This window comes from Coffea arabica, chromosome 10c, assembly GCF_036785885.1.
Source record: "Coffea arabica cultivar ET-39 chromosome 10c, Coffea Arabica ET-39 HiFi, whole genome shotgun sequence".
Lineage (NCBI taxonomy): Eukaryota > Viridiplantae > Streptophyta > Magnoliopsida > Gentianales > Rubiaceae > Coffea > Coffea arabica.
The window spans coordinates 7057806-7119213 of NC_092329.1; the positions used below are offsets into that span (position 1 = coordinate 7057806).

General features: G+C 35.2%; 4 protein-coding genes across 16 annotated transcripts; 2 read left to right on the forward strand and 2 right to left on the reverse strand.

Moving 5' to 3' along the window:
* Positions 1-309: 309 nt before the first annotated feature.
* LOC113714592 (isoamylase 3, chloroplastic) lies at positions 310-14994 on the reverse strand. Of its 5 annotated transcripts, none has more exons than XM_072068527.1 (24): positions 14670-14994; positions 14425-14482; positions 14242-14319; positions 13878-14035; positions 13187-13283; positions 12386-12622; positions 11947-12051; positions 11464-11568; positions 10790-10924; positions 10579-10665; positions 10064-10121; positions 9059-9122; positions 8744-8843; positions 8279-8379; positions 7655-7706; positions 6296-6358; positions 6056-6145; positions 5901-5973; positions 5187-5266; positions 3428-3532; positions 3250-3345; positions 2265-2326; positions 1545-1653; positions 310-866 (listed from the first exon to the last, which is right to left on the reverse strand). In XM_072068527.1, the coding sequence occupies exons 4-24, from the start codon at positions 14018-14020 to the stop codon at positions 750-752; spliced, it is 2079 nt and encodes a 692-aa protein (XP_071924628.1). In that variant the 5' UTR covers positions 14021-14035; positions 14242-14319; positions 14425-14482; positions 14670-14994; the 3' UTR covers positions 310-749. The 5 variants fall into 5 exon arrangements, with proteins under 5 accessions (XP_071924628.1, XP_071924629.1, XP_027094314.2 ...); XM_072068528.1 differs by having other exon boundaries at positions 14242-14324; XM_027238513.2 differs by having other exon boundaries at positions 14615-14994.
* Positions 14995-16306: 1312 nt separating this feature from the next.
* On the reverse strand, positions 16307-32804 carry LOC113714591 (uncharacterized). Of its 4 annotated transcripts, none has more exons than XM_027238510.2 (12): positions 32595-32804; positions 32277-32462; positions 31073-31190; positions 30330-30426; positions 29217-29323; positions 22571-22693; positions 22239-22392; positions 21120-21180; positions 20641-21014; positions 18948-20550; positions 17907-18308; positions 16307-16675 (listed from the first exon to the last, which is right to left on the reverse strand). In XM_027238510.2, the coding sequence occupies exons 2-11, from the start codon at positions 32402-32404 to the stop codon at positions 18062-18064; spliced, it is 3012 nt and encodes a 1003-aa protein (XP_027094311.1). In that variant the 5' UTR covers positions 32405-32462; positions 32595-32804; the 3' UTR covers positions 16307-16675; positions 17907-18061. The 4 variants fall into 4 exon arrangements, with proteins under 4 accessions (XP_027094311.1, XP_027094312.1, XP_071924624.1 ...); XM_027238511.2 differs by lacking the exon at positions 16307-16675 and adding an exon at positions 16701-16963; XM_072068523.1 differs by lacking the exons at positions 16307-16675; positions 29217-29323; positions 30330-30426; ... (1 more) ...; positions 32277-32462; positions 32595-32804 and adding exons at positions 16701-16963; positions 23092-23217.
* Positions 32805-35263: 2459 nt separating this feature from the next.
* LOC113713576 (uncharacterized) lies at positions 35264-43054 on the forward strand. 6 transcript variants are annotated; one of them, XM_027237330.2, is made up of 16 exons: positions 35268-35570; positions 35655-35710; positions 36472-36565; positions 36998-37176; positions 37505-37555; positions 37983-38039; positions 38596-38716; positions 39168-39234; positions 39347-39388; positions 39789-39894; positions 39994-40104; positions 41116-41187; positions 41262-41363; positions 41451-41497; positions 41693-41720; positions 42387-43054. In XM_027237330.2, exons 2-16 carry the CDS (start codon positions 35693-35695, stop codon positions 42501-42503), a joined length of 1212 nt encoding a protein of 403 aa, XP_027093131.1. In that variant the 5' UTR covers positions 35268-35570; positions 35655-35692; the 3' UTR covers positions 42504-43054. The 6 variants fall into 6 exon arrangements, with proteins under 6 accessions (XP_071924383.1, XP_071924384.1, XP_027093132.1 ...); XM_027237329.2 differs by having other exon boundaries at positions 35268-35553; XM_072068282.1 differs by lacking the exon at positions 39168-39234 and having other exon boundaries at positions 35264-35553; positions 39347-39392.
* A 4966-nt stretch (positions 43055-48020) lies between these two features.
* LOC113713249 (homeobox-leucine zipper protein ATHB-16-like) lies at positions 48021-49805 on the forward strand. The gene is made up of 3 exons (XM_027236928.2): positions 48021-48250; positions 48559-48929; positions 49109-49805. The coding sequence occupies exons 1-3, from the start codon at positions 48220-48222 to the stop codon at positions 49622-49624; spliced, it is 918 nt and encodes a 305-aa protein (XP_027092729.1). The 5' UTR covers positions 48021-48219; the 3' UTR covers positions 49625-49805.
* Positions 49806-61408: the final 11603 nt, after the last annotated feature.

Consider the following 61408-nt stretch of genomic DNA (forward strand, 5'->3'; position numbering starts at 1 on the left):
ACCACCAAATATATAGTAACTAGCATTTTAGGGAGGCCACCTTTTCCCTTGATTTTCAACTTTACTTTCTTTCCTGAAAAGGGACGATTGACTGGTGTTGTTGGGCTGGGGGAATCCCTCGCATTTCTCAGTTGCTTTACTTCTGGGACAGCCAGCAGTGCAGAAGCCCACTTCATGTTTCTTTGAACTAAAGTCAAGGGAAGGATTGTGAAATGGAAAGCAAGACTCAAGGGAACATTACTGTAACCCATTCACTTGCTGTTAATTTAAAAAAATTTCATTCACTACCTGAAGAGAAGCTTACCAAAATAAGAGAAAAAGAAAAACACATCACAACACTAGTAATATTGACCCAGGAAAAAAGATTATCCCAGGACATTAACTTTGTCAATGTGGTGCATCTGACAATTTTATTACTGCAAGAACATATTGATTTGAAAACCAAAAAATTGCGACTCCTGTATTGCACCATGGACAAGAATTTATTAGACGCGTCCTCCTTTATTTCATGGCCTGGCTGTATTATAAAAATTTGTAGTTTACCACTATGGGGAATGCTTTCCCTGAGTTTGATCAGATGACTGACGACCCATGTATAATCCTGTCCAAGTTTTACCTGTTTTTATTCTCCATCTGGTTAAGATACTGCAGTCTCTTATTCTTATTTTTCTGGATCTCTGGCAGCTATCAACCACCCCCAAGCAACTTCAGTGTGGGACAACCACATTCTTGAGCAACACCTCTGCCATTCACTTCTTTTTTGCTTTAAGAAGCACCGAAGAGTAAGGTGCAACATTGTATCTAGTCCCAATTCCCGGAACACCTTCGAGCACGACATCATCTGGCGATTCCAGATTTGTGTCTACCTGCGACATAATTGCTTGTAGTATGAGATCTTGGGAGTATTGGGGTTTCGGGCTTCCACTAACTTTTAGCAACTAAATGCAGTGGATGTGCCAGTAAATACACATCCCTGCAATCATGTTCAACGCGCAAACTACTCTTGTCATAGTGGACTAGACACAATTAATTTCCAGCAATCCAAATAGGCAGCCTACTAATACTGAGTTATCCAGTGTACAAAAAAATAGTAATAATAAATGTTTAAGGGAGCTCTGACAAACTTAAGATCCAACTACGGGGTCTTGGGAACTTCAAGTTATTGATGTAGAAAGGGTTACTTATAAATGTGCCTCAGTATATATTCACCTACTATTTCCCTTCGAAAACAAGTCGTCGTACTGCTATGTAGGGCTAAGTTTATTTGACTTTCATTCTTATGGGACATTGCAGTACTTTGATCTGAAGAGACATCAAGTGACACTAAAACAGTTTAAGCATTTAGCAGCTAAATTATAACTATAGTCAATTGCAAATGTCAGCAGTGCCGAACCTCGATCACAGAAGGCTTCAAAATTACCAACAAAAATGCTCATATGAATGTTGATAAATATGATGAAAAATTGGACAAAACATTTTCAAGAGAACCTATACTCAGGCAAAAGTGTAAAAAATGCGAACTCAATGAAGGAAAGAAAACTAACCACTCTGAACCACTGTCTTTTTTGTGGTGGAGATGGTATTCCAACTTTAACAAAATAATCATGTGCATTGAATACAAGGTAAACATCGTCTCCATTCTCATCATGAAGCCTACAAAAAATGTGCTTCAATTTTGGTCATCCAATCATAACAAGAAACCGTTCATGAATATATTAAATTCTTAATGATATGGAAAAAGTAAAATATTAAAGAAGAAAACCAAAAATATTAAAAATGCAAGAGTTGCATCTTGCTATTCCAACATATTCCAAGTCTGAGAGATGCATGCTCACAAGTTCAAGAACCTGCTAGTAAACGAAAAATAACAAAAACAGAGCGATAAATTATCACTCGTCTCTGTCATATGCAGCAAGAGAATGACAGAACAGAAAGGAACAGTTAGATACAAAAAGATGGAAATAGAAAGGTGCAAGAAGAGAAATACACAGATCTTACAGCAGTATATTATGTTTCAGAAAATAAACAAAATGCTGAAGTTCTGGTATAAAAAATACAAAAAATCTCGCAAAAGTATATTATGTTTTCAAAAGTGAAAAGGTTATAATAAGATTTCTTACATAGATAAAACATTCCAACACCAATGACACTCAAGTCTTAAAATGGTATTTATGAAGCACGCAATCTGATCCAAGGAATAATAGCACAAAGAATTCATGGTAATATAAACCGCTTCATCAAAGGATGAAATCAGTATTTCTTACGTAAATGCCAAAAATTTACTTTCTGCATTGTCCCAGTTGTCTTCATGCCATGTCACCTGACTCTGCACAGAAGAGTGATTAATGTGTTTGGAGTAAGACATCAGGTAAAAATTCCAAGAAACCACTCCCCAAATTCCAATAAGGTTTTTGGGGGGGGGGGGGGAAGGAAAGGAGAATGTAAAGAAATTATATCCAAACTGTATGGCCTTTCTCCTGCTGTTACTGTAGTTAAACAACAAACAGGATCTTTTGCAGTAATTTCAAAACATAATTCAGATAAACTTGTGCTATTTATACAGGTCCACTATATATAATAACAACTTGATATGCTTTAAAGAAAAGATAAATAGTAAATGTCATATCAACTAAATATGATGCCTCGTGTACATAATTGACAGTAATCTATCTGAATAAGTGAAGCAACATCCATGTGAGAAAACTCATCAAATATTAAAATACCTTGATTGTTGAATTTATAGATGAACTAGTTCTGTAATTCTCAAAAAACAGGTCAGGAAAGGATAGGAGATTCTTGAGTGCCAAAAAGTTCGGACCCACTCCCTCAAATAAACTTATTGACAATTCAGATCAATATTGAAAAATACTCAGCTCCCACTCCATTCTCCTTTGGGCAAAAAGAAGTATAAGATTGATAATTGTGTACTTAATTATATTCCTATAAAAGGGGAAGGAACTGAATATCCTATAGATTACAGATGAAACTAATAGCATTATTCCTAACCTACCCCAAGCACCCCAACCTCTCCCCCACACATCCAACATGCAAAATAACTAAGAGACAAAGAAAAGATTCCTGTCAAACATGAAAGAGCATTTCTATTTTGAAAATCCATAGAATTCTATAAAAATTAACTTCAGAAGTTAGATACTGCAAGAGAAGAGGTTCAGAATTAGTAATATGGAAAGAAGAAAAAAGTTATGAGCAGATGAGAAAAGCGAGTAACACCAGACTGGAAAGAATTACCTTCCCAATAAAATTTTCTCTTCTAAAAACATGATGCCGGTTGCGAAATTTTATTAACTCCGAGAAAAACCTGAAGTGATCATTCTTGGCCTCCAACTGTTTTGTCAAGAGTTTAGAAGCTTAGTAATATTTCCTCAGATTAATTAACAATACCCACGATGTCTTTTGCACAACATACATGTCCCCACTGGAAATGGTTGATAGCAGTATCATGGCCATAGCTGTTGTTATTACCGTAACGAGTATGTCCATATTCATCCCCCATGAGCATCATTGGTACCCCCTGGTTATATGCAACCAAAGAAGTGCATCAACACCCACAAACTCAACCAAAAAGTTGCATTCGATGTGTTATGGAACAATGCTTGCCTTGGGCACATACATGATATACAGGAATATCATTTAGTGCAAAGTAAGCAGATGAAAAACAGAAAGTTCAAGTAGGGTCCAGGAACATGATTAACAACGTGTATTTACTCTGTCATCTAAATTTTCTTAAAGAACGACAAAAAGTCAGCAACCGAATGTGGACCTCATGACTCTGGTCAAAGTATTGCAAAACATACTTGGAGATAAAAAAATTTCAAGACCATGTAAATCTGTAACTAATAAGATTTGAGTTCTGTAAGAAGCATAATCTTGGGGCCAAGTAATTTGAGGACAAATTTCTACCTTTTTACAGTTCAATCTTACAGCATCTAGCTTTAATAGTCAATACGAACACTAAATTTCCAGAGAAGCATTGAACATGAATTAATTGAACACATCTTGCTTTTTAATTGGCAGTAAAATGAATTAAACCTGACCCAAGGGCATAATACCCATAATCATTGGTAAACCTAGAGCTATAATGTAAATTTAAATCCCAATCCTCAGCCTTGGTAAACCTCAAGTTGGAATCAGATATTAAAACTAAGGTTTAATCACAATTAATCCCCTTAAGGTATACCCCATTTCTCACTTTACCCCCTAACCTTTAATTTTGCTCACTTAACCCTGTATAGGACAAAATTACCCTTCCATTATTTTGACTTTTCATTTATCCTTTTTCCTCTCTTTTATTTCTTTTTCTCTTTCTTCTTTCTTCTCTCTCTTTCATCCTTCCCGATAGAAAACTCCATCTCAACGGAAATTTTTATCTTGAATTTGTAATTGCATTTTTGGGTGAAGGTTTAAAAGGTATCAAAAACCAATTTTGATTTTTTGTATGATGCCACGTGTCACAATTTTCAATTGATGATTATTAATCAGGTCACAATTTCATCTTATGATATTTTCTTGAGAATAAAATGAGAAGCTAGAAAGAAAAGAGGAAAAACCAAAATTAAAAGAATTGAAAGGCTAAAAAAATTGTATTTTAGGAAAGTGATTTGAATATTTTGTAATCATTTAAGGAGAAAATAGATCTTTGCAATTCCTCTTTTTTAATTTCAATCATTAAGATGAAGATTTTTTGTGGGAAAGAGGAAGAATTAAAGAAAGAAGAAAGAGGCAAAGAAAATCAAGGAGCACAAAAGGGGAAAGGAAAAAAAATAAAAGAGAAAAATAAGAGTTTAGAATAATAGAGGGATAATTTTGTCCAATGGGGGATAAAGTGAGACAAAAAAATTGTTAGGGGCTTAAGTGAGAAATGAGGTATGCTTTAATGGGATTAATTGTGATTAACCCTAAAACTATTCACTCGAGAAATTATCTTCCAAGAGAAATAAAACAGGTGCTTGACAAAATCATATTCTTAAAGCTCACTGAGAATGCACGACTTAAAAACTTGTAAGTTGAATGAATTCTGATCAAAGGTAACTCTGTTCTGGACCGTCCATTTTATATCAAACTAAACCTTTGTGAAAAGCCTGATCCAGAAAGCTTACAACTCCAGTGTAGTGGTTAAGCCAGCACTAATATTTAAAAACTGCTATTGCAAAAAAGAAAAGGTGTACCTGTGATGCCATTAGTGCTAAATGGAAATTTTTCATTTGACGGGAACGTAGTGCCTGAATTTTTGGGTCTGCAGTTTCTCCTGCTCAGAAAGTAGGAATTCACTAATTTTACCTTCACAATGGCAACCAAAGAATTATTGAAATCATCAAAACATAATCTTTAGACAACAAATCAGAGATGTAGGTGTTTCTGTTAATGTGCTCTAAACATGGAGATATTTTCTCTCATTAATCACTAACATAAGTTTATGCAACATCTAGGCTGGTCTTCCTACCAGATCAAGCATTTTTGAAGTCAGTATTCGTAAAAACATTTTATTTTCTCTTTACTAGCTTGCTTATCAAGAGATTTCCAAGTAAACCTAAAGTAGATTCCAGCGCAGGAAAATAGATGACAAAGATGGAGGTCAATTAACTATGTACACAAATGTTTTTATGCAACAACATTCCATAGAAATGCAGACCATACATAAAACAGTACATACTTGTGTGTGCATGTGCGTTCTATTCAAGTAGCCGCATTTGCAGCAAAACTTTTTTGGTTTAAAATGAAAATGGCCAGCGTCAAATGACCTCCTGATATTAATCGTGCTGCATCTCACAAAGCAAACCTCAATTGTAGATATTGGTAATGCGGGCATAAGCATAAACAGCAATTGTATGCTGGCCAATATAAGCATAAACAGGAGTACAAAAAACAAATATGAACTTTACCTTCAGCTCCGCAATTCCAGCTGAAGTTGTCATTGCTTCCATCATTGCCACCTTCTCCATTTGCATCATTATGCTGCAATTTCAGAAGGAATTAGCTTCGAATTTTAAGTTCAGAACAAGTAAGAGAGATAGTCCTCAACTTTCTCCACCAATACCTTAGTGTTATATGAAACAAGATCATATAGCGTAAACCCATCATGTGCAATAACAAAATTGATACTGTGACAAGGCTTGCGCTTGTTGACCTAGCAGGAAGCAGAAGCAAGTAAGACATTTACTATATTCTGCACAAAGCAGAAGCAAGACATTTACTATATTCTGCACAGGTGCTCATAGACATCAGATAAATGTGTGTTGCTATACTGGACTTATGTTTGCAAAGTTAAAGCACTCACTCTGTAAAGATCAGCAGAACCTGCCATTCTACTTGCAAAACTCCCTTTCATTCCAGCATCACCCTAGATTATGATTGTTTAAGAATAAAAATAACAGAATATCAAAATATTTCAAGTATCAATTATTCTTTTGCCATATGTATTTGGTGGCTCCAATTGGAGAATGCAAGATTAGAAGCAAAGATACAGATGCCGTACTAAAAGAAAATATGCAGAACAATTAATCATAAACATGGAGAAATCTAGACCTTGAAAATAAAAAGCCTCAGCAAAAGAGCAAGAGCATACGATTACAAATACACACACCAAGCAGAATCTTGTATCAAATTCAACAAAGAAGCAATGTATCAAGTCCATAGAGATTCTTTTCTTCCACACATGGACCATTGTTCTGGCCAAACATAAACAATTAAGGAATAAAACTTTAAGCAAACCAATAAACTCTTAGTTGCATATGTAAACTTTGGACCTTGATACACCTATTTGGTTGTAATCCCAGAAGATTTCAAACATAAACTTTGTAATATAGCAGATAGTGTTCAAGCTAGTTCAACGGCCAAAATAAAAAAGGGCAAAACATTACAAGAAACCACCATCTAGCCTGGAAAAAGATAGGAGCATCCTGCCTCACCTCTACTTAATTCCATGACAAATAATGACTGTCATAACAAATGAAGCAAAAGTACCATTATTTCAAATCAAGAATATACCAGGGAAACACCCACAAGCATGTCATGGAAATTCTTGAAACTAATGGAGAACTAACGTGCAAAAGGACTTTCACCCTCCAAGTCATTTTCAGTCCTCATCTGTTATTGTTACTCCACTAAAAAGCATGCACGTGCATATACATTTTATACAAGGAAAAGCATGAAAAGTAGATGGATGTCCTCTCCTGGTAAAGTGAAGATGATAAAGTTAGGAAACAGGACACAAGAATATTAGGTTTTTGGAACATTGGATCAGCATATCGTACACTGCTTGCATCTGGGAGCTTAATTATGTCTATGATGTTACTTATAAGCATAATTTCGAACTTAAAAAGATAATATGGAAGTTGGTGTATTTGGCCTTCATAATCTGAAGAATACAAACATAAAATTGTTTATAGACTATGAACACTTATATGGGCATGTCTATGAGAAGAATTATGCTAATTACAAAACAAAAGGTTTCTCATATTATACCTAATCAAAATATGTTGAATACATGCAGTTTTTCAATAATCTTACCAGAAGTTCATCCCCTTTCAATTATTTCCTGTACTTTATTATGGAAACATGTTCCACCAATATTGAGTAAATTGCTTGACATCAAAAAGTTTACTGACAAATATTTAAGATTTTAGCACTAAATTACCTTTATAAACTTTCTAACATCGTCACGGTATACACCATTCCACTCGGCCCACCTATGAAGACAAATTAGTAAGATAAATTTATCACAGATCCAGTTCAAACAAAGACAGATAAGCAAGGATCTATGAGAATCAGAAATTTATAAAGGATACAATACAAGAAAATAGACTAGCTTTGCCAGTACAGTCAAGCCAGCGAGAAGCATATGGTTGCAAATGAAGTCTCCATGTGAACAGATACAGGCACAAGATTAAGAAAATTCAAGCTATGTTAAATATGAAATGAATGTTTTATAGATGATATTCTGCAGTCAGGTTCTTACAACTGAAGTCCAGTTCATCAATGTTCAGGCTATTGATGATTAATTCCTATAGAATGCATAATAGATTTCACTAAAATTTCAACATTTCAGTCCAATAAAAAGAATAGTGTTCTCTATATGGAGCAATTACCCTTATAATTTCGAAATTTTCATACAACAATCATCATTTGAATCTTCTGAGACTATTTTGTACAGTTAATACCAGGAGTGGTTAAAAGCTGTCTCATATAGTGATTATGACAGGGTCACAAGTTCAGCAATTGCAGCAATCCACTAAATGTTGATGAGGTTATGTACAATTACCTATCCCAATTTGGAAAACTTCCAACAAGATAAAGACCTCCACAATCCCAAGGTTCTGCAATAATCTTACACCGTGATAGGATACTATCTTTAGCAATTGCCTGCACAGAAGGATTATAATGAAGTGTGTGGATAGGTACAGAATCCCCTCTTTTTATTTTTTTTTTCACATTACCTTCAGAAGCACAAGAAATGGATGTGTCATGAAAAAGACACAAACTATTACCACACAGCAGAGATTCATTCAGGAACTATATTGATTTTATCTTGAAGTATTTCTTATACGAGCATGTATACACATTGAGAAAGAAGTGCCATCTTGTAGTTAGCTACTCAGCTCATACAACAATTCTCAAAGCACATTTGCCATTTCAAACTTTTGGGACCAAAGATTTCCTCCCAAAAAATCAGAGATACCAGGATGGGCTAACATTAAGTAAAATCAGATATGTACCACTGACTTACTCTAACAAGTGGGGGAGCATTAAGTGGAGAACCATCAGCTCCTCGACAAAGAACGCTGGCTAGATCAAAGCGAAATCCATCGATATGATACTCTGTGACCCTTGAATAGTTATAATTATTATAACAAAGAACAGAATTTCAGAATACATTTTGCTGAGTCATGCAACTACATTTCAATCTGAAAGTTTCTGGCCACAACAATATTGGTGTTGCATTAGGCGGATAGCCTGATGTCTAATGGGAGGCATTGGAAATAGGGATTAAACAAAATATTAAAAAAAAAATTCCAGGAGGAAGAAAAGAATGAGAAAGTACCAGTGCCTCAAGCTATCAAGTATAAACTCCATGACCACAGGATGATTGCAGTTGAATGTGTTCCCTGTATTCCACAGATAAATAGCATATGATGTATCTGTTATATTTCTACACACAATAAGACGTTCATAAAGAAAAACATTATAATATAAACAGGAACCAAGTACAAACAGAAAAAGAGAGAATACCCAATGATTTCTAATTCCTTGAGCTTGTACAAAGCTTAAAAACAAAGAGTTACAGGTTTTAGATAGAATAAGGTTCTATAGCAAATTGATAGCCAGAATAATATAGTAGAAAGTAAATTCTTCTTATCACCTTACCAGTTGTCCAATCAAACAAGCATCAGAAAATGATTCTAAGGCTCCTTATACCATGACTCAATTACAGTGGTCATACTTTAGGAGAATCCTTTACCATCAAGTCCCCAGCCTCCAAGCCCACCACCCCTTTTAAAAAAAGAAAAAGGATCTGCCAATTGTCAATTAGTTAATAATGTCATCACTGAAAAGAATATCAGAGTGATTTTGCAAAGCGTTCAGGAATCTTCTGTGTCATGATGCCCCATTATATGCTTGTCATTGTTAATCATCTTGCTATTTCATGTGTAGGTAGCAGTATGATGATTAATCTCATGTATTTCACACTCACATGGGATTCAAACGAATTGAAAAACAAGAAGGATTAAACTACAGGGGAGATTGTGTGAAAGTAAGTTATTCTTGATTTCAGCTGCAGATAATAAGCAAATTTGTTACTTACATCAGTATTACAATAATATTAATTACTCAGAATTCCAACTTCTGAAACTTAAGTCATGCATAACTTCCCTATGGGTCATATGGAATGACACCTATGTCTCCGCATCAAAAAATATCATGCAAAAGTTGGATAGGAAAAACTAAACTCGCCATCATAAATTACTGAACAAACAGAAAGAGATGCTAAATTATAGATGCCCTACATCCACCTTTCACAAAATCATTACAAAGACACAGGAATTACCACAGCCTGAAAAGTTCAACAGCTGACCACCATTGTTCAAATCCACCATGTAATAAATCTGCAAGCAATTTATCAGGCAAAAAAAGGTAAGAATAGAAGAAAAATATGGGCAACCATGTAAAGGGACAAAAGCCTAAATAGCGAATCCTCATGAGAAAAACTGTATAAACTTAATAATTAACTACAACTAGAAGTTCGCTGCAAAGGCTACATGATTCCATGTAGCTGTGCATCTGCTATATTAAGTATTTGTTGTTGAATGGATGTCCTGTCAACCAGCATAGTGTTTCTGTAGATAAACAACTGGGTCTTGTCATTTTCCAAATCTCAACCATGATTCAACAATCCTAGTACAGTATTTATATCTCTGGTGTCAAGTTTCCACTGTAAATATTTTGAAGAATTAGCCATTCCTCATGCAGTTAGAAAATGTAGTTGGCATCAGGCATGCCATGAAATTGGCATGTCATAATTGCAATAACCTCTCAAACTTTATGATGCCACCATGCAATCACCTTGTTATCTATCCCACGGAAAGAGGTAGTATATGGGTTCTCATCATCAGCCTCATTTGTATGGTTATAAACAACATCCAAAATGACCTGTACAAAGTAAAAGGATGAGTATATGGCGAACCAAGGACTTCAGTACAAAAGCAATCAAGACAGAGAAACCTAAGAAATTTAGCGTCACATTGCTAGATTTAAAGATATTACGAGACCATACCTCTATTCCTGCACCATGTAGTGCCTTAACCATTTCTTTGAACTCTCTAGAAGCACTGACAGGTCCCCCACCGGCACTTGCATAGCGACTCATAGGTGCAAAGAAATTTATAGTTGAATAACCCCACGTGTTGATCTTGAAAGAAATATAAGTCAATAAGTACCATTGAAACTTGGCATTCGTGTCCATTAACAGAAATAACATATGCTTAATACTATACACATAAACTAGTACTACAGTCATTCCCAGATATCATAAGACATCAGTCTTCTGTTACTAAGAGCAACCAAACAGACATAAAATCACAATAATTAAGTTAACCAAAAACAAAAACAGAAGTAGCATTCAACTTATTACAAAGCTCAAATGTTCTAGCAGTTCCATTACATGGGAACATGGGAGGCTGAGGGTGTTAAAAGACTTGTTAATAGTCAAATTTTCAGAATGCATGAAGCATAAATCGAAGTAGGTGATGTAAGGATATAGGACACCAAACTGGGTGCTCAACCAATATTTGAAGGCTTGACTTTACATGAGAGATAATAGCAAGGAGAATATTATACATTAGCCAAATTCATTCTCTGACAAGTAAAAAGATAAAGCAGATATACAATTGTGCACCTGATGACAATTTTTCTCAGCAAAACCACAAGGGGAGGGTGATAGTAGCTCACCATGTGATCTCTAGGATTACGGCGCCTTTGGAACTCCAATTCATCAAACTCAAAGGCAGGCAGCAATTCTACAGCATTTATGCCAAGCTCTAAGAGATGAGGTATCTTCACAGGAAAAGGCTTGTTAGAATACACAACATAACATGAAAATAATTTAAGACTACAAACCCTGAGACAAAATGAAAGTCAACAACAAAAAGAGCCACTAGTTCCGACAGAGACTACCATCACCACGCCAATTTGATTAACACAACCAGATGTGAACCAAATTAAGGGACAATTTGAGTTATAACATTAGCAGAATATGTTCCGACAGAAGTACTAGTTGGTGATCAGATTACATGATCAACATTAAACAGTGATGGAGAACTGAAAGAAAGCCCAGAGCTAGCACATGGGAAGAAGGGGAACAAGAATCAGGTCAGAAGAAAGGACAACAAAATTCCTGGCTGTTACACAAAATTCTTAGCATAACAACATTACCTTTTCAATCACACCAAGGTAGCTGCCACGTATGCTTGGATCCAATCCACTAGATTCATCGGCTGTAAAACCCCGGACATTCATTTCATATATAACAAGATCTTTCTGCAAATCCAATGGCATATACGTAAGGTCCAATGGTCCATGTTAGAAGGTAGCTCAACAAAATTTCTCTGTCAATGGCTACACAAAGTTCTAACAAAGATTAATCCTTCAGTGAATTAACATGTGTTAACAACAGTAAACATTGCTCCATAGTTTAAATACCCACAAAAAACTCGGTTAATGTACAAGCTCATAATGAATGAATGTTCAACAGTGGCTAACATGGATAAATTCACAGTTATACATGATAAACATGCAGCTATTCACTTGTCGCTCTAACTCGTGTTTCAAATCTCATTAGCTTAATCTATTTATGCAGCAACTTACAATTTACCTCGGGTATATTGGGAAGCTTGTAACCGTCACCCCAGTCAAATGGCAAGGTATCAAAGTCAAAAGTTCCTAAAAACTGTGACCCTCTATTGTTAAGATCTCCAAAAACTCGCCGGCCTTCAACAAGCTTAGCATAGGGATCAATCAGCAGAATGCTTCTATCAAATCGATGACCTTGACTCCAATCTTTAGGACCATCCATGTAGTAGCCATACAGGACATTGCTGCGAGGCAAATCCTACATATGCAAATTGATACATGAAGTTGCACCCACCAGACATAAGATGTTATACCAAAAAAAAATAAAAAGGGTACAAGGAACTGGAGAAGGAGAAGAGTGAATAAAACAGAGATTTTGATATGACAGACTTCATGAGAATGCACATAGAGAAGCCCTCTAAATGGTCCATCAACTTTGAAGTCAACTGTCATTTTCTGTTAGATCGGGCAAGGAGGATATTTACACATATGACCTAATTGGAAAATGGTGCAAACCCACTCTCCCTACCCATATTTTCTTCTTCTCCACTGTAACTGCCTGGGATCTTCTTTCTGCTTTAGTAAACTCTATCCCATAAACCATACTGCGCACAGAGTTACACACTACTTTAAAAGTAAAAGGAGGGGGATAGAGGAAAACTTAGACAGTTAGCCTACGACACAAGATCACCTTAGCTCAAATACTACTAAGAAGAGTCAAACCTAATGCTAATACCATGCTTAAGAAAGCATAATGAACTATTACATTCACTTGCAACTAATGATAAGAAAGAGAAGCAGCAGGAACAGAAGCATAGCCTACCTCAACACAAATGTGCCATATATCTCCAGTTCGATTCACTTGAGGATCCAGCGTCAATTCAATCATCTCTCCATGCAAGGTGTCAAGCTTTTCCCGACTAATCACATGAAAGATTATGAAAATAAAAAAGGAAGTAGATAAAAGAACTTTTGACCTTTTAAACAGTATGCCAATCAAGTAAGAATCAGCACTAAATGAAAGGATCATACCATCAATAATCCAGCATGAAAATATATAAGTCAACCTTCATTATCTATCTTATTTCACTTTTGATCAATAATATCAGTCATCTTGTTAAATGATGGAAACCGTTCTTAAATCAGATCAAATGCAGAAGAAAGGAACCTAATCATTTGCACTCAAGATATCAGCATCGCGATTTAGGGCTCAGCATACAAGTAATTGAGAACAGAGATTACATAGACTTAAATTATCATCATACTGAAAAAGGTCAGCATTGCTTTAGGATCAAATATATAAAAAAATTTAATAATCTTAGAATCCTTTTCTCCAGCAACTGACTACAACTATCAGTCTACCTCTAAGCATCAAGATACAAAATTGACGAGAATCTTTAGATATAAATAGACAAATCTGAAGCCAGACAAGCGAATAGGTCCTGTTTACAAAAGCCAAAATAAAAGAATGAAACATAGGAGCCTTGGAATTCAATAACAATATTGGACCCAACCTCTGAGGAAGTTGCAAGCAAAGCGTGACTGAAGTTGCATGCTGAGAAAAAATGGCAAAATTAACACCATTCTCAAGCTCTGATGCTCCAAGTGGATGTGCCTGACCTGGGGAAACTCTTAGCGAAGGAATGACCTCTGTCATTGGTGGAGCTTCTTCCTACAGTTACAAAGTCAAGTTAATAACAGTTCTTAATCTCCTTTTATTGTTATTTTTTATTTTTTTTGGTTTGAGTAAATTCAGGGGAAGGGTAAGAAAATGCAGAAATTATGAATAGCATCTTTTAATATCAACATTTAGCTTACTCTCGATGAATACACTGAAAGAAAATATCAGAAACATAAAATTAAAAACTTTATGAGTACCTCAATCAATTGCTGCTGTTGTTGTTGGGCTCGAGGAGCATATACATCAGGAAATCTGATTTTGCCATAATCTTCTATCTAACCTAAGCCAAGAGGTGTAGAGTCATGCACCATCACATAACATAAACTCAATGTTATATTCCCAATAATCGACCAAACCAAGATAAGCAAAGCCGTTTTCACCTTGCTAGAAAATCTGTGGGAAGAATTTTCCCCCGATGCTCTTTTACAACACTTCAAACTGAGAAAACCCAAAACACAAAAATTTACTCTTTTTTGTCTAAAGGAATTTTTAAAAACAAAAATCCCATTTCCAGCCTAATTACACATGAAGATAGACAATTTGGAAAAGGAGTAGTAAAGCGTTACCAACCCCATGACGGAGGAGGAGTGGTGAAATGGCAACAGGAAAGAAGGGTAGAAATTACTAGAAATGAATGTAGCAGAACTGGAAAGCACCATCATATTCTTCATCATCTTTATTTTCCCAACAAGAATCTGAAAAAGTTTTACAGCATCTATGAACAGAGGGAAGAAGTAACTAACTGGCTTTTAGAACTAGCTTTTTAGCGTACTTTTTCTTAGAATGAGCAGATAGTTCGAGGGATGTAATGGGAATTGGACGTTTCCTTTTTGTTTCTTCTTCTTCTTCCTCTTCTTCTTTTTTATTATTACCATTTTTTTTTTTGGGGGGTGTAAGTTTCGAGAGCGGCACGGAAGGAAGTTTTTGGTGTCTGCCACGTGAACGGAGACGCGAGTCTGGGGGGGCATAAAGATTTCACAGTTGACACGTGGGCTTGATTAGACCTTTTATGGGGAAATATCGTCCACCTGTGGGACCCTGAAAGTGGAGACTTCCGGGAGGTTTTCTCCACCGGCGGTCAAACTCCGACGGCCGGAAAATGAAGAAAAAGCTGATTAACTACCTCATCACGGGCTCGAGGTGCCACTTCCAAGGTTAGCTCTGTGGGACTTGGCGCCAAGCTACACTGACTTACATAGCTACAGTATCAGGTACAATTTCGCTTAGTCCTTGCAGCCTTGTACATAGTCGCACATGTATTATACACTTAAATCAAATATAAAAGTTATTTGATGGATAACTTATTAATGTGCTATCGTCTCGGATGTGAACCAAATCATTCAACTGACAATCTGCTGCTAAAGCAGTACATAAAAAAGTCTGGAGGAACACTCCAAAAACCGCTACCAACTATCTTTGCTGTTTTTGTAAGAAAGTGTGCCACTTTATTCCATTTCCTTCTAATCCAACCTAATTCATCATCCCAAAGTGATTGGATCTACTAAACCATTAGTCACGGTACCAAGAAATGAAATCTCTATTCTCTAGCGAAGTGGTCGAAAGAATTTTAAGAACTAGAGCATGGTTTAATATCGAAAGACTCTGAAAGTTGAAATCTAAAATGTGAATTTACTATATTATTATTAGATTATTAAGTATTAAAATTTTAAAATTTGAACATATTTTACATTAAATGATAAATGAATCGTTATCACTTTATTTTTTGAAATAAACTATAGAATTCAGTATCACTTAACTAATTTGCATCTTTTATTTTTTGTTATCAAATACACTAAATATGTTAAAACTTGAATTCATTAAATTTAAGTGTTAAATTATATTATTAAATTGACCTTAGTGCGGACGCATTTGATTATGTATCTAAGGACTGGGAGCAACGTCAGAAGTTGCTCAATATTCATTTGGCCGGAATTCAACAGATCCTCAGATCGGTTGCATCTCCAAGGAATGAGTTAAGAGAAGGCACATGATAGTGTTAATGCCCTATAATTTGTATAGAACAAAAAAGACAAAAAAAAAAAAAAAAAGTAAAGGGTTTGGTTACAATAGAAACAAGCCTTTCATAATCTACTCAAGAGTTACAAAAAAGGGTTAGTATGTCCAGGTATTTTGTTGATATTTATTATTTCGCAAGTGGTTTTCTACACTTGGGAAAGCACCTTACATCTAGTTTCCAGTTTTTAAATCGAGATCCATGCAAAATGCAAAAGCTAAAAAGTAGTAGATGAATACACCTCAGACTATCTTTCAACTCCAGAAGAATAGAATTGCCGAATAGAATGCATTACTTTGACCTCTCAGCTCCCGACCCAAGGCAAACAGTCAAATACCACATTGTCGTTAAAAGATTGATAGAGGCAACTGCTAAACCTCATAAATGCATGGAAGCTGATTTTGAAGACATGCTTCAACCTATATCTTTTGCGCTATGAGGCAAATGTAATATGACCTAGCATTACCTTAATTTCAGAGATCAATTGCTACATGGGACAGCCAGCAAAGAGCTGGAAAGACATCCGCCTGGAAACATGATAACTTGGCAAAATAGTCTAGTGAAAAATTAACTACATCATACTTTCTCTTTTTCCTTTCTGGGAGAGTGATTACCATCTGAGAAAAGTGAAAGAGTATAATGTCAGTTCAAAGATCAAGGCAAAGCACTTCTTCTTATCTATGTAAAACAACTGAAAGGTTTTTTACAAATGAATGGCATTCTATCCCATTGGATTATATGTGCAAAAAAAAAAAGTAAAAACATCTCCGGTTGGCTCAGCAAAATGTCTGTTATATTATAAACGTGTATGTATTTAGGGCACCCCCCCTAAAATAAGATGTGCACGGATACTGATCTGTTCTTCATTATCACCCTATACTAATGCAGCCAGAAAACATAACCACCTGCAAAGTTACAAGGAAAATAAGCATATGAGAAGATCAACAAAGAACATATTCCAGGTTCAATCAAGAAGATATGCTAGGAGACACACACAGGTTTAGTGCAGCAGTAGCCAGCACACACTCCAAGAGCCAAAAGTTCATTTCTAACTACAAAGCTACCACATTTGCAACTCAAAAAATTGCTAGGCAAAAGAATGACTAGTAGTCCTTGCTACTGCTATGTTATCAACTACAGCTGGCAAGAAATCAAATGGTTCTTCTGCCTACTCAGACTAATCTTTTTAAGATCATTTCTGCATTAGATTCACTCTTGCTGCTTGCAAGAATATACCTTCATCACATTAGAACAAGTGTTTAGCAAACAATAGCTCCATTCAACTTATTTTAGAAGATTTTGGATATTATTTGTTCAATTTTCTTGTTATTTCTTTATTCTTTCTAGTTTATATAGGGGTATGTCCCTATTTTCCTGTAATACTTTGTGATCAGCAATAGCAGTAATCTTTTTATCAAAAAGAAAAGGCGGATGTAAATTTTAATGATTAAGCTTTTTTTTTCTTCTATATAATCTACTTGATGGAAGTGGAACAATGCTGTGCACTATTAAAGTTGAAATAGACTCTTCTGTTCGTCCTTGTTTGCACCAAGAAGTAGATAAAGGTAGAATAAGCTCCTTGTTTGGTGTCAAATTCTTTACATAAAATCCTGGTTATAGAAAATGACATAAAGCTATGAGATTGCACAAGCGCAGTTTTAACTACTTTGTTATGATCTATTGCACGTGTGCGGTTGCATGCATTTGCACTGACAATGAGCCACTTACACATTATTGTCTAACATTTCAAAAAAAGACGCATTACTGAACTTAAGTCTATATACTCTTCTAAAAGAAGTATCGCCCAAAAAAATTGACATCATGTCCAAAGACAACATCTGTCCTCACCTTGACATCCATGCTACCTTCTGCGTCATCACCATCCAAAGCACACTGAGCAGATCGATACAGTGATGAGCACATGATGTATTTAACACTCCCACCTACTCATTGTTGGGAGAAATTCAAATTTAGAGAACCATGAAAGAACACATTCCACAGTTTTACTTGACCATAGAACTAGCAGATGCTGCTGAGGCCTCAAATACCAAAGAGACAGGTACGCGAGCCTGCAGACAAGCAGCTATATCAAAAGGGCGCAATCCAGATCCATCGAAGACAAGATTTACACCAGGCAGAACAACTTCTTTACTGTCAGCTTCATCTGATTCAACTTTAGAGGTGCTTAAAATAAGTGATTCTTCATCAGGCCTGATAGCAGCCTCATAAATAGAAGTCAGAGCATAAGATCTGCAAAGCCATTTGGAAATGTTCAAATTCAACAAGTTTATTGTACTTCCATTTTTATTTTGGTTCTTGTCAGAGGGACGAAAATAAATCAGCTCTAGGATGCCATACAAAATTTATTCTTTTTAGGGATAAACAATGAGGGAAAAACTGCTTCCAAACTCAAGATTTTATCCTATTATCCATCAAGATTCAAATATTGGATGGGAAATTTAAGATTCCTTAGGGTCAGCCATCACTGGATGTTTTGACACTCTATGTTCTCTTATTCTCACTTTTCAATTAAAAAATAAAAGCATTAAGTTGCAAATGTATACGTTATGCATTCCTAGCTGTTCACATTGTTCCCACCAAACTATGCAGGGCATATACTAGGCTTTACTGCAGATTGTTATGTGCATTCTCAAACTCCTGTTATTCTGCAGCATTTTATCGACAGCTGTTCAGAGGATTTTTGCTAACCAGCAAAGTTGAATGACCATACACTACATGCCCTAGAGAAGCATTTTGCTTTAAAATTTTCAGCACATTTATAAAATGTCAGTGCCAGAAACAAAGTAGCAAAAATATGTATGAAGTAGAGTTTATAAAAGTTACTTTATATTCAGACAGGACAGAGACAGTAAAATGATAAATACACACCTCAAGATGTTACCATCAAAACTCAGAACTTCTGTTTTGCTGCGCTGTCGGTTAGCAAGTTTTAGTCTTTGGTGCTCACTCGAGGCTCCAGAAATGGGAGAAGAAGGATCCACAAGCGGATTCCATCTTCCGCTTGCATAGTTCATTAGTTGCCGAGATGACTCTTTAGGTTGTTCTTTCTGATAAAGAAGTCTGGCAGCTGGACCAGTTGCTTGATATTCGCCACATATATCCCGCAACCTCTTTCTCGTGTCTTGCATAGCATCATGATGCTCAGTAAGTAACTCTGTTTGAAGTAACTGTGAAGAAACCACTCGTTTACAAATGTTGTTACACAATTTTGGACTAAAGAGTGGTATTCCAAATTCTACACTTAACGGAACCCACTCATATTTCTCATCATCAGAAATAGAGCTTTCAGGTTCCTGTTCTTTGTATAGTCTTAGCAGGCGAATATAACCAATGGTCAGGAGATCTATCTTTTTTGCAAGGTCATTTAACATTACATTTAATTTTGAGCACTCTTCTGGGCATAACCCCAGCTCTTCACCTATGCAAGCTGGTGAACCATCTGAATTTTTCAAGGGCAATGGGATATCCAAAGTAATGGTTTTTCCATCCTTATCAAGGTCATCCCTGCTAAGAGGCTGCACCAGCACAGCTGAATGTTTAAGTAGCGAATTTAAACAATGTAAAAGAATACTACCTTTAACTAAATTTCCTTCGAACTTTCCTCCTAAACCCCCTACAGTTGATCCATCCCAAGACCATATCAGAGCCTTCTCACAACCAGCTAATGGTGCCGGAAGCAATCTTAAGCATTGACCTTTCATCAAAATAACTGATATAGGTCCACTAGCCACAGCAGAATATATGACCAATTTCATCCAAGGAGTCATTGAAGAGTAACAAGGTGGACCAAAATGAATTGGACCTTTTGGTCCCGGCAAAACTGAGGAAGGAGGCAGTGGAACCATTGACACCACAATGTCATAGTCACGCAAAAACAAACGATCTAAAGTTGCTGGCGAAAGAGCAGCCAGGCTTTCGCACCGAAGAATATCCACTCGATACCTCCTCTGTTTCTTTGACAATTCTTTTCCACCATCAGAACTTTCACTCCATGCTGGTTTCTCATTTTTCTGGGAGCTATGATCTGAAACAGAATCCCCAACTACGGAATCATTCCCTTCTGATATAACAGCAGAGGAGATGTCATTACCAGTACTTTCAGATACATGTTCAGAAGGACCAGATTCCTCTATCGATATGCTTAAATTAGTTGAATCATCTGTACTTTTTGCAAATTCTTTTGTATCAGAACCTCCTAACTCATCAGTAGTCAATGCCTCAATAACTGAAGAAGCATCCTCTTCTGCACTTAAAGATGACATGTCAATTTTGTCTCTTTCATCAGAAATAACCCCACCAGAGGTCAGACATTCCAGGACACAACGTAGGCTGAATGCATGATTGGCAAATTCCTGAAGTTCTCCTTCAAACTTTGCACCCTCTAATGTACTCAAATCTTTGCAAAGATCCACAATGCTAGCATGACCAAGTTTTCCTGCTTCATATAATGTCACGGCATGAGATTTTAGACCTGCACATAGCATGAGGAGTAAAAGATTTCAGGTCAGGGTTTAGTGAGAATCTAGCAAAAAAGAGACCAAAACCATAAGAATAATCAAACCTGGTGATACAGATCCCATCATCAAGTAAGATGTGATATTAGCATCAACCACAAAAGCAACACGAGTATAACCGGAAGCTTGGCTAGTATTATCAGTCCATAAAACTTCTCCGGGTGGAGGAGCACTGCCATCAATTGACATATTTGCTGAGCCCATGATAGCATCCTCTTCATCACTAAGCAGACTTTTAGGAGAGCCAGGTACATTTGAATCTTGAAGAATAGATGCTGGATCTATTAACTTTTCAGCCCATCCCAATCGGCAAACAAAAGATGCAGCTGCCTGCAGCTGAGAAAGATCAGCCTGTAGTGTTGCAGCCAATTCAGCAACAGTAGAATTCTCATTCGCGACCACAAAAACAGCATAAAGCAACCTGTGTGATGGGATTGATAAAGATCATATGATCTTGAGGTCAATACTGAGTCAATCAAATCAAAATGGTAGACAATATCTCCTTTTAGAAAAATGAGTTCCATACTCTTCAATAGGATCTTCATAAGATTGTTCTCTATTTGAAACAAAACCTTCAAGCCTGGAAACTGCAACGACATATATCAACACTCAAAATCTCAAACAGATGAGCATAAAAAAATGATAGAAGAGAATTAAAAGTCATCTGATTTTCGTTACAGACAGCCCCATTAGATTGAGGAATGTAATCTTTAGGAGGGCTTGTAAAGCATATCCTAAAATGTTGACATAAATGTAAAAGAAATTCTAAATTAATTCAACGATGATACAAGTTAATTAAGCTGATTACTGTAATACTTTCTTGTTCAAGTATGTCCAGGGAAAAAGAGCTGTTACATCTTAGAATAGTTTCTTCTCAAAAAGTATGCACCAAGGTTTACTGCCCTGATCATTCTCTCATTGACTCTAGTAGACCATTCTGGGCCAACAATACCTCTAGACATCAGATAAAATGGAAAAGGAGTTGGCTCTATTTGAGTGCATAAGGATACAACTCCATCTACATTTGATATATGTTCATGCAACAACCATGACAAGGAAAGATTTGAAATTCCCTCCTTTCCAGTATGCAATTTGGTCATTACCAAACAAGCAGCGGTATATGAAAATTCCCCATTACTTTTCAGTATGTGTGCAAACATGATAGTATCCATACAAATAAAAAAGTAAGGACTAAAGTGCCTCATCCACCTTTTGTCTTAAACAGTTATGCCAAGAAGAAAACCCATCTCCAAACCTACTCATCAAGGAATTGTCATTGAAGAAGACTTGCAAATCCAAAAACTTAAGAACTCTACATTGAGAGAAATCACATTCAGAACATACTAAAACAAGTCAAGAGCATAAGCTCCCCAAGCCTCGTGTCTTTATAACATTCAATAAATTCAAATTTGAAAGCACATCTTACAGTTCTACAGCTAGCAAAAGTATAGATGCAAACGTCCTTCACATGAAGTGGGCAGCATTTATACTTTTATCAAATATAAGGTCAAAGATTCAGTGTCCATTTAATGGTGGCCTAAATTACATGTTGTCCAATCAATGGAAAATAGGTGATCCAAATATGCAAAGACACGAGTTTGATGACTCACTTAAGAGAAAGAAGTTGAGTTAGATAAAAAATTACCTTTGAAGTGATCATCAGGAAAAACGGGAACATCAAAGTAAACAAGTCCTCGTCGATAAAGTCCTTTTACAATATCAGGATCAAAAAGGATGAATGAATTTGCTTCTTCCTTACAGATTTTATCAATCGTTGCCATCTCATCTTCTGAAAGTTTCTACATCACGAATTAGAGAGTATATCATATAGTATTTAGTTTCATTCGAGAATTTCAGATGCAATTAAAATTGATTAAAAACAGAATTAATTCAGTCCTCAGACATTCATACAAAGAAATGACTTATAAATAAAAAAAATTAACTCCTTTTTATAGCTGAAGTTGAACATAGATCCACCTTAAATTCATCCAAAGTAAAGTTGACGAGACAAACTCCCCACCATGGCTCAATGGTGAAGTCCACCGGCTGACTAGGCAATAATTCCTTCGCTATTGACTTGTTAAGCTTCCACATGATCTTCTGCAATACTCCAAATTTACCCAAATCAAGTTAGGGGATTTAATCCACGTAAAGAAGAGTTGGTAGGAATTAGCTGTAATTAGTCTAAGAATATAGCTATGTAATTAGTCTAAGATAGCTGCTGTAATTAGTCTAAGAATACAGCTGTATATAGTCAGTAATTACAGACTATATACAGCTGTACATGGCTGACCATTTAACCTAGTTACTTGTATAAATAGATCAATGAAATATATGAAATATAGACTTTTTAGCATAATTTATAACTTGGTATCAGAGCATTGGGGTTTTTTCCTTGCTCTCCTCTTCTCTGAAAATTCCAGCCATTCTTTCAATAGCCCACACTGCTGAAATTTCTTCTCTAAAACACTAATCACATCACAATATGTCAACCAAACCTGATGTTGAATCTCCTAACAGCAAGAATCTCTCCACTCTAACCATACAAGATGCTTCTTCTTCCATCCACATTAAATTGGATGGCACTAATTATCGAGTTTGGTCCAAGATTTTGGAGATGCATATTGCTGGAAGAAAAAAAATGGGCTATATTAATGGAAAAAAAAATGCACCAGCAGTAGATGATTCAAGTTATGATGAATGGGAAGCTGAAGATTCTCTTGTCAAATCTTGGCTCATTAATTCAATGAGTGATAATCTGATATCTCACTTTGTACAATGCGGCACATCAAAGGAAGTTTGGGATGCTGTAAAAAGAAGTTACCTTGATGTATCAGATTCCTCTGAAGTTTATGAGCTAATGAAGAAGACTTTTCATTTACAACAAGATGGTCGGCCTCTAGCAGAATATTACAACGAATTAAACTCAACCTTTATGGAGCTCGATTATCGACGGCCCAATGACATGACATGTGCTGCTGATATGGAAAAATATAGAAATCGTATTGCCGAAGATCGAGTTTATATTTTTCTTGCTGGGCTTGATAATAAGTTAGATCAAGTTCGCAGCCGTGTTCTAGGTACTTCTCCTTTACCAAGATTAGAAGAAGTCTACTCCATGGTTCGTCGAGAACTACAAAGACAACTTGCCATGGGAGCAGAATCACACTTTGAGGCTTCAGCTCTAACTATTCAAAAGAGCACTCCTATTACCATTAATGGAAATTCTATAGCCTCTCAGTCTCGATTTTGCACCTACTGCAATAAGAATACACATACAATTGATGTTTGTTGGAAGAAGCATGGCTATCCAGAATGGTATAACCTTAAGCAAGTTGAGAGGAAAAATAAAAAATTTGCTCATAATACTGTTGCTCAAAATGTTGCTGCCATAGACACTACTCCATCTTCTGCTTCCCATGTGTCTCGGGCATCTTCTCAAGAAGGTATTTTTGGTTTGTCCGTTATTTCTGCTCATCCTAGCACTTGGATTATTGATTCAGGGGCTACTGATCATATGACTAGTAACTCTTCTATCATTGACTCTCTTACATCTCCACCTGTGAAGTCTGTACAGGTTGCTAATGGAAATTTTACACCAATCATAGCCGCTGGAAATGTGTCTCTTTCACCAAAATTTTCTATGTCCTCTGTTTTACTTGCACCTAAACTCTCAAATAATCTCCTCTCCATTAGTAAAATAACAAAGCATCTTAACTGTTCTGTCATTTTTCACTCTACTCATTGTGTTTTCCAGGACAATCTTACGAAGATGACGATTGGCATTGGTAAGGAGAGGGATGGTTTATATCACTGGGAAGACAATCAAGGCATAACAATATCTGCTCGAGGTCTTCAAACAAAAAGTGGGACATTAGAAATAGAAAGAATAATCCTGTGGCATCGTCGACTAGGACATCCATCTTTTTCTTATTTAGAGCATATGTTTCCTAAGTTATTTTCCAATATTTCAACTTCTAGCTTAAGATGTGAACAATGTGTTTATACAAAAAACCATCGTGTTCCTTTCAAAGTTAGTTTTAATAAAAGTGTCACTCCTTTTTCATGTGTTTATACTGATGTGTGGGGTCCTTTCTCAACTACTTCTACTTCAGGACATAAATATTTTGTATCTTTTATTGATGACTGTACTAGAGTCAGTTGGGTATATTTGATGAAATCTAAGAGTGATGTTTGTCATATTATTCCTCAGTTTTATAACATGATTCTTACTCAATTCAACACTAAAATTAAGGTTTTTCATTCTGATAATGGTCGTGAATTTGTGAATCGATCTCTTGCTGATTTTATGATACAACATGGCATTCTTCATCAAACTACTTGTGTTTACACACCCCAGCAGAATGGCACAGCAGAACGGAAAAATCGTCACTTTCTTGAAGTCGCACGAGCCTTATGTTTTACTATGCATGTTCCAAAACATTTTTGGGCTGAAGCTATTATGGCTGCTGTTTTCCTCATTAATCGAATGCCTGCTAAGGTTATTGATTTCCAAACCCCTTTGAGAATGTTATCTAAATTTCATTCTATTCCTTCTGCTCTTAATATTTGTCCAAAGGTTTTTGGTTGTGTATGCTATGTTCATGTTCATTCTCATCATAGAGATAAACTTGATCCTCGTGCTATCAAATGTGTTTTCCTTGGCTATTCTAATTCACAAAAGGGATATAAATGTTTTCATCCTCCTACAAGAACCTACTATGTGTCTATGGATGTTCAATTTTGTGAAAATGAGTCTTATTTTTCTGGGCATATGTCTGCGGTTCCTCTTCAGGGGGAGATTAAAAGTAGAGAAGAGGAAGAACAATGGCTAGGAGAAAAAAGGATTTGGATCTCAGGTATAGAGAATGCAAAGGAAAACGGGGAATCCTTAGTTTTAGATGATGGTCAGGAAAATAAAATTGAAACTAATAGTGAGAGACCCGCTCACCTCTTTGAGAAAGGATATTCTAGGAGAACAAAAGATACCACTGTTATGCCTCCTGATTCTTGTACCTCCCTTAATGATAGTACCTCCCTTGTTGATACTACCATGCTATCGAATGAATCTTCCAAGATTGACACTAAGGTATGTACTTCTTCTGAAAGTCTCGACTCATATCCTAATATTGATCAGAATAGAAGATATCCTCTTCGTGAACGAAAAGAACCTGATAGACTTGGTTTTTCAAAAGCTTCCAATGTTTCTTATCCAATTTCTGATTTTATATCCTATCACCGTTTGTCTAAGGCTAACTTGACATTTGCTCTTCAGTTGTCTTCTGTATATGTTCCTAGTCATTTTCAGGAAGCCCTTGATGATCCTAAGTGAAAAAATGCAATGGTAGAAGAAATGATGGCTCTCCAAAAGAATTCTACTTGGGAAATGGTTGAGTTACCAATGGGAAAGAAGACCGTAGGGTGTAAATGGGTATTCAATGTCAAACACAAGTCTGATGGGGCAGTTGAAAGATACAAAGCTAGACTGGTTGCAAAAGGCTACACTCAAACCTATGGTATTGACTATCAAGAGACATTTGCACCGGTTGCCAAAATGAACACTGTTCGAGTCATATTGTCACTTGCAGTTAATTTAGACTGGCCTCTACGACAATTTGATGTGAAGAATGCCTTTCTTCATGGTGAGTTGACTGAGGAAGTTTTCATGGATCCTCCTCAAGGGTTTACACTAGAAGAAGGAAAGGTATGCAGACTGAAAAAGGCATTGTATGGATTAAAACAATCACCAAGGGCATGGTTTGGAAGATTGAGTCATGCCATGGAGGAGTATGGATTCAAGCAAGCTTCAGCAGATCACACGCTGTTCTATAAACGTAACTACAATGATATTACCGTACTTCTTGTCTATGTTGATATGATTGTAACAGGTAATAACAAAGAAGAAATAGAGAATCTTCGAAGCTACTTGGCCAAAGAATTTGAGATTAAAGATTTGGGGACTCTTAAATATTTTCTTGGCATTGAAGTATCACGGTCTAAGCAAGGACTCTTCCTTTCCCAAAGGAAGTATACATTGGAACTCCTAGCTGAAACTGGTATGTCTGCGTGTGAGCCGATAGATACTCCGATTGAAGTGAATCATGGCCTAGCCTTCTTTTCTGATCGGATTCCAACAAACAAGGAAAGATATCAAAGGATCGTGGGTAGACTAATCTATTTAACTCATACCAGGCCAGATTTAGCATATGCAGTCAGTGTTATTAGCCAGTTTATGCACAATCCAAGTGATCAACACATGAATGCTGTTAATCGAATCTTGGCTTACTTGAAATTAGCTCCAGGAAAAGGTGTCTTATTCTCCAAACACGAACATTTTGATGTTGTTGGATATACAGACTCTGATTTTGCTGGTAGCAAGTTAGATAGAAAATCAACTTCTGGATATTTGGCTTTTGTTGGAGGCAACTTGGTGTCTTGGAAAAGTAAAAAACAGAACGTGGTTTCATTATCTAGTGCAGAGGCTGAATATCGAGCTATGCATCATGCTATCACAGAACTCTCTTGGCTGAAAATTCTCTTAAAGGAGATTGGGTTTGGTCCAAAAGGTCCTATGGTATTATTTTGTGATAATATGGCAGCCATTAAGATTGCAAATAATCCTGTTCAACATGATCGGACAAAGCATGTTGAAATTGATAGGAACTACATCAAAGATAATCTTGATTCCGGGACAATTGAAATTCCCTATACTAGAAGTTCAGATCAGTTGGCTGATATTATGACTCATGCTGTTACTAGTAACTTATTCAATGCATCTCTATCCAAGTTGGGCATTTGTGATATCTATGCCCCAACTTGAGGGGGAGAGTTGGTAGGAATTAGCTGTAATTAGTCTAAGAATATAGCTATGTAATTAGTCTAAGATAGCTGCTGTAATTAGTCTAAGAATACAGCTGTATATAGTCAGTAATTACAGACTATATACAGCTGTACATGGCTGACCATTTAACCTAGTTACTTGTATAAATAGATCAATGAAATATATGAAATATAGACTTTTTAGCATAATTTATAACTAGAAGCACATGCCTTTTAAAAAGAAGATTGTAAATAACTCTCAAGTACCAATTCCGGCTGTAGTGATTCTATACAAGAGGCCATACCACTAATTTCACCTCCGGCTCTACATATGAGCTGGAAAATTTTATCCCTATGTTATTGTTTTCACAACATTCTTCGCTACTTGCTTGTGCAACAAATCACTCCATAACACATATGGTCATGCAGAAGCATCAAAGATTGCATTTGAAGGCCAAAAAAACTGATTAAGAGGCCCAATCAAAGTATGTAAGCTGTAACAATCAAGACTAGAAGTACTTCACTGCTGTTATTTAATATTTTATGCCGGGGAAAGTGAATTTAAAAAATTTTCAAAAGTACTAACAGATGTTACATAAGAAAATAAAGATGAATAATTCAAGCTTACAAGAGATATGCAATACCATAAGCAGCAGCAGAAAAGTTTTACAAGTACCCAAGAATCTGTGTTCAATCAAGAACTAACTTTTTCAGTCTCTTGTATTCATTTTAATCTTACAAGAGATGTGCAATACCATAAGCAGCAGCAGAAAAGTTTTACAAGTACCCAAGAATCAACTAACTAACTTTTTCACAGTGTCTCTTATTCATTTTAATCTTTCACCAATTGTGTGTCCAAAAAAATCATTCTTACTATAAACTTATTCTACATGATTCACCATCATGGTGATGTTTCTTCACAACCTTTGACAGAAAAGGTATAATGTACCATTTGGTGCTTCATCTGATTCTAAACATCACTTTCAGGGTCAGAACACAACAGATGACTGAATCTAGCTCTGCAGAAAGGAATTAAAAACAAGCATCCTATTGGTTAACGTTGCTTACAAACTTAAGTGTGATAGTGATTCATAACATATAGCAAACTCGTCAAAAGACTCACCCAACATATCTTTAACTTTCAAAGTTTCATGTAGATGGAAACACACGCAAAGAGGAGTCAGTTAATGCACAAACTTGATCATCTTTTTCCTTTTTAACTCTCTAGATCATGATAATTGCTTATTTTAAAGTTACAGAAAGCATCTAGTTTGAGGAGATAAAAAGGGTAACTTGGGACGAAGAGCCTTAATTCAGTTATAGAACAAGGGTTCTTAATTCTCATGCTTGTATAAACTACAGTTAGAAGAATAATCAAATAAGAAAGTTCTTCCTTTCACCCTTTTCTTGTATCCCATCTTTAGAATCCCCAACACAGTATTAAGCAAGCTAAAAATCCTCATTAGCTGCACAGAACTAAATTGTACTCTGACATACATCAATATCTTGAATAAAAAAGTTTCTCAGCTTGACAACACCATGTTTCACCTAGGACAAGCTGCTTGAAAACTATCTGTGCCAAGACGAATATACAAAATGGAATCAACATAGTGAAATTAGATAAGAGACAGAAAATTGAGACTCCAAACAATTCATAGTAGCAATTTATTTCATGCATCCACACCAATGCTTTCTGCACCAAGGCGGGAAAATTGAACATTCGGTTTTCTCCACGGTGAGCAAACATGTACAGAAGATCATACTACAAAGTACAATATTGTGAGCAACTTATTCCAGAAATTACCTTAGATCTGCACTTATTCATAATGTCGATAAACTCATTTCTTCCTATGCCAGTAAGTCGTAAGGCATCTGCAGCACTAAAATTTGGGATGCTGTCATATGGTTGTTCTGCAGATAGAAGAAAGAAAGAGACTGAGCAAACCTATAATGAAAGTATCAAGATAAAGCAATGCCACAGAAGGGAAAAGGAAAAAGAGGAAAAATTAGATATCAAGCATGATAATTGTGCAGCTTATTTGGAAAATAATTAAGCATAAGTATGAAAAATGCCAAGAAATCTCATGCTAAGCATTCCTTATTGCGTTGCTTGAGAGTGTTAAGCAGTCTCTTAGCAAAGTATGTATAAAATTATTCCCAGTACATTACCAGTCTCTCATTATTGCGTTGCTTGAGAGTGTTAAGCAGTCTCTCAGCAAAGTATGTATAAAATTATTCCCAGTACATTAACAGGTAACACAAAAGATCATAGTCAGGCATCAAAACAATATCAAGAGGTACAATATGATGGTTAACTCTCAAATATCACCAACCTGATAGTTTGGTAACTACATCTGAAAGCAGGTGATTTGGTTATATGTGGCCACCAAAGATATCCTATTGGTTCACTAGGCATATAAGCAAGTACAGGTAGCAGTAACAGTTCATGTTTTGACTACTTCGAACGCTAATGATAAGTATTGTAGTCCACAATGAATAACAATACCAACACTAAAAGTTCAACATAAATATCTAATTTAACAAATGCTCAAAACCATGCTACTAAAAGCCAGTAATAAGCTGAAATTAAAAGAGACACCCAAAAAAAAAATCTAGATTGGACGCGCAGATTGATACCGAGCACTCTTAAAAACTAACATTCATGTAAAACAGATTTTAATTCGAGTTAGAGAACATCAAGCTGACTACCTCCAAGGAAGAGAACTGGCAATCAAGGAGACTAAACCTTGCATTACAGTTTCAATGTTCAGTTCCCACCAGATGCACTTTCAGTTCAGCGCTAAGTTTATATCCAACTCATAACTTGTTAAAACAACTACATTGAACAACTACCATGGGCTCAATATCTAATAGCAATGATATAAGGTTATTGAAACAGGATTCTAGTGGGTAGTACCGTTTCTCATGACTTCAAATATAATCTCACAGTAGTATCTGAAAGGTGACAGCCTCATTACACGGCAAATGTACTCTGCAAGGTGATAGGGAAACAACTGCAAATACAACATGAACAGCTTAATTTTAAGACTTACAGGAAAAAAAAAAAGCAGCAAATTGTGAACTCAAAATTTGTAGTATACAGAAAATTTTCCTTTATTCTACTACTAAGAATATTTTTCAACGCTGATAAATAGCGATGTACTCCTTCACATCACAAGGTTAGTTGTAAAGTTTCTAATGCAGTATCCACAGTCCCAGCTAAATATTACTTAGTGTACTAATAACTTACACAAAAGTTCAATTACATAAGACCTATTATCTAAATGAAATATTCCAAGGTAATTGACATCTCTTGAGAATCAATCCTAAATTCAAAAATTCTCGCATAGCACTACAACTGGGGATTGTGATCATCTTTTAGATCAACAGTGCAATATGAACCACACATCCCAAAATTGACATGACAGCCTTTAACAAATATGACTCTAAACTTTAAAAAAGTACACTTGCATAATTTTCTGCAAGCTATTCTCACGACTAAATTATGTGCTCTTACTAATGCTTGTTTATTTACTTAGACAAGCTATTTTATCACCCAAGATTACTTTGTGATAGGCAATTAAATGTACAATAAATAGCTAAACATTAATGGCTTTATCTTATTGCAAAGAACTGAAGAATATCCTTCATCATACACACCGCTAGATTCCTTCTCAGATAGCGCATCATTTCTTCATAGTATTCACCTTCTTTACATACTTTCCGAGCAAAACAAGTATTCCATGGGAGCCTTTTCTTTATGCAGTGATCAATTACCCTGCAGAAAGCAAAACGATAACATAAAAAAAAAAAGGAAAAAATAATTCATTTAAGCATGTGATGGGAAGGGAAAAAACAAAACATGGGTCAAAATATTTGAATCCTGCAACTTTTTATTATCCAACGGATGCCAAACATCAACGAAGTTATTAAACATGTGTTAGAAAGTCATGCCCCCAGCTGGGACAAAAATTTTCAGAAATTTTTTTCCGAGAATAAATGTTAGTGCCATAAATTTTAGGTCATGTTCTCAGCATCTCCTCTTTTGAAATTAAAAAGATAACTTTGAAAATATATTGAACAATTTTAAAAAACTTGTTTTGTTTTTGCTCTTTGTGTTTGAAAGCTAAAAGCTGTTACTAAAAGCAACTCTAAGGCCAGCTCCAGTATTTTTCCCTTTCAAAAAATCTGCTGTTAGCATATCACAAGCTGTCAAGAACAATATCTAAGTTGGCTAAGTATCCTTGAGCATGTTCTCTACTTATTACCAACAAGAATCTTCTTAAGTTGAAGAAGTCCATGTAAAACACACAACGTAAAAAGCTAGAGGGGATCAATCAACCACCAGGACTCAGAAAATCCAGCAAACTCTTGTCCTTCAATTTGCTCTTGAACCACATGGAATATTACCAATTCTCAGTTGCCCATACTCAGTCCACTCCCTAGAGTTCTAAAGCGTACAGACACAGTTGTTGATTAAACTATCACAAGATTCAAAATTTAGTCCATTCGTTGAAAAAAAAAAAAATCACGCAACTCATTTGCCAAAAATATCGGCCAACATCTAATGCAATAAGCAGCTCCTTGATTGCATTGCGGAACTTGCACTTCTGATCATTGCATTCCACTACTACCATGTCTCGATAAACACACATTCATGCAGTACGTAACTAGTTTCCCTCAAGCTAGTCGAAGAAGTGAACCTCAAACTAGTCGAAGAAGTGAACAATTTCACAAAAATAAGTACTTCACCTGGTAATGAGAAAGCAATATGGAACCTTTTCTCTGATCATTTACCTCGGTAACTATTAAAACTTCAAAAAAAAAAAAGGATCAAAACCACGAGTTATTGAGCAAAATAAACCTTCTGTGCCACTCGTCTCTAGAATTGAAAGTGGCTTGAAGCCTCTTGGGGAGGTTATCCCACAAGCACTCTTCTTTAATTGCTTTAACTATCAACTGTTCCTCAATTGTCGCCGGCAGACGCTGCATTTTCACTTCTCTGATTAAGTAATTGATCAAACACTGATAACTGAGCTCCTTTTCAAACCTGGAAATAACGAAACAAAAATCACAATCATACGCAATCCAATATCTCGAACATTGTAAACTTGCACAAGACAATGGCAAAGAATAGATCACGACAGAATCGATCAGAATGCGAAATGGGAAGAAATTTCACCTGAGCTCCAAATTTTGGTGGATCGGAGCTAGGGTTTGGAGGTAAAAGGTTCAAGCATTTCGTGATTTAAGATCTGGAAGTTAAATGAGTAGGAAATGAAGAGATTGAATTGAATTAATTTGGCTGGAATTTTGAGAATAGTAGTTTATTATGAGTAGTACTACTGAATACTTTTCCTGTTTAGTTGTTTGTTTATTTATTAAACAGCAGGGGTGGGTTTGAATTGAATAAGTGAGCTGTGGAGCCACCATGCTTTTTACTACTGTCAGAATCCCTTACGCTTACGGCCTTACTCTTACCCTAGTGGTGTGATTTGATTTTCGTGTCCTTTCTGAATTTAGTAATTGCCAACTTTGGCCAAGAAATCAGAAATGGTACTAGTACTTTTTTTTTGTATCGACATTTTTATACCATTTCCTAAAATTACCAAAAACTAGTTAGGAGCATCACGTTTAACAAGTAGTAAGGTGGCGTTTGGTTTGCACATCGGTATTGGATTCGGATTCAGAATCGGATATCTTGGGTTTGGAATGAGGTCATTCATTCCAATACATTTGTTTGGTTCAAGTACCTGGAATGTGTATCATTACTATAGTTGATGTTTGGTTCGTCGACTCTTTCGGAATGGAATATAATAAATATATTATAAACCCCATCGTAAATGATAGTTATTGGCTCTTTGTAAATGGGATATAAGAAATCTTCACTAATTAAATATATTAGTATAAATGTATTAGTAAATTTAGTCTAACTAATTAATAATTTCTATTAGTAAACATGTATAATTATTAGTATAATGGATAATATTAATTATATTACATAAATTAATATACATTAAATAATACATATAAATAATATTATTATTATTATAAGTTTGTAACTAATTAAATTAAATATTATATATATAATTAAATATAAATATACAAATGTTATAATATAAATATATAATTATATAATATATACAAATATTAATTATAATAATATTTTATATAAATATAATATATATTACATATTAAATATAGTTATTATTATATATTATTATATTTAAAATAATTATTATTATAATTATATAACTTATTAATATTACATACATGTATATATTATAATTATATGCACATATAATATACATTTATAAATATACATATATATTATAAATATAATATTATATAATATTAATAAATTTATAATATATATTATATAAGTATAATTATATTTAACTAAATAATTATAATATATAATTATATAATACAATAACATCATTATTATAAGTTTGTAACTAATTAAATTAAATATTATATATATAATTAATTATAATTATACAAACGCTATAAAATAAATACATAATTATAATTATATAATATATAAATATTAATTGTACTCATATTTTATATAAGTATAATGCATATTAATATTAGATATAGTAATTATTATATATTATTGTATTTAAAATAATAAATATAATTATAATTATAATTATATAATTTATTAATATTATATACATGTGTATATTATAATCATATGCACATATAATATGCATTTATAAATATACATATATATTATAAATATATTATTATATAATATTAATAAATTTATAATATATATTATATGAATATAATTATATTTAACTAAATAATTATAATATATATAATATATATAAATACTAATTATATCATTGTATAATTAAAATATGTAATTGGATTTGTTTCTTGGAATCAAACTTGGGAATCGGACAAAACCCACCAAAATACTTGGGAATGGAGAAACACCAAATTTTTAGAAATCATTCCAAGATTTCAATTCCCATTCCAGTGAACCAAACACCATTTATGGGGTTCATTCCATTCCCCGAATCCGATACCCTCTTACCAAACGCCCCCTAAGTATATATATCTTTTGGAATGCCTAAATATACTCTGGTGTTGACTTCGCTTGCTCCACTTTACGTGCATTTTTAGGCTAAAGATAGAGTGAAAAATGTCTATTTGGATCGGTCATTTTTTTAAAAATAAATTATTTAAATACAATATTACAGTAATATACAATAATTCAAATAACATTTCATTCATATAATATATCAAATATTTCAAAAAAAATTTCATATATATTATTATAGTAAAATTTTTCAAAAATATCCCCAGAAACAGCTTATCCGAACGGAGGCGATTCTTTTGGAATAAGATTTTTATAAAAAAAATTATGATTCTAATAGGAAAGGAACGAGATTTTAAAAGTGAGGAAAAGAAAGAAAATTTGAACTTAAAACCTCTTAAATTCCAGAATTTCAAACTTTAGTTATCCTTAATTATGCGTAATAAAAAATCAGTTAAGAAATAAAAAGCACAAAACAATATGTAAATTTGTATTAATCAAATATTGAAATGTGCGAATGTAATGGTTCTAATACTTTATATAAGGTATACATATATTAAAAAAGAATCAAAAGGGTTCGTTTTAAAAATTCAAAATACTTATGATACTTGCATCTCAACAATTTTATTTGTGTCCTAAAATCTACTTTACCTAATATAGAACATTAGTCACGTATGTAATCAATTTATGAGAATTCTGAATTCTCTCATTTCTCCTCCTTCCCGCTCTCTTGTAAGGTTTGAAGTTTTTCTTGAACCAAAAGAACTTACCATTTTTGTGGCCATAGATGCAAATAAATTGGAAGAAGAATTGCCCATTTTGCCGGGAGTTCCTAAAAACGAAATACCCATATCTTGTGGGGCAAGAGTGCAGAAAGCAATATGTATATAAACCACGTAAATCAAGTTGCCGCCGGCGCGCTTTGGTCTACCAAGTTTAGGGCACTTGCTAACGGTCAACTCGCGCTTCACTTCAACGCCGCCGCCACCTGTTCCCTGTCCGCCGCTCAATTCCGTCAGCTGAATTTCCTCCTGCATTTTCATATCTCACAAGAAACTAAGCTATTTCTCCTTTTTGCGAGTAGCATTATGTAATCTATTACGTTCGGTAATTAGTTTTTAATCACAATTAAAATTTCAAGTTTACAACTCTTCTTCGTCGTTACTTTTTATTCGTGTGGTTTCTGTATAGATTGCTGCACACTGAAGAACAAGGAAGCTGGTGCTTTAATGGCTCTTAAGTTTGAGGTAACTCTTTTGTCTCTCACTTTTAAATTTTAGTTCTACGAAGGAAAAAAAGATATAAAAGGAACGCCATACATTTTTTACGAATTTTTGTCTAATTTTCGGAAATCCATTACATAAATTCGAAGTGTATGCTGTATTATTTGAAAGTAGCTCTTATCCTGGTAATTTAGCACGTTATCTAATCCTACATTATATGTGAATCAGATAACAATGTAGTTGGTATTTGGTTGTTTCTTTTCTTCTGGGGTATACTTCGCTAGCTCATTTAGTTCTTTTGAATATTTTCTTTCGTAATATACTTTTTGTTTTCCAGTTGTTTCTATGACTTGTTAAACTCTGCCAATCAGAATGGCCTGGTTTTCAGCTTGTTCTATACCGGCTGTACCTCTTTTTCTTCAGGTACATAAGTATATTTAGACTATAAGAGGGCCTTTCTTATGGAAAATACATCTAGATTAAGAGGCGTCAGGTGGAAGATACTGGTAGAAGATCAAAACTGTTTGTGCTAAAAAGCCAAATTATAAGTTTCTATCTACTTGCTGGATAGTGGCTTGTTACTTGAAAAATGATCCAAACAGCATCTTTAGTGATCTTGGTTGTCATCTTTGCTTGATGGTTAGATGGAGATGCATTACAGATAGGTGTTATCGATCTCCTGAATTTTTTTTCCCTTTTGGTGTATATAGTTCTTTTATTATTGTTATTATTTTTTGGGCTTGATTATGGAGCTGTGCATCTGCACCTTTTTTCTTTCTAATCAGGTACTTGGAAGGTTTAATCGTGCCCGTGCAGCTCAACTCACTCTCCCTCACTATCTGTGCCAGACACCTTTGTTTATGCCAGTGGGTACCCAAGGTTCGACTTTGGGGTGATCATACTATTGTCTTCTATTTTAAAATCATGTTGATAGTACCTCTAGACCTATACCTCAAACTTTTGCAACACACATCTCTCTCTCTCTCATGCGTGCACACACACTCAAGCGTGCAAGTCTAAGAAATTGTTTTCTGAAATTTATGGTTGAAAAGGCTAAAGGATCCATTTGTCAATACCTGCATTGCATTTCAACTTGCAGCATCAAAGTTCTAGTACAAATAATACAGAGAAGTGAACAGCATATATCTTATAGCACTTGCATTTTCCAAATCTGTGTTTTATACAGTTACGCCGATATGAATGAGTTAGCTTCTTGTCCTAGTCAACTTTCTTCAATTGAAACTTTATTTATGCTAACAAGAGGAAGCTGCTGGTTGATTGATGTAAGAAATGGAGTTTTCATGTTTATAGGAACTATAAAAGGTTTAACGAAGAATCAGCTGGAGGAAATTGGTTGTCAAATTATACTTGGGAACACATATCATCTAGCTTTACGTCCGACTTCTGAGCTCATTGATGAGTTGGGCGGTCTCCACAAATTCATGAACTGGCCAAGGGCACTGCTTACAGACTCTGGTGGTTTCCAAATGGTAGTCTCAGTCTCAGTCTTAGTATCTCTTTCTCATATGCATGTATGGACATTTATTTGGCCTGTTCTGCTGACTTGCAATTATTGTAGTTTGTCAGTGTTATCATGGCATTCCTAGCTTTCTGAAGTTGGCTTGCTTTTGCACATTCCTTATGTATGATCTGAGTATATTTGCTTTTGGAGCAATGCATGCATAGTGCATGATCTGAGTATGTTTGATGCACTATCATCAGAAAGGCAAAATTATTTCTGGTGTCTGCTGGTCTTTCTAGGATGTATGACTAACCATCCTTATGTGGTGAATGAACTAATGATAGCATTGTTTTCAGGTATCCTTATTGCATTTGGCTGACATTACAGAAAAGGGTGTCACATTTCAGGTAAATCTTGTTGCTTCCCTATTTCAATAATGATTCATGATGAACCAGAGATTCCAACAGGGTTCGATTGTAGCATTTGATTTTTTCCTGTTATCTGTAACACTAGTTTTCACTGCCTTTTGTGTTAACATACCAGGAGTCTATTCATGTGAACTATGTATGTAAAATCTTCTCATATATTTTCTTTTTATTGATTTTCCATGTTTCACTGCCATACTCATGTGCTAGAGTTAGTCATTCCAAAGTAAATTGATTTCCTAACCAATGTTGTTGTGTATAGCCTATTCCCTTCAAAACTTCAATTAACCATCCCTGCCTGCAATTTATTCTTCCTACAAGTGCAGTTTGTTATTTCTTATTTGACTGCTTTGAGAGATCTCCCTGCTTGTTAAGTGGTGTCTCATTTTCTCCCTCCTGCTTGTTGCAGTCACCTGTCGATGGGAAACCGATGCTTCTTACACCCGAAGAATCAATACAAATTCAAGTAGGTCCACTTTTTCTTCTTCTGGCTCATTATGTAGCAGGTTATGCTCACTTAATATGTGATACTTGATACCTATGAACTGTTAATATATTGTTAAGGAAGTTCCCTTATTGGTAACGAGGACTTGCAGGAGAAGCAAGTTTGGCATGCATCCTATCTTGTTGTGTGCTGTACAAAGTTATAAATGCTTGCACTTTTTGCATTAAGACCTGAAATTTGATTAGACTACTGAATCCAGTTTTTGGGTGGACTGATTTACTTAGATTTAATAGCACGCACAATAAATGTTTGAGCTCTTAACAGCTTTTCTGTTCTAGATTTATAGGACGATCAATTCCTGGTACATGCAATAGTAGCACATGAGCTTCTTTCTGCATGTGCAATATCATTGCAGGATGGTACTAGTTTCTACTTATTGCTTATGGATTTATGTGAGGAATTGTAGTTGTAATTTCCTGCTGACGGACTTTTAGGAGTTGATTTGTTTCATGCAGTTGGGTGGCCCTTAGGCTACTGCTAATTCATTGTACTGTGTTTTGCATACAACTGATTGCAGAACAGAATTGGAGCAGATATTATCATGGCCCTCGATGATGTTGTGCGAACCACTATCACAGGGCCTCGAATTGAAGAAGCAATGTACCGCACTCTTCGTTGGATAGACAGGTGCATAGCAGGTAAATATGCTTGACAGCATATGATGAGCCTATTCTACTTATGCATAGCCTTTGTCAATATAAGTTGTATGGTCTAAGTAGCTAAAATATTATTGGTTTTCCTGCAAGCTTAGAAATTATGTCAAATTGTGGCAGACAAGCTGATTGTCAAGTTCATCTACATACCTTTTATCTGTTGGCTAGGCTAATCAACATTTTTGAATTTGAATGCTGCATGTTTTTGTCATTCAATTTGATTATGTAGTTTTTCTTGACTAACGTTTCCAATATTTATGTTTTTCCTCTATCATCTCCTGTACCACATTCAGATGTTACAAACAATATGTTTGCAAGAAGGTGAAGGGGGAATTATAAAAAATAGCTAGACATTTGCTTTGTCGTTGTCAAGTGTGTTTGTCAAGAATTTTAATTTTGTTCAAGCTCAGACTAATACAATGTGGTCAATTGACAGCTCACAAGAGGCCAAATGAACAAAATTTATTTGGGATAGTTCAGGGTGGTTTAGATCCAGTATTAAGGTGACTTGAAGTTCAATCAGTAACAGTTTTGCAAGATTTCGATTTTTTCAGTTGTCATATGATTTTAGCCTAATCTAATCTTGAGCTTTCTGGATAACTTTGTTTTTGTCAGGGATATATGTGTCAGAGGTTTGGTTGAACGTAATCTGCCTGGGTATGTAAGCACCTTTTTTTTGTATTCATTACTTATCTAGAGGTCTAGAGGTCTCTTCATTTTACTAGAAATGAAGCTAATGGTAGCCTTCTGTATTTGGCACCCTATTGAAAATGCTACTTTTTCTCAGCAAAACTTGCATATTAGGTTGGTTAGTTCTGATCAGAAATTTACAGAGTTTCCGCATTCTTTTTCAGTGACCATCATCATTTTAGGTGAATCTATTTTTGTTTCCCCCTTTCATATATTCTGTCATGCTGCAAGTTTGTATCTTAGGCTCCCTTTCAACATGGTCACAATACCTTCTGAAACAATTGTTGTCTTTGCAACTATATCTAACTAAAGATGTTGGAATTCAATGGCCAAGTGGTTGAAATAACTTCACTTAATTCTGTCACAGCTATGCTATTGGTGGTCTTGCAGGCGGTGAAGATAAAGATTCATTTTGGCGTGTTGTTGCTCAATGTACTGCTGCATTGCCTGAGGATAAGCCACGATATGTCATGGTAAAATTAGATTTCGCAATGTAACTCATCCAGAGATGATTTTTGTTTTACCACTTTAGTTTCGTTGTGAACTAAATCTGGTTTACTTTTTTCCCACAGGGTGTTGGTTACCCTCTAGATATTGTTGTTTGTAGTGCTTTAGGTGCTGACATGTATGATTGCGTGTATCCCACTCGTACAGCTCGCTTTGGCACAGCTCTTGTTCCAGAGGTGATTGCTTCTTATCTCATTTAATTCTGCATTGGTACATATGATTGAAACAGAAAGTCCCACATATGCTTATTCAGGAGTCTGTAGCTTTGTGTGGATAAAAAATTTCTTCTTTTTCTTTTCAGCAGATTTGTCATAGTGTTGCTACTTTTTGCATTATTCTTTGTCACTGATAAGCAGCTTTGGTGCTATTCCTTCGTGAGCATGTGTTCTTTTGACCTTTATGTGAACTCTGTGCAGTTTTGTATTATCTTTTTGTCACTGACAAGAAGCCTTGGTGTCTCTATGCCTTTGTGAGCATATGTTCTTTTGACCCTAATGTCAACTCCTTTATACAAGAACAAGTCAATTTCAAACAGTTTATCAAGTTAAAAGAAGTATTTGCTCTTACTTAAGCTTGGCACTTACTGTTTGAAAATTGCTTTTTTCTTTTTTCTCATATCGACTTCAGAATCTGGATAGTTCTGGTTTCATTTTTATCTAATTTGTCTTATTAATCAGTAGTCAAATCTTCCAGGGATGAAGTTAGAATGTCTTTCCGGTCAAGAATGGCAGAGTTGATGAACTTGAAACATGTAATAGGACTGGTTTTTTACTCCCATTAATTGGATATCCTAAACCATCATTAAATGTCTAGGTTTTCCTTTATGAGACTAGCAATTTACGATTTTAAGTTCCAAGTAAATAATTTCTGTTACCATGTGGCTTATGCAATTCCCTTGAGGATATATTTGAGATGCTTGGGTGTAATATGTTATCAAAGCCTTCCATTGGTATACTGATAATTGGACTTGAAGATGCTTTCTTGAGAAGGAAATGTAGGTCATTCAAATATTTAACTGAACTAAGAAGTCTTTTGTTTTTGGTTTTCTTTCTCGGCCTAACAAATTTGACAAGGTTGTGATAAAGTTGTTTCTCCTTCCTGCCTAACAAACGTGCTGTTATCTTCAATGGAGAAATGAGTCCCCTCCTCGATCTTTGGTACTGATTCTATATATTTCATTGATCCAGGGAGTTTTGAAACTGAAACACCAGGCAATGGCTAATGATATACGTCCTATTGATCCCATGTGCGAGTGTATGGTATGTCCAGGAGAGATGCTTAATTTCTTGCTTTTAGTTGTCTTTAATGTTGGTATTCTGTCTCTTTGCTGTAGGTCTGTAAAAATTACACAAGGGCTTACATTCATTGCCTAGTAACAAAAGATGCTATGGGATCTCAACTTCTTTCATATCACAATTTATATTACATGATGAAGGTATCAATTATAAGATAACTAAGTCATCTTATTTCCGTGAACAATCACTTTGAAGACTAAATAATGAAGTTTACTCGAATCTTGTAGCTTAGCAGAGATCTACACTCATCAATTGTTGAAGGACGGTTTCCAGAGTATGTGATCTTTTAATTTCTTAAACTATTTTACTTATTTTTATGGTCTCTTTTTGGGGTATTCATCAAAGATCAGGAAAAGACCTTGACTTGATGCATCTTTGATTTCAGTTGGTTTTTTTCTTTTTTATTTGTTTTTCCCTTTATCCATCTCTTATAATACATTTACGCTGTTCCTTCGTTTTGCTAATGCAGGTTTGTTTGCAAGTTTCTGCAGACAATGGTACTTTAGTCTTCCACATTTACTATATTTTCTCCTGTCTCTTTCAAAAGCATTGTTCTTGGTACTGTGTCTCAGATAGAATTGTTAAGTCTGGCCAATAATGGGATTCGTGCTTAACAAAAAATATGGTACATTAGAAACAAAGGTTAAGGGACTGGAAGAGAACAGGATAATAAGTAATTTCATCAGTGACCTGAGAACCCTCTCCCATACTCATCTAGTGATTAAGTACTTAAACGTATATAACAGACAAATACGGATGCAATCCATTTACCCTTAAAAGTAACTTTCTGATACAATTATAATTTGGAGATACCAATGAACCAGATGCTCCTCATGATGATAGTTACGCCATAGTCACTACACCCAATTATTAGGAGGCCTGATATATGTATTTATTCACCACAATTATGTGAAGATTATTAGATCAATCTTTGGTCAAATAGAATTCAATAGCACCCTGGTGGATTATTTGAATTCTCGTCGTCTCTTTTTCGATTCTGCTACTTTGAGAATAACATTGATCTACTATTTTGCTACTTGTGACTTTAGCTAATTTACTTTGAGATTTGCACATTTTGTCCAATCCATAGGAGTGCTTTCAAATCTGCTTCTTGACATAGAGTTGTGTTTATAGTTCTTACATCTTTTAATTTGGTCATGTAGTTCCCAAAAGGTGATGTGCCTGAATGGGTTTGCAATGCCATGGAGGTTGCAGGAATCGACATTTCTTCATGTTGTCGTGAGATGAGGTTTGATGTTGATAAAAGCTCAACATTGTAGGAGTACATATTCTACAGTTCAAGCAAATATAGCTGTTAAGACACATGCAAGTGATTATACGGTAGTTGATGCTGGAAAAAGCTCAAAAATTTTGGTATTGACTTTTCATTGAGCACCTAACCGATACAGATGTTAGATACATGCTCGTGACAGTACGGTGGAAACAAATTTCTGGCCAATACGCTCCTGCACTGTGATGTACTGCTGAATGCAAGGGCATCTGTCTCTAATTGATCTGAGCAGACAAATGGTGGATGGTATATACTCCCTTGGAGCAAATGAATTGATAAATTTTGATCCTCAATTCTCTACAGCTTCGAGCATAGATTTTTGTGCTTTCGAAGAGTGTGTCCTAGTTTACTGCATTCGTGGTCATTCTTCTGTGCACAGTGCTGAAACACACTGCACTTTTTGTGGGAAAGAGCCAACTAGAAAAAAAAAAAAAAACAATTTGTTTGTGTGTGTGTGTGTGTGGGGGAGGAGGGGGTAAGATTTAACATCTTTCTTTAATTCCACTTATATGTGATGTTGTTCACAGTTGACTGACCAAATTTCTGTATGAAAATAAAATGCCCGGATAAGAAAATAGATACCTACTTCGACACAAATCAAGTTAACCAACTGGTTATTATGCAACAATTTGCATATCCAAGTTTGTGTCTAAAAGATCAATTAAAACCAATTTGAGCATAAGAAGACTTGATATATAAAACATTGATTCAAAATTATGCTAATAAATGACGATTATTTATAGAATCCAATATCAAACCACGCAAGCATCCTCAACCTTTGACATCTGAAAACAATATTTTTTAGGGTCTCAAATTTCCCCACGAAAACAATATTGAGAATGCATATGTTTGTAAGTTATGCGTGCAAGGATGGGTCGCTAAACTTGATTTGATGGGAAAAATCTGCACAGGAAGTCAAAATTTATTTCAGTGAATTTGAACTCCGGCATTAATTTCTGAAACTTAGGTAAGGACATTTAACTAAAGAGGATTTATTCTAATAGTTAAGGTTCAAAATTCCAGAATCCGGAGATTTTAGATTCAAATATTCCTTTCTCTCTTGCTTCTTAAATTTCATCTCTTGCTTCCTCTAGTAGAACACAAATTGAAAAGAGAAAAGGTAAGCATGCATAGTTTTTTGTAAGTCAAACACATTTCTTTGAGGACAGATTAATAAAAGTCTAGTTTATCAGAACCTTTAATTGGGAGCCTGATAAAAGTCTACTTTATCAGAACCATTTAGACCCTTTTTTTTTTTTTTTTTTTGTAAGTTAATTGTGAAACACCCAAGATTTTCAATCAGTAGAGGAGTCCAAACGCATTGAACCACAAAGCTTTGCGGCTACAAGTTGACGACATATCCCATCACTTTCTTCCTCCTTCAGACCACTCAACTTTGTTGGGATGATATATGAAAGCATGTTATCTTTTCCATATACAATTGATAATTCAAATAGTGTTTCGTTGCTTGTGGGATTTTTACTGGTTAAATTTAGAACCCAGCTGATACCCTCAAAAGAAAAAGGAATTGACATATATAGATATCAAACATCGCTTCTTACTGCAAAATTTGCCAAATTGATGATGGATATGCGAACATATTACTATCAGTACATGCATCGTTGTCTTTTCCCTCTTCACTTCCAATTTCTCTCTCAAGTCAACTACTTGGTTGTCCACAGCCATACCTACAATATATATAATGCGTAACTAAAAGATAGAAATTTAGCACTTGCTTCATATTGAAGCACCAGTTTTCCTGTTATGATCTACCTAATCTGTCATGCACGGAGCATTCATGTCTAATTGATTGACAATTGCCTGAATCCAGTATAGACTGTGTGGATTTAACCCAATTATATACGAATTGCATCATGACCTAGAAAAATTCTACAATGCAAAATGAACTTATTAGTTGGATTTCCCTTCTGAAATCTGGAGAACCGACATGGGAGATTTGTGACAGAGAAATGTGCAGTACTGCGTTTTAAGCATCCTAAATGGACGGAACTTTCACTGAAGAAGTTCAATTCGATTATGCTCAAATCCTTTGATCTGAAGGGTTTCAATTCATTGGCAATTTCTCATGTATCAATACAGTGAAGTCACAAACCGAAAAGAGATTGGATACAAAGTTTTTTTTTTCCCTATATTATTTTGCTTGTTTCATAATCACGTTTCGAACTATATTTCGAACTATTTTTTTATCTCATATACATGACAACAGGAAAAGTATTAGTATAGTAATTATTTCAAATAATACTTTGTCTAAACACATATATAAAACTAGTGCAGATGAACCCCGTCTGTGTAATTATTCCGGACCTATAAGGCACAACCAAAGAAAAAGTCTATGCTTGCACCAATTTCATGGCTAATCAAAATTTTGAAAGAATCCGGTTGTGGTCAATCGTCAGCATTTAAGATGCATTGATTTCCGAATTTTCAATCGTATTCAGGACCATGCAAATAAGTTAGCACTAAATTGCAAGGAAAGGGAAGAAAAACCGGCTCCTTGCTGTCTAGATTCTTATGGTTTCTGGACCATTAATGCTGCAGCATTAATTAGTTGGATCCGCAACTATGCTGTTGAAGTTCATGCATGTCTTCCTTTCTCTAGCAAATTTCATCTCTCCCTCACGCAAAGAACCATTTTTTATCAGTTCAACTGGGGTGGTGTAACGATTTTGGAAGCTGAATTTGAAGAAAGTCTCATCAGCAGAAGTCTTCCATGAAGAGAAAAGGAGGGGCAAGAATTAATACGGATAGTCAATGGTTAGGTAACGATCCTGTCACCTAATATTCACAGCCATGGGAACGAAAGTGAAATCTTTTCTTGCCCTCCTTTTTCATTTCATTTCATTTCTCTTTTATATTTTGGTCGGCAATGGAAAAGCAAAGTGAACTCTGACATGAGGCCATACATGTTGAGCCAAGGATATGAGAAAAGGAGCAAAAGGATGGCAGAAACTTTAAACTGTTTTACCATGCAAGAAAAATGTGTGTGTTTTTTACTCAACATGATTCACGGGTTACCACACACAAGACTTCTTCGGCTGATCTTTTGCCTTTTGAACGAGAATTCCAGCTCTTGAGAATTTAGGACTTTCTAATGTTCACACACACACACAAACAAGATTACCAAGTAGCAAACAGATAATAAAAAATTATGCAGGATATATAAGGTAAGAATGAACCATGAACAGCACTGTTTTAGTAATCCAATCTGGCCCTGATCAATCATAGAGCAATGAATTAGTAGTTGACAAAAAATTGAAGGCGCAATTAGACGTCTCTTGGTAAGAAGGATATACAGATATCCTTAAACATCCAAAACCTACAATAGTTGTGCAATTGCTCGAAATGAATATGGACCCTTTAAAGTTGCTTCATTAGGCTCGTTATTGAAAACCCTATTCATTCTTCTTGAAACGTCAATTGCGTTACGCATCATGCATTTTCCAAAAGATACGATCATCCGAGAATAAAAAAATTTGTGTTGGAGGAAAAGGATCCAAATCAACCGTTCAACTGTTGCAATGAACACTGTAGAACTGGCTTCTTAAAATTCAAAGATTCTAGTAGGCTTTCGATTGATTGTGACGTAAAGGATGCCATTGGGGTAATGTTTTATGGCCAAAAATCTGCTACAAAAGACTCTATCCAACTGGCAGCCATGAAAATATAAGCAAAATATACAAGAAAAGGGGGCACACCATGTGGTGCACTGCAGTGTGAGTGAAAGGTGGAAACATTGTGTAGAGAGAATAACACACCATGTGAGGTTGGTAGCAAAGTTCAGTTTTGGCAGATGGCTTATTGGCAAATAGCAAGTAATGTAGTGTTCTCTCTCTCTCTCTCTCTCAGCCAAGCCATGCATACAGCCTGGCTTCTGAACTCAACTGGTGTAAGGATTTCTATTGCAAATGTGAGCTTGGATTATGAATGAATACATGATAGGAATCACCAAGGATCAGATGTGAACATGTTCTTAAAATCCCAATTATGCATTGACCAAATTGTCTATTATGGTGGCCTTTTAATGCTACCTATTTTTGCAACTAACCATCAATTTTGTTATCCTTTTTCCTGCTAACTCAATGCAGTAAACTAGTTTTTTTTTTTAATTTATACATACATTTAATGTAATTTATTTGATGATGATTTTCCCTCACTAATATCATCCCATTCGCCACATGTTTAATTGGAAAGTGATGATCAAGAATGCATTGAAGAAAATCAGACACATATTGAAAGCTTATGGCAATTCTATGTTTCCTGTTTTTAATCATAAAAACTTCACCTTCATTTAATTGATTGATAATTTGGTTCTGCAGTATGTGATTAATCAAGGATCAAGCTTTACTCTCATCCCTGGTTGGAAAATTTCGTAAACAAAAGTTAAATTGCTGTCATGGAATTTGTATTTCTCTTCCTAGCCTCAAAATATAGTTCAAATAGTTCGATGCTTACTTTCAAAAAGGGGAAAAAGCACGAAGACTTTGATGCTCGATTGCTTCTTTAGAATCCGAATAACAACAAAGAATAAAACACAGTAAATTTTTTCCCCCTCAAAAAATGAGAAATGATATTCAAGGAAAGAAGAAAAATAATAATTTGGGTCATTTTGGAAAACAATTATTTGGAGCAAAATTTGATTGAGAATCTCTATACATATTTTTCAATTAGAAAACTCATTCAAAACGTCCCTCATATTCACTAAATGAATTTTTTCATTCTTTACTATTAAAATATTAACTTTGCATCATTTACAAATTCAATGTTATAAAATTTGATTCCAATCTAAGTTTTCGTTCACTTTTTAGTCTAAAACTTACCATGTAACCAACGTGCAATCATTTTTTATGTAGAAAAATGTCAGATCTCACTTTTTTAGTAGAAAAAATGAATATGATTCAAGTCAAATCTTACATTTTTTTAAGGGTAAAAATGAATATAAATCAGATTATTTCTTTAACTATAATTGAGATTTAATTTTTTTTCTCCTAAAAAATTGACTATGTATTGCTCACGTGATGAATTTAGGGTAAAACACGGTAAAAAAAAAATCTAAATTGTGACCAAATTTTATCAACTTAATTTTGTGAGAGACATAAATTTACCATTTTAAAAGTGAAGGATGAAAAACTTCATTTGACGAAATATAAGAGATATTTTGAGCGATTTTTCCTTTTCAATTACTCTTTTTTTTAATCTTTTTAACCATTTTTAATCTCACATAATCACTCGTTAAAGCATTACAGTGAAACAAAAGTACCAAACAACGGTTGAATCCAAAAGGACAAATGACTCGTTTCGCATCAGATAAAAGGAGACACATAGCTGGTTAGCAACAACCACACTTTACTATTGTTCAGAGCCTTTAGACGTCTGAAAAGCATATCAAAATGTCTCACCCTTTTCCTCTGTTCTATTGGGATTGATTGGCTAATCACGGACACCAATTTCTTCACTTAATTTATAGCCCCTCTTGGCCTATGTCCATACCTTAGAAAATTGCTCTCAGTCCAGAAGCCTTCTAAGAATACTCAGGAAGATGCATCAATTTATATCATGTACATGTGAACTATGAAGTTGACAATTCTGAGTTAGTCCTGCATTCTGAGTGCATTCCTTGGAGAACCATAAGGAAGAAGCGTGGTTTTATTCGTACTCTTTATTGAAGATTATCACTGACAGCAGCTATGAACAGATTCAATTACTTTGATTCTTCAGGTAATTTCGCATTATGAATTCTATCAGTTACTGCAAAGTTTTCTGCTCTCCAACGGTGTTCCGCTTATGTTCCTCAATAATTTGGACTCCCAGCTTAGGAAGATCTTAAAAGAATAATCAGAAAGGAAACAGAAAACTAGAATTACAACGTTTTAATTTGCATGCTACTCACAGAATTATGGAAGCTAGAGTATTATTGTGCTTCAGCAGAAATTGGTAACTTTGTTTTCTTCTATAGTTTCTTGGCATGTTTTTCTGACCATCCACTGAGGAATCTTATTGACTGGATCATGCTTTGATGAAAGTAGAGAACAATACAAGGGAAAATGTGGGCTACAGCAATGAGTTCCAGGCAATGCTAGATGGTTTAGATGATGAAGACAGCATAGAAGAATACAACTGCAGCAATGGGAAGAAAAAGAGATTAAGAATTGATCAAGTCCAAGCACTCGAGAGGATTTTTGAGGTTGATAACAAGCTTGACCCCGAGCGAAAAATAAAATTAGCCCAAGAATTAGGCCTCCAACCACGACAAGTTGCAATCTGGTTCCAAAACCGCCGCGCCCGATGGAAGACTAAGCAACTGGAGAGGGATTATCACCTTCTTAAGGCCAATTATGAAGCCCTTCAACTCAATTATAGTAAAGTTGAACAAGAGAAAGAAGGTTTAGTTGCCGAGGTATGTTCTGTACATTTAACATCTTTTTGTTAATCTTTTAGCAGAGGAGGGTGGGAAGGAAGGAACAGGAAGTAGATAAGGATGATGAGCAGAGAACAAAAGCCCTTTGAGTTTTAACTACTGGGCTATATTCGATTCTTGTTGGTATCACTATTTACTGTCTTGTGTTTATCTTGCAGTTAAGGGGCCTAAGGGAAAAATTGGGAGAGGATAATACAGAAACCAATCATTCAATTGAAAAGGTGGCAACTTTGCAGAGTTCCCCAAAAATGGCCTCAGAAAAGTGTAATGATTCTAGTGAATTTGGGCCAACACATGCAAATCATGAAGTCTACACAAACTTGCACTTGTCATCTGAGACTAAAAGGATTCTTGATTTGAAAGATGGCTTATCAGACAGTGACTCAAGTGGAGTCTTGAATGAAGATAGCAACAATCTGAATGTGCAGCCACTGGTATCAAAATTAAGTTCATGCAACCCTACATTCAATGGATTGGATCAGTATGCTTTCTCTCTATCTGCCCCAGTTTACCATCCTCATTTGTTGGATTCAAGGGTGAAGGATTACCAGCAGCAATTTATGAAAATGCAAGACCAAAATCATTCAAGTTATGCAGATGACTCGTGCAACATCTTTTCAGTTGATCAAGCACCACCCCTTTATTGGTACTTCTCTGATCCAAGAAACCAATGATCTTGATTACCATCCACCTAAAAGTTTGAAGTATTAAGAAGCCAAGGAAAGAATTTTGTAGTGTAAAAGCTTACTTGTCTTTTGCATCATCAATGTAATAGTATATATACTGTATTCTACACGAAAGAATTTTATTTCTGAACAATTCTTGAGGAAATTTATGGTATAAATTTGGCGGAAATGTCAAGTATCTCCTACTAATTAACTATCATGTCGGATATTAACTCGTAGTATTTTCGTACAAGCAAGAGCGTCAGTGTTTAGCAGTGACACTGAATTCATGTCCTTGAACAATCATTGATTACCAATTGATCATTCTACGTGAAACCATGCACCTGTAGTATGTGAGTTTGACATCAACCTTGTAATGCACATTGATAAAGAAAAAGGCAAGACGAGGTAGCATAGCATCAAATCATCAACACAGGAGCTAGAGCAGTTTTACCTGTAAACCTCAAAAGATTCATGAAGGAAGAGAGTTCGAGTCCCACCTACCCCTCCATCCAGCTCCCCTTTCACCATGATGTTAACTTCAGGAAGTTTTGCGCTATGGTATATCTGCCAGGGCAAGGGGAACATCGATTTGGAGCAGGCGACGATCGAGTTTTGGGTACAGTAGTTGTACTTTTTATAAGAAAATGATAATACATTCATATTGCTTTGTTATGCATGTGAATTTTGTTTGTGTATATGATTACGATACGAGTACAATCGTGTATAGTATACACCAAATGATGAAAGGAATATTACAAAATATACCAAATGCCAACCGTGCCCCAATCCCGGGGAACATGTACGATTAGTATCAAGGGCCAGTCTTGGCTGCAGGTCTGTATTCAAGACTCGTGGGACTTACGCTTGCCAACTCTAAGGCAAGTCATGCCCTAAAAGAAAATGAAAAAAGAGAAGAAAAGAAGAAAAAGGAACAAAAAATCAATTAGCATTGATCAGAACTTGATAAACGCGAAAGAATAGTTACCATGAGCTCTATTATTATTTGCCTAATTACCAAAATGAGAATGGCTCTAGTCTTTCTGCTTGCATTTATTTTTTTTCCTACCAGATGATGATACTGAAAACCAAAAAAGAGCCAGGGGACCCAAAGCCAAAGGGCCAAGGCCACTTTTTGTCCGTTCCAATTTCAATGGGAAAGGAAAGAAATGGTGGTGTCATGGCCACACTTGTTTGTTGCTTCATCCGGGTAGCTATCAACCTATCACTTTAATTAGATTACCATCCAAGAATGCCATCAAATTCAATGTTCTGCTTTTCAGATAACTCTAAATCCAGCGACAAAAGAGGCCCATGTATAAAGATTTGAGATTCCCTCTGTTTTAAACCTGCAAACCTGAGGCACCTGCGTCAAAACAAAGAAATGAATGGACCTTGCCTTGCAAGTACCATATACTCACCAGTATTATAGTGAAGTTCTATTATACTCCCGTGTCTAAACTGCCTTTTGGCCCCTCATGAAACCTGTGATCTTTGCGACAAAAATTCGAGTTCAATGAAGGGACTGAGGAGTTTGTTGCATTCGGGTGTGATAAAAATTCGAGTTCATATGGTCCAGAAGAGCTGGCAACTTGGATCAGTTCAGTGGTGTGAGATAAATAGGGTAGGCTTAAAGTTTTGAAAATGGACAAAATAAAATAAAGCTCTTGAATCATACTCCATTGACAACGAGGAAAGCAGAAGGAAAAGAGCTTGAAAATTGCAGAAAAGGAAAGTGGACAAGTAGTGAATCATCAAGAATACAAGGTCTGCTAACATTGCAGTGACAAATGACAATGCATGCAAGAAACATGGTCCTCATCAAAGATCAAACACATCTACTACTACACAAAGTTTCGAGTGTTTTTTGCTCTAAATATTTGATCGATCTATAGATATTCTCTTTCTTGTTTCATGAACTTCAGTTTATTAGTGGGCTTCTATCTATAGAATTCTCATTCTTGAAAACGAAGATCGGAGATACACACTGATATATGACAATCAAGGTTATTTGATCAAAGCAAGAACATTGCACTTCCCGATTTAAAAATAGCATAAGCTTTATTTTTCTTCATATAACATGTTGGATTGTTAATTAGCTGCTTAGTGCTTTTGGAACAAAACAAAATTATTTAGATATTATCAATCGTGGTACTGATAACAATCCATTGATTCATATTCTTTCGAAAAATTTTATAGAAGGGATGTATAATGTCAAGAACGGAAAGTGGTGCATTGACCTATGGCCAACGCCTAGCGCGCTATTAGGTTTCATCATTGGGTCATATTCTGAAACAGGCCCTTCAGGACAGCCTAGAACTCTAGGGTGGGCTGATTTTGCATAAAGCAGAACAAAGCTTGAAGTTTGTTCTTAAACTTGTATTTGGGGTAAAGCAAACCATAATATCCTTGCTGTGGATTATACTCTATTCTTTTTCCAAGCCCATAAAACTTTCGTTTAGTTTGGAAAAATGTATTGAAAACACGAGACTATCTCCCATTGAGAGTTTGAAACTTAGGTGGAAAGGGATTATCTCCTATTGAAAAACCTTCGATTGCGTTTGGTTGCAAGGAAAGTAGAGGAAAAGTGAGGGAAAATAGAGAATTCTTGATTTTTTTTTTTTGGGTGGTTTGTTTGACAAGAAAGTAGTGGGACCCACAAGAAAAAAATTTCCCCTGTCAAATTTCCAGCAAAATTCATCCTGCAAAAATCATGGGAAAACAAGTGATGGGAAAATCTCAACAGATAAATTTTTTTAACCATGGTATCTATTTAAACCGACATATATCCTATCATATCTCATTTTTTGTCATTCATATGTCAGAGGTAGAACTAATCCTAAAATCTCTCCTCAAATCTTTTTATCTATTTCAATCATCTATATATGCAACCATTAGACCATAGCAGAACACCATTTAGATTAAAATCTTCCTTTTTTTCCTCTTTCCAAAAAAAATATCATTCTTTTTATTCTTTTCATCTTCATATCTTCTTCTCTTCATGGTATGACTTTGAATAAATTACTTAGATTTAATAGTATAAAAGTATATGCATTCAACTTTATTGTCATGTTAGTTTTTATTTATTTTTTTGAAATAATTATGCAATTAAATATGTTATTACTTATTTTATGCTTCTTTTAGGTAATATTTTAGCAAATGAATGTATTTTTATATTTCAATGCGTACTAGTACTTCGATAATATCTATCCAAGAAGTTTAAATAATTTTCCTGTAATATTCCTATCAACCAAATACAACAATTTAAATTTTCCTACACTATTTTCTTGTCTATCAAACACATACAGGAAATTTAGTTTCCTTTTCCTTTACATCACTTCACCTCACTTTTTTCACTTTTCCCGTTACGCACTTTCTTGCACAATTTTCTTGTCAAACAAATGGAGCCATGTTCTTGTCAAAAGAAAAAAAGAGGGGGGGGGGGGTGGGGAGGTAGAAGAAGAAGAAGAATGTTCAGGATGAGATTTAATGACTAATATGTTCATAGTCTTACTTTGAACTTAAAATACAGCATGTTAAGTAATTTCCCAGTAATTATTATGGCTTTTCAAATAACTCAAGAGAAATTTTGGGAGTGTGACAAAAAGAGTTAAATAAGGGGAATTCTTGTTGCCCCTCTTTTTAATGTTTCTCTCTCTGGAAATAAATGTACTACAACGGTGCAAAATTATCTCATAAGGTTAAATGGAAATGACATTTATTTACTGAAGTACAAATTGTGGCAAAATATATGACAAAAAGTTCCTACTGTATAAAGTTAAAAGATGAACTGAACTGTGGCAAAATATATAAAGTCCCTCTTAACCATGAAAACTTACAAAAAAAGAATGATCAATAATCCGACAACAATTTTCCAACTCAACTGAAAATATATAAAATAAGAAAGTGGTCACACTTTCTTATTTTTTCTCAACTCTCACTAATTTCTCATTAAAAAAAATCCCGCAAAATCTTCCCTTGTATTGTTAAACAAATATCACACTAGGAAGAAATAGAACGGGATCTCATTATATAGCTTTGACAATTGCAACATACACAGATGTTCTTGAAATTATGTTTAGAGCTTCAAAATGCAACTTTTTGTTTTATATTCAATTTTTCTGATCTTCCTTATTTCACATATGCCTCTTTTTTTTTTTTTTGTCTGACACGATAGACCTACACTACTCTATACTAAGGGGAGGAGGATCTGAAGAGACTCAAGAACATTTTGGAAGGAACTGAACCACCACCGGCCCAAATGGGTGTGCAGAAAACCTGGATTTCTAAAATGTAGGCAAGGAGATTTGATCCCTTGATCTTCATCCAAATAGAGCTTTTAAAACTCTTTTGGTGGCCTTATTTCACATTTGTCACTAATGAAGATTTAATCAAATTATGATATTTTATATTAAGAAAAACAGTTTGTCTAACGGATGCTATCCGTTAAGATATATTTTGGGTACTATATTTTTTGAAATATAAGATTAATTAGGAAAAGTAAATAAATAAAAGGGAAGATAAGTAAGATTAAATAGAAAAACTATATAAATGCAAAAGAAAATAATCATTGTTAGTATGTATATATATATATATATATAATAGGTTAAATGAATATTAGGTGTATTAACGAGCACTTGTTAGAAAAATCTAAGAAAAAATGGTGGAATAGAAACAGGAGTCGTGGGAGCTTGGTCTTTGTTAAGTTCTTATTCAGCTAATCGTCTAGATTAAGTTGTACATGCGTGGCGGAATAGTCGTGTACATTTCCACGCCGCCCCATACAGAAAAAGTGAAAAACAAATCCGTGCGTAGCACCCAAAACTTTCTACTTTCCTCGCTCAATGAGGAAATCCGAAATCATCTCAGCCACCGACTCAACTTGTGCGACGGCCCCACTCCCAACTTCTTTTCCCCATCCAACCGTGCATTCAGTCCTCCGCCGACTTTTCAAACCTACACGACCCGTCAAAAGAAGCTGTGTTGTGAAACACCAGCGAACCTCCCATGAAATCTCAAGGAAATAACACCATGCAAAAATCAGCGAGAAGGAGAATACCAAAGACCATCTATAAATATACATGACCTATCTTCTATGACCAACCAAAAAAAATCCCACATTTTTGCCATGGAATTCAGGAGGCCAAGGCATCAACAAATTGCTAGATCAACGAGGCCAAATGGGATGTGCAAAAAGCATCCAAAACATCAACAATCACCAGGTGTTTGCTCAATTTGTTTGACTGAAAAGCTCTCGCAATTATCCTCAAGTTCATCACGTAGTAACACTACTGCTACCACGGTTGGTTCTTCTTGTTCCTCTTCTTCCTTGTCATCCTTGTCGTCGTCTCATTATTCCGCTAGCGCTTCTTCTTGTTCTTCCCCCGTGCATAGCCATCATTATCGAATGACCTCGGATGGAAGAGGGCTGTCCTCCTTCAGTTTGTTTAGAAGTGGTAGAAATGTGCTCACCAAGAGTAGATCAGTGGCTTTTATCACAAGAAGGAGAGATGCAGGCGAGGTTATTGCTATGGATCATGGCAAGAAAAAGAGTGGCTTTTGGTCGAAATTGCTACGGCCAAGAAGCAAGAGGATTGATGAGGGTTTGGTTCATTCAAGGACCGTGACGAGAGTTCATTGATGGACATACCATATTCCTTGATTCTTTATACCATTTTTAAAAAAAAATCTTTTGCCGATTTTGAATGTATAGTGTTCAAACTTGGATTTCACAATTTAGGTATTTTTTTTCCTTTCTTTTCACAACAGGAGATAGAGTAAATACATAGATCAGAATTAAAGGAAGACAATAAATTGTTCTTCTTTTCACATCCATGTTGTGATTCATTATATATGGAATTAATGAAAGAAATTAGAGTAGATCTGTATTGCCATACGTACGTACATCTGGAGCTATTCATTAATCGTCTTTTATCCGTTAATCACATCCATCCATTATTTTCAGCATGAGCTGCCTGCTTCACCATTGGTATATGACCCTCCCTGTGTTTCCTTGGTCTTTATTATGGTGAAACCATTTCTTTCAAATTATCTTGCGAATGAAATTTCAATTGATGGAAGAGTTCCAATAGTTTTTTTTTTTTTTTTTTTTTTTTATCAAGGAAGAGTTCTAATAGCTACAAAAGGGATTCTAATTTCTATAAGTTTAGATTGTGGTTCATCGGCCTGGAGCCCCAAAAGAACACCAGAGGAGAGAGAGGGCTAGATTTGGACCAGATGCAATTTCATTCAGTTGTCCGAAACTAATTGGAAGCAGGGATCAGAAATTTTCTAGAAAAAAGTTCCGGCCTATGACTTAATTTAATTGCACAGTTCTCCTCAAAAAAATTCCTTTTTAATTGTAAAGTTTCAAAGCTTAGGTGTATTACTTGAAGTCTTTTTTTTTTTTTTTTGTCAAAATATTACTTGAAGTCATAACAACGTGATTGACTGAGCTTATTTTTCAAAAGCTGTGCAAAAAAGTACATTGATTTCCACGGTAAAGTATTCAAGACGAGATTTTGACTATTGAGGATTCAAATTTCAGATACAGAGTGACATCTACGGACACAGGGAGGGGAAAATAAGTCCAGCACAAGTTGGTTTAACTGATAAGGATAAATTATTTACTTACAAAAAGTCATATGTTCGAATTTCATTCTTGATATGAGAGTTAAATTGATAGATAATCTGTAACAATCTCTGTAAATGACTTATAGTTTCAGAGGCACGTTCTGATCCGTAGTGATAATTGAAATTAAATCCATCTGAACTTTTTCGTATCACAAAAAAATAAGTCTAAAATATATGTTCTAACCCGTAGTGATGATTGAAGTTGAATTCATTCGAATAGGGCTGCTAACTAGTTATCTCAATTCCAAATAGTGCACTATTCGAATAAAAATACTTGAGTTCAAACATATCAAGTTCTTCAAAGTTGAGTTTGAACTCGAACTCAAGTTTGATTTTATTTAATCTTACTCGAACTTGAGATTGAACTCGACCAAATCGAGCTCAGTCGAATTTATTCGAGTTTAAGCAAGTTTTCAAACTCAATTTTTTTTAATAAGTTTTATAATATTATAAATACATTACTTGACAAGGTTGAACGTAGAGCTGTAAACGAACCGAATCGAATCGAGTATCTCATGTTTGACCTCTGTTCGTTAAACGATTCAAACAACGTTCGTGTTCGTTCGTTAATTTTCGAACTCCAAATCTATGTTCGTATTCGGCTCGTTAAACAAAATTCATGTTCGAATTCGAGTTCGTGTTCGACTCGTTTAACATAAACGAGCCATTCGCGAACATGCTCGAAATGCTCGAATCCAAATTATTTTAAATCTTAAATATGCCATACAAATCATTAATCATTCTAAAAAATAATTAAAATACTAAGTGACTAAATTCTATTATTCATTAACTATATAACTAACATTAACATAAAAATAACAAATAAAACCCTCCAAATATAAAAGTCTAGCTATAAAATTAACCCTAAAATTTATCAAATGATAATTATGTCCATGTTCGCGAACGTTCGTTAAAACTCGCGAACATGCTCGTATTCGCTCGATTATTAATCGAACAAAAAAATTCGTTCGAACTCGGTTCGTTTAAGGTTTCGAACGAGTCTTTCACGAACACGAACGTGTCGAAACGAACCGAGTTACCAAACAGTTCGGTTCGTTTTAACAGCTTTAGTTGACCGGTACTCAGAATTTTAGTATAATCTAATTATTTTATCAAGTAACTACGTGGCACGCTTTAGATCCATTGCATGTCAAATTAGATAGTAGTTCTCATAACAGCCAGATCATTTCTAAATTTGTGCCTTAGTTTATAAGCATATAGGAATATCTGTTTGGTTAGAAGAAGAAGCAACTAGTTTTGTCTTTAGTGGGTAAATCATACGATTAGACAAAATATTCCGCGAAAGAACCCCGAGATTCTCCACCCATTGCTAGGCTGTTGCCTGGCATGTTGACGAATTATGACCAACTCCCCTCGCGAGGAAACTTCACACGAAGACTCTCTTTGATTAATCAAATACACATGCGTTGATGAATCACAATCATACATACCCCACACCTCACTCTTCTTCTTCTTCTTCTTTGATATAATAGTAGTACTTTTCATGCTGGACGAAGTCATATGCAAAGAATGAAAATTTTGATTTTGACAACCCAACCAAGATTTGATACATTGACCAAATTCCTCGAATTTTTCATTGCAAATGTATATTCAGCGAAAAAGTACCGGATGTGAACAAATTAGAACATGTTATTTGTTATGAGTGAAGTTGCTTTCGTCTAGGAAAATTTGTGGGCGGTCAATTTGAATACAATCCGCTGTGGCTTGCTGCTGCTTTGTGTTCATATGGTTTCTGTTCTCTTTTGTGTCCATTTCTTTTGCTTGTTCCCCCGCAAAAAGACCACCGTGAAAAGCAAGGTATGGACTAATACAAGTAGAAGTCAAATTGATAGTCAAGAAAAGGACTTTTTATATGATGGACTAATATTGCGTATATAAGTGGAATAAAGTCTTTCATTTTTTTGTTTTAAAAAAAAAAGACTTTCTTTTTTTTAAGTGAAATATAGTGGGCTAGTTTTTCAAATACAATAAAAACTTTTAAAAAGTACTCTAAAAGATAATCTAAAAATTACTTTAAATTTTTTTAAATTTTAAAAAATATTTCAAAATATATTCTAGAAAATTTTCTACTCTTAAATATCCCAAAATATTTTCTAAAAAATCCCAAAATATACTCTAAAAACTCTGCTACAGCAAAAAAATTTTAAAAACACCCCCAAAAAACAGCTAATCCAAACGGAGCCTATACACAACTCTATTAGATAGAAGCAAAATAAAAGATTGACTCACCTCCTAGTTTTTAATTATCCCTACGACGATTGTTTCTATAGCATAGATATGTTGTGAAAAGCATTAAATGACTTTTTAAAGCTGAATTTTTTCAAAAAAAAAAGAGTTATGCACTAAAAATAAAAGAGAAAAATAATCAATTCAAATGTTTGATATGACTATGATTCAAGTCTATACTTAGACAAGAAACTTGAGAGGTAGTTTCAAGGCCTTAATTTCTACCAATCAAGTTTTTTTTTTTTTTTTTTTTTTGTAAATGAAAGGATTTAAATTCAAAACTTTTTACTTACAACTCTACTAATCTATTAATAATTTTTTTTTTTTTGAAGTGGGGCGGGGCGGGGGTTGGGGCTGGTGCGGCATGGGGGGATGGGGAAGTTTGATGATGCAAGGGCCGTAAGCCCCATTAAGCGCCCGTTCCCACGAAGGAGACCAGTTGACTACCCGAGAAGGAATCACAGTATACGACAAGGCCACCGACCTTTTCATATTTTGGACTGTCTTGTGAATTGCAATTGTCCCGATTCTACGTCAAGTAAATCTTACAAAGGCCCATCTTACAAATCGCGCCCCCTTTGCAAATAAGCTTCGCAATCTGATCCAAACCAAATCAGAAATGGCTTTTTTGATAATCTTACTTTGCAATTGTGAGTGAAACGTGGCCCAAAATCTCACCGTTTACTTGCAAAAAATTCCTTTTTTTTCCTTGGTCAATTGAGAGATGATTTTGTGTTTGCGATTATTATCTTGAAATTGAAGCCCCACACTTTCAAGAGCTTAAGAATCCACTGTAATGTGAAATCTTCAGTCCTTTATATCCAAAAAGATCAATTGTTTGTTTTCGATCTTCCTTAAATTAAAACAAAATATCATTCATGTTGATATCTTAATTGGAAAAAAGAAAAAGTTATCATGGTAGATCCAAATCCATTGACTTATTCATTGATGGCTCTGCTTGGATTGAGACAAAATATGTTTTTTTTTTTAAATTTATGGAGTCTATGGTAACAAACACAAAAAATAACTCCAAAAATACACAAAAAAAAAAGTAAAAGTAAAAGTAAAAATAAACTTTAAACTTCTTTCTTCTTCCACACATCACTCATCTCACCATCACTGCTACCTTTCTCTCGTTTTTTTTCCCCTCTTTCTCTCTATCCCTTTCCTCCTCTCTTCCCCCCCTCTTTCTGTCCCTTTCCTCCTCCCTCTCCCTCTTTCCTCCCTCCCTTCTCCTCCTTTTCTCTTTTTGGTCGCAACCGTTGTGACCAAAGAAGGAGAGAGAGGAGAGGAGGGTTGCAGGGAAGGCAGGAGAGGGGAGGGATGAAAGAGAGAGAGGGTGAAGGGGAAGAGGAAGGAGAAGAAAGGAAGGGCAGTGGTGGCAATAGAGGAGGGAAGCAATAGTGGTGAGTGGTGAAAATTTTTCAAAAATTAAAAATATCTTAATAAAATTTTAAATTTTAAAAATATTTCAAAAAAACGTCTTGAGAAACATTTAATCCAAATAGACAATCTATATGAATTGTTTTTCACGTACATCGTTTCAGTAAAATTTTTAACAAACACTTCCTAAAAACTTCTAATCTATATGGAGCCGGTATTATAAGTTTATTTCTTAAATTCCCAATAATTGGATATACAATTAAGACATCATTTTTTTCCCTCTCCTTCTCATTACCAATTCATCAAATTTGAAGTTAGTTATACATCTATTCCCTGCTACATGCTAGTACGACCTTTAATTGGGCTGGTTATGGGGTGCTCATTACCTTCTAATCTTATGTATAAACGGTATAGGCATTCGCATAACTTTGAAGTCGTCAAATATTTGCTCAGCATGCTTACCTGCTAAGATCATCACTCAGCTCTAATCGCTCAATGATGTACCAAGCAATTTGATCCAATGTAACAGCAGAAGCAATGAAAGGGATTGGCTGCAGAGTTTAATACATTAGTAGCAGTGCCAGACCAAAAACTTATAATAGGAAATTGACAATGTAATTATTCAGTGGTGTATGCAGAACCAACCCACCTCAAAGAGTGAGTGCCCAACTGAGCACTAAGTCCCACCTGGTGAGCTCCTAGTAGCGTTCACAATCTCCAGTCCTTTTCTGAGTTAGGTAAGTTACATATATTCTGAACACGAGGCTTACTTTCCAAGGCAAAACGCTCACGAATCCATCCATTAAACATGGGAAGTTAAGTGCTCCTATGTAATGATGACTAATGAGTTTGCGTGGATTGAATCAGTCCCCTCCCCATTTTACATTCAAGGATTATGCCTTCTCTCCACTTCCAACGACCAACTCAAATACCCCTTGGATTATATGATTTGGTCTTGATGCCAAAAAGAGTACCCCTGTAAAGTGATAACAAAATTCGGAATTGACACAAGAAAAGCACTTTGAATTGTTGATTAATCGTCAGAGATGGCTTAGAAACCACTAGTTCATTATCAAATGGAGGTCCCCAAAGAAAATTTCGCCAGAAAGAAAGACTCAGATGCCTCCAGTCTAGACAATTGACATAATTAATTAATGAAGAGCGACTAGTTGATGGGGGGGAAACATACAAAAGAGAGTAATGCATGGTTTACTTTTCTCCAACTAACCTTGTTGCATTTGACAATCATAAAATAATGAAATGGAAGACTTGGAAGTTGCCAATGCGACCTCATTAGGTAGACACAGACTCAGAAAGCACAAATATAGAACTTCCCAAGTTCAAAGCTGTAATGAAGTGGGCCGATGACTCGGAACCATAAATTCTTACCATATATTGTTGATCTGAACTGGTGATAGATAGTCACTGCTTTTTTCTAAGTGATCTTGTCGCTGATATGATAGCTAGTCTGTAGATTAGCGACTTGATCACCCTGAAACCCAAAAACAAAAGTACCTATGACTAGTCATC

Coding starts and splice junctions, on each gene's coding strand:
- LOC113714592 (XM_027238513.2), bottom strand. CDS start 14,718: ATGATGAAGAATATGATGGTGCTTTCCAGTTCTGCTACATTCATTTCT. Junction 14,320..14,424: donor CCCACAGATTTTCTAGCAAG/GTGAAAACGGCT, acceptor GGCTTAGGTTAG/ATAGAAGATTATGGCAAAAT. Junction 12,623..13,186: donor TATGGCACATTTGTGTTGAG/GTAGGCTATGCT, acceptor TTGCATATGTAG/GATTTGCCTCGCAGCAATGT.
- LOC113714591 (XM_027238510.2), bottom strand. CDS start 32,404: ATGCAGCGTCTGCCGGCGACAATTGAGGAACAGTTGATAGTTAAAGCA. Junction 22,393..22,570: donor TTACTTTGGATGAATTTAAG/GTGGATCTATGT, acceptor TTCGTGATGTAG/AAACTTTCAGAAGATGAGAT. Junction 21,181..22,238: donor TCCTGATGATCACTTCAAAG/GTAATTTTTTAT, acceptor ATGTCGTTGCAG/TTTCCAGGCTTGAAGGTTTT.
- LOC113713576 (XM_027237330.2), top strand. Junction 36,566..36,997: donor TATGCCAGTGGGTACCCAAG/GTTCGACTTTGG, acceptor TCATGTTTATAG/GAACTATAAAAGGTTTAACG. Junction 38,717..39,167: donor GATAGACAGGTGCATAGCAG/GTAAATATGCTT, acceptor GTCAATTGACAG/CTCACAAGAGGCCAAATGAA.
- LOC113713249 (XM_027236928.2), top strand. CDS start 48,220: ATGAACAGATTCAATTACTTTGATTCTTCAG. Junction 48,251..48,558: donor CAATTACTTTGATTCTTCAG/GTAATTTCGCAT, acceptor TGATGAAAGTAG/AGAACAATACAAGGGAAAAT. Junction 48,930..49,108: donor AAGAAGGTTTAGTTGCCGAG/GTATGTTCTGTA, acceptor TTTATCTTGCAG/TTAAGGGGCCTAAGGGAAAA.